This window comes from Malaclemys terrapin, chromosome 1, assembly GCF_027887155.1.
Source record: "Malaclemys terrapin pileata isolate rMalTer1 chromosome 1, rMalTer1.hap1, whole genome shotgun sequence".
Classification (NCBI taxonomy): domain Eukaryota; kingdom Metazoa; phylum Chordata; order Testudines; family Emydidae; genus Malaclemys; species Malaclemys terrapin.
Window position 1 is genome coordinate 348,536,797 of NC_071505.1, and position 70,929 is coordinate 348,607,725.

The following is a 70,929-nucleotide window of genomic DNA, read 5'->3' on the forward strand; positions in this document are numbered from 1 at the left end:
GACTAATGCTGTAGTGGTAAGTGTTACAAGTGTACAGAGGATGTTTCTACCGCATTTGATTATGTGATGGAAGCTACTGCCCGGTACCAGGGGCTTTCCTGCATGAAAAAAGCAAGTCCCACTGATGTGTCATTTGTTCCTGCGAAGTGAGAGCAAGTCGAGATTCCTGCTAAACAGGGGGCTGGATTGGACCTGGTTGTGCTGATGACATCACCGGGCAGGTTGGGTTATAAATGAATGAAGGAGAAGTCTGGAGCACTAGCTCCTCACTTGCAAGGAGGCTGCGAAGCTTGTCCAGAAGAAAATGACACCACTCAAAAATTATTTGGAGGTACCTGTATTGGAATGCGCTCTTTCATAGGTGTTCTTTCGTCAGCGTTCTTTCGTCAGTGCTTTTTTGTCCTGCATAGAAATGTAAACATTTCCACAGACATCCCCAAATACACACAGCAACACATCCAAATACACACTCAGAAGCACATACACTTTGACACACAGAGCATGGACACTGATGCGCTCCCCCAAACACACACACTGACACACAATTCATCTGTCACCCACACACCCTGCCATGCATAAACACCCCCAGACATGCAAACAGTTCAGTTCACTACTTTAGAAGGATAACAACTGTTGCCCAAGTTTGATGTAGAGGATGACAAATAGATACTGATGTTTGCGGCAAGGGGAGTCCAGTGAGGATATGAGAGAGAGGGAGATCCCAGTGGCATCAGGAGAGATCTGGAGTGGGCGTCTGGTAGGGGAAGAGGTTATGGGAGAGTGGCAGTCCTGTTCTGGTAGGGCACTATGCTGAAAGTGTTGGTTGGGGGGTCTCCAAAGAAGGACTGCTGCAGAGAGGAGGGGTCCAGGGTTTTAGAGGAGATATTGGGGAAGGGGGAGGGTTCCAGGGTTGACTCTTGGGAGGGTAATCCCTGGGTAATTTCTGCATGAGGCAAGGATCACAAGATTCCAGAGAAGGGGAATATCCTGGAGGTGGGATATTCTGGGTAGGTGTTGGGGGGTCTTTTGGGAGAGAAGAGATTACAGAGGTGAGGTTACAGGATTGAGAAGGGGGAGGAGATTTTGGAAGGTTTATGGGGGAGAGGGCTCCAGGGGGCAGAGATGCTGGGGGAGGGAGTTTGAGGAAGAAGTGAGTCCAGCGGGAAGATTGTGGAGAGGGCTTTTCCAAGGAGCAGTGGGGGGGTCTGCATCACTCTTCCCAAGGACAGACCTTTCTGGCGTCTGACTTCACTGGCTAGCGCTCAAGCCACAAGTGATGGGTCCCTTGGAGACACCTCTCCCCATAGCAACGTAATCGCTTCCGGTTGAGATCCTGACAATAAGCAGCAAGATAGGCGGGGGAAAGAGACAGACAGACAGAGCCAGGGGAGGGGACGGGTCTTGCTGCAGGGAGCAGGAGGGCTCAGCAGCTGGGGGCCAGGTCTGTTCGGGGACAGAGGGCGGGGGATGGATGGGATGTGCGCATAGGCATGCGCAGCCCATTTCATTAGCGTGTGCACCCAGGGAGCCCCACCCTAGCCCCGCCCCTGCCCTAGTTCTGCCCCCATCCACTCCCTTCTACTTCCTGCCCCCTGACTTCCCCCCTCAAAACGCCCAAGCTCCCCTGCTCCTTGTCCCCTGACTACCCCCTCCTGGGACCCCTGCCCTTAACTGTCCCCCAGGACTCCACCCCCTACCTGTCCCCTGACTGCCCCGACCCTTATCCACACCCCCACCCCCAGACAGACCCCTGGGACTCCCATGCCTATCCAATTCCTCCTCACCCCCTGACAGGACCCCCAGAACTCCCGACCCATACAACCCCCCGCTCCCTGCCTCCCCCAACTCCTCTCCACACCCCTGCCTCCTGACAGCCCCAGAACTTCTGACTCATCCACCACCCCAGACCCCAGCTCCTTGTCCCCTGACCCCCACTCCAGAGACCCCCCGCTAACTGCCCCCCCGGACCCTCCTTGCTCCCTGTCCCCTGACTGCCCTGAGCCCTATAAACCCCCACCCCCTGAGAGACCCCGGGACTCCCATGCCCCATCCAATCCCCCCTGCTCCCTGACTGCCCCCTCCAGAGACCCCCAGCGGCGGACGGGGAGGCTCAGTGGTGGGGGCTTGGGGGCAGTGGCCTCTGGCCCTGAAGCAGGGGCTGGGGGGTTGGGGGGCGGGAAAGGGAGAGCTCAGAGGCTGGGCGGCGGTGGGCAGAGGCAGGACCGAGGCTCTCGGGGTTAAGGCTCCAGTCGCTTTGAGGCTCTGGGCTGCCCGCGGGGCCCCAGCCTCGGCTCTCCCACCTCAGGCTGCCCGCCCCCCAGCACGCCCCCAAGCCCTGCCTACACAGTTAGCCGGGGCTGCATCTGGTCGGCGGGCGAGCTGGGAGCCAGGGGGTCCTAGCGTCCTTCCTCCACGCCTCCCCTGCCCGCCTGGCCCCTCAGCGTGCCTGGTTGCTTCCCGCCTCTAGCTGCAGCTGTCCTCCCCGACCACCCCTCATCAGGCCCCGCCCTGACTCCACCCCCTCCCTGCCCCATTGGACCCCTCCTGAAATCCCCACCCTGGCCCCGCCTCTTCCCCAGCGCGCCGCATTCCCCCTCCTCCCCCTCCCTCCCAGGCTTGGCGCACAAATCAGCTGTTTTGCGGCCCAAGCACTGGGAAACAGGGGGAGAAGCAGAACACGGGGGGACTCAGGGGAGGAGGCGGAGTAGAGGTGGAGGTGAGCTGGGCAGGGCGGGGACCGGGGCACCCACGGAGTGGATGCCCAAGGCGCCACTTTTGGAGAATGTGCTCAGTGGGGGAGCGGCTGCTCCCCCTGATCCCCCCCAGCTACGCTCCTGCCTTCTCCTCCTCTTTACCCAAGGCTCCTCCCCCTCTCCAGGCCTGAAGCCAGAGCTGTGCCATGGTAAGAGTTGTCCAGGGTGCCACAGGCACTGTCAGGAGCTCCAGACCCTCCTCCTGCCCTGGGCAGGTGGCTGGGTGGCCTGAGATCAGCCCCCAGCTTGTGTCCCTCACCCAAGGACGTACCCCAGGAGTACTGTAGAGAGTTCCTGCTTTCTGCAGTGCACAAGAGATGCCAGCTGGACCTGTCAATGCTCGGATAGCTGGAAGTCTGGTCCTGTGGCCTTGGCACTGCTCTGTGACTCAACCGAGTTAGGTTTGATTCCCGTGCCATGTGTGACCATGGGCAAGGCAAGGGTGCTTGGCCAGACAGTGAGGGGTCGGTAGTGGATTTCTCAGGGGAGTGTTGGAGTATCACGGGGTCATTGGGAGATTTGGACAGTCACCGGACCAGTGTTTGCAAGCCATAGAGGCTGAAGTGTGTAAATGTCAAACAATGGAGCAATGGCCACGGGGGCATCATCTTAGATGATCTGGCTGGGAGAAAGTAGTCTGAGGGCAAAGGTCAGCCTCACCCCTTGGCCTTGTAACATAGTCATGGCTGAGCACTTTGGTGACTGGGTCCAGGCTCACACGGGTTTCAGCAAAGGCTGCTTCCACAAGAAAGGGGCAAAAAGATGGAAAGATGCTTTCAGAGACACAAGGTAGTGAGGCTGGATCCCAAAAGCTCCTTGGTGTCCCAAAGAATGTAAATTGGGCCAGTTCTGTTCCTGTATCTCCAGAGAAAACCGTCTCCCTCAGCTTGTAGTGAGACGTGAGATAGATGAATGTAGATGTGTGACAGCTGCCTGTTATTTAAAAAAAAAAATGAGGAGTCCAGTAGCACCTTAAAGACTAACAGATTTATTTGGGCATAAGCTTTCGTAGGTAAAAAACCCACTTCTTTTTACCCACAATCCTCATGCCCAAAGAAATCTGTTAGTCTTTAAGGTGCCACCGGACTCCTCGTTGTTTTTGTGTATACAGACTAACATGGCTACCCCCTGATACTTGTAATTGTAAAACCATTTTCTCTAATGCTTTGTGCAGTTTTCCAATAAAGCTACTAGTTTTAAGCAGGCTGGGAGTGACTGAATAGCTCTGACCACAAGCACCCGAAGGGAAGAGACTGAGATGTCCCATCAGACCTGCTTGGTGATAAGCTTTTATCATGGATGGTGTGTTGTCCCCAGCTCAAAGAGTGTGATTATTGTGAGATTTGCCCCAAGATATGAAAGGACCTGGTTTAGAGGGTAAAGAGACCATATATCCCAATTTTACTGTGACAATCCCGATTCTTCTTCTCCATCATCTATCCTTATTGAGTGCCTATCAGCATTCAGAGGAGCAACTTTTTCAAGTTGCATCCAAGATAACGATCCACTCAAGACATTGATTCATAGAATCATAGAGTTTAGGGACAGAATTAGCCATTAGCTCATCTAGTCCAGAGGTCTTCAAACTGGGGATGGGTCCCCCAGTGGTGTGTGGTATATTCCAGGATGGGCGTGAGATGCTTTAGGGAAAAAAAACCCTTCCTGTGCACATTCTACCCATAGCCGTGAATAACTAGCCAAGATGATTCCTCCAGACAGATCTGGTCTTCATTTGGTGCTGTGTGTTTGTCTCTAGGTGGCGCTGTGCATTTTATTGGATTTCTGCTAAGCATGCCCCGCATGATACTAAGTCCTTTTCATCTGAACGTGGATCCATATGCTATAGCGTGGTGTGCACATTTCATTGTAAGCAGGGACTACAATCGTAGTTTTGCTTTTGCTCTTATTCCAATTGATCGTTGGCTCATACCCAGTTACAAACGCTGTAGAAATACAAAAAATATCAAAAAACAAGCAAACATAATGTAAATACACTACCTCTCCAGTTTCGTGCACATGCCATTCAGGAGAAGTGTGCCATCGCAGAAAAAAAAATGTAATTGGAGCTGAAACAATAAAGCAATTAAGTATAATCATACATTTCTCAAATATGTGTATCAAACAAGCCGTTACTGTAAAAGAGGGCAAGGACGATGTTCATCTAACCTCCACGGGGCTTGCTACTTAAATTTTAAAAGCAATAAAATTGAAAAAGCCACGTCCCGCGCCAGAAGGCTGGAAAGCCTGGGGGGCGGAAAGACAAAACGGATGGGCTACCAATGCTCTAAATACAGGAAAGGTACAAATTTCAGTTACACTAGAAGGAGATGTGTCTCCATATCTTAAATAATACTCCAAACCAAAAAAATTCACTAAAACAAGTCATAGAAGAACTGGAAAAACAGAAATTAATCCGGAGGTGCTCAGTGCCTAACGCAACACCAATCTAGCCAGTAAAAAAACAGATGGAACATGAAAATTAACTATTGACTATTGAGGGTTAAACAAAATTGCTAAGCAGGGAGCCCCCGTAGTAACTGCTTATCCTGTGCTGCTGGAGGTGGTATCCCCAGAAATAAAGTGGTTTTCTGTACTGAATGTGGCAAATGTTTTTTAAAGTTTACTTTAAATCCAGAATCCCGGCTCTTGCTGCTTACTAAACACAACAAAAAAGCCCAAGCATTTGTCAAAGCAAATAAAGTTATTGTAAAAAGCCATCAGGCTCTAAAAAAAATACTAAGTGAAAACAAGTTATCCAAAGGGCATATATAAAATAAATAAACCTATACAATGGATCTTTGCTGTCATAACAAAAAATGTTCAATTCGTTACCCTAAAAAACCCTAAAATATCTGCATGGGATCTAACCTTAAAAGGTCAAAAACATGTTATTAAATCCCGCAAAAAATCTACAGTGCACGCTGTCTTTAAGGTAACCCTGGTTAAACAGCTAATCGAAAAATAAAAATAAAGACAACAACATTTTACTCCCCCTGCATTCGGTACTACAGAGATCTGTAGCCTAACACCAGCCAAAGCTGATCACTTTGGACAACACCGTTCTGTCTGCTGGATATCTAGGCAGAGTAGGTGTGTTTATATAAATACAGTTTGCTCCTGAAGTCTCTCCCCATCCCAGCCTGCTGTCTGGGGAGAACTCACTCCAACCCTGCTTACACAGGCTGATGCACCAGGTGATATTATGAAGTTGCCTGCCATTGCAGTGGACTGGGCTCCTTGACCCAGGAGTTCCCTTCCAGGCCTATGTCCCTATGGGTCACATTAGCCCACTTTGCATCACACCGGGAGCTCGTGTGGAGTTACTTGTCCATTATGCGTTGGCCGATGGATTTGGCCCTCAATAGATTCAGGAGAAAGCATGACTCCGCGTTTTCATCTGGGAAAGGAATTGTTCTTGGGCTCCTGTTTAGTGATGTGACAGGAGTTTAATTCCCTGAGTTTCAGGTAATCTCAGAATGCTGAACAGACAGCTGCCCCGCCCCAGCCCCTAGCCCCAGAGAGGAAGGATGTCTCAGTGGTTAAAGTGCTGGCCTGAGATACAAAAGAACTTGCTTCAGTTCCAGGCTCTTGAACTGACTTCTTCTGTGACTTTGGGAAACTCATTCAGTCCCTCTGTTCTTCAGCAATATGTGTTTTAATACGGCTCAATGTAAAGGTTACATCTAGGAACAAAGAATGCTGGTCATCCTTACCGGATGGGGGACGCAGTGCTGGGAAGCAGTGACTCTGAAAATGACTTGGGGATCATAGTGGTTAATCAGCTGAACATGAGCTCCCAATGCAACACTGCGGCCGAAAACCCTACTGCAATCTGGAATGTATAACCAGGAGAATCTGAAGTTGGAGCAGAGAGGTTATTTTACCTCTTTATTTGGCACTGGTGTGACTGCTGCCAGAATATTGTGTCTAGTTCTGGGGTCTACAGCTCCGGATGGACATTGATAAATTGGAGAAGGTTCAGAGAAGAGACATGGGGATGATTAAAGGATTAGAAAACCTGCCTTAGAGTGACAGACTCAAGGAGCAAAGAGAAGGTTAAGGGTGACTTGGTCACAGTCTGTACGTACTGGCATGAAGAACAAATGTTTAACAATAGGCTCTTCAATCTAGCAGAGAAAGTTATAACAGGAGCTAGACAAATTCAGTCTAGAGCTAAGGTATAATTTTTTTAAAAATGAGGGTAATTAACAACTGGAAAAATTTACCAAGGGTTGTGGTAGATTCTCCGGCACGGATGATTGCTAAATCAAGGCAGAATGTTGTTCTCACAGCTCTTCTCTAGGACTTTTTTGGGGCAGGTCTCTGACCTGTGTTATATAGGCGAAGAGACTAGGTGATCATGTTGACAGATGTTCGGTTGCGAGTGTGTTTTTTCCCTGTGTGTTGTCACAGCTCTGTACAGACAGCTGGCACAGCAGACCTCGAGTGAACCACCCAGTAAATCCACAGAATCAGTTTTCAGCAAAGGAACTTGGTCAGGTTTGTTGCCAACGAAGCATGGTGCCCTCGCTCAATGGTTACGGGTACACTAACACATGTATGCGTGTGACAATGGAGCGGCTCAGTGAAGGGTGGGACTTTCCATTCTCCTCTCAGCCAGACAAAGGCATTGCATCTGAAATACATCTTTATACACAGATACAAACAAGTTATGTATTACTCCTTACGTATCCGGGTGCCACCCACTGATGTAAAGAGGGGACGCCCATTACCTTGTATATGTTGGTTTGATCAAAACATCTTGATACATCATGCTATTATCTTGACCTTATCCTTATGCTCCTGTTGTCTTTGGGGAATGTGATTGGTATCGGGGTGTTCTGGTACTGTACCACCTAAGAATGTAGTTTTACGATTGAGCCTTACTAGTCTGGCACTTTTACTTTGGTGCCACCACAGATAGCAACACGCTCCTATAAGGGCGATTACAGTTATCACCTGTATCATCAGTAGTAGTAGGCTGAGTGTTTTTGAAATACTGGGATAAGCATTGTTACAATGCATTCCCCAGTGCTGTGTGTAGAAGTAAAACAAATTTGGAGTGGTGACATTACAAATGAGGCCTTTATATATAAATGTCTTGTAATTAGTTACTACACGGTACTGCTCATTCATGTTATAGGCAATCCTTACTGCTGGTTGTCACCCTCTGGTAAACTTTACTAGGCAGGAAGCCGGAATGTCTAGCTTCTTGGTTCCATGGGTTGCATGGCTCTGTGATACATCAGGAGCTGACATAGATCCAGTTGTTTCTTATGGATGCTGTCTTCCGGATAGCCTACTGAATGGATAGTAACCAAATTCTCAAATATTGCCATGTCCGGATATAGTATTGGTACCCAAACACTGAACAAGATGGTTTTGAATAACATGTGCCTCAGCTAGGATGCAAATTATGGCTGATACTACCAGGGAATTGGTTTACTCAATTTGTAGTTACTATGTCACATATATATTTTTTTACCACTTTGTTTTTTCCTTCACTTCATGTTGTTTGCTGCCATTCATTTGTTGATTTTTATCTGTGTATTGGTTAAACAGTTTAGCAATGTTATGTACATTGTAAATGATGTACAGCAATAATACAGTACAGCAATAATACAGATGTTTTTACATAGTAGACAAGTTTTAATTAACTGATGGTGAGTTTTAGCTGATTGCCAACTTAATTGTCCATATATGGTAGGTTGAGGTGTATTAGACCAGTCTCTTATTTATAAAGCACTTCATTTTCCTTTTCTTGATGCTTGGGGGTTCCTTCACTATATACTGATATCTTCTTTTGTGGTGTGATATCTTTTATTGTCTTTGGTCTGTAGGTAATTTCATGGAGAAGAGGTTCATTAGTGGCTATAAGACAAGATGGTGAGGGACACAACCCCATGCTCTGGGTGTGTCTAAGTCTTTGACTGTCAGAAGATGGGAGTAGATTAGGGAGAATGGATCATTCAATAATTGCCTCCTTCTGTTCTTTCCCTCTGAAGTACCTGAACTGTCCATAGTCAGAAGACAGGACACTGGGCTAGATGGACCAAACCTTTTCCAGGGGTTCCCTCTGTTATAGAGCTCGACTAGCCACCCTAGCAGACTTCCATGGTGGGGTGACCATACGTCCCATTTTGGCTGGGACAATCCCTTTTTTAAGCCCTGTCCCAGCCGACTTGACATTTTTTTTTTTCGAAATGAGACATTTGTCCTTTTTGCTCTTGCTGACTTGATCAGTTGGCAACAGCAAATGGGACAAATGCCCACTTCTATCATAAAAGTGGGGAAGTGGGGAGCGGAGGAATGTTTGGGGCAGGCGAGTGGAGATACCAGCCCCAAGCCGGTGGTGAGGCAGAGCTGGGAGGGAGGAGGCGGTGTTGTAGCCACAGGTGACAGACTCCTGAAACCTGAGGGCGCCCCTATTGGGTTCCAGTGAAGGGCGACAGCTTCGCACAGGGGCGGGGGGCCTAGGGTGAGAAACTGTGTGTCTCCTGTTTTCTCTTTGGGAAATATGGTCACCCTAAGGGGCTGCTCAGTGTGGAAGGTTGATGGGGGGCTTGTGCTGCCACCTAGCGGTGTGATCCAGAAGCACTAAAGACAGAGTCTCATGGTTTGAGCTAGAGCTGTATTGGAAATCAGAGCGCCCTCACCCCCCCCCCCCACACACACACACACAATTTAGACCCAATGATGCTGCCCAGTTGCAACTGCCTGAATCGCCAAGAGAAATTGGAGGCGTTTCATCTGCCTCTTCCTCATAACATAAATGAAGGTTACACTGATGGAGTCTATGGCTGCACTCGGGGCATAGAAATGTTGAAACATCTGAACCAGTGTATGGCTGGGGTATTGTGCTCATCAGCTACTCTAACCAGCCTTCCCATCCCTGTGCAGCCCCCTCCACCCTGTACAGCGCCCCATCAGCAGATCCTGCGGGCAGTGGCTACTGTGACAGGCCCTGGTAGCACATCTCTGACGAACCTGTGCTAGCAGGGAGGTAGAGAGCGTCCTAGAGCAGTTGTGGAGGCCCAGAGATTGTGGGTGGGTGGGCCTAGCTACCAGTGGATCACTGAGATCTGTGCCTAACTTTGGGGAGCCCTGGATCCTGGGTCCCCCTTTTCATTCCTCAAGGAGAAGGGAAGGGACCTCCCCTCCTGGAACGATTCAAGGGAAATTTCCAGGTACAGAGCCTTGTGGAATATGCTTTCCCTGACCTGCACCCTGGTTTACTAATACAGGAAAGGGGGCTGCCGGGGAGAAATATGCTCCTATATTATTATAATTATATTTTATTTTATTTCAGCAAGATCACAGCTGTGACAGCTTCATTGCTACCCCTCGGACTTCTCCAAGGTAGCCATGCGACTAATCGAAATCATATGAACAGTGATGACAAGCCCGGATTCCAGGAATAGAGCCTGCAGCAGGGCTGGCGCTGCAGTCCAGGTGGGCAGTATCACCACAAATCCCCTGTGATTTGGCTTCCTGCAGTTTGCCTTTGGCTATGATGGGGGTTAAAGCTGGTGCACACTGAGCCAAGCTGCTGAGGTTCCCTGATGGCCCAGTGGCCCCCAAGGGAATGTGCAGGCATGCTTCATATAGACACTTGCCTCCCTATATGAACAGATACTGCCTGCTGCCTGTGCTAACTCTCCAATGACTCTTTGTCCTTTAGGGTGAAGATCTCTGGTGTCAGCGGCTCCCCGTCTAGCAGGAATTGGGCACATTGGCAGGTTTCATTATCTTTAAAACACGAAGTGAAGTGTAAAGGCTGCAAGCTGTTTCCATTTGCAGATGTTCTGTGCTGCGGCAGCAAACTCAGCTGGGCTGTCGGGGTGACTCAGTGACAGGGGCTGGAGGGCAGCAGTGCTAGGTAGCTCTGCAACCCCGCCACTACATCTGCCCGTGATCCAAGGTGGGTTATTCAAGCTACACAGAAATGTGACATTCAAAGTGAGCTCGGAGCATTAAAACTCCAGTGCCCTGAGTTAGGATTTCTCAAGTTGTCCCATTTCTAGAGCTGCAGTGTGCTGTGGGCCTGATCCTGAAACCCCTGATCCTGGGTCTGATCCTGAAACCCCACGGAATATCAGTGACTAGTTCACAAATTACCTCAGGTTTATTTGCTGTTGGGAATGTAATCAGTAAATGCATTTACAATTATTTTATTCTCTGGTTTGATTGTGAAGGCAGGAATTCAGACCTGCATTGCTCTGTGGTAACAGGTCCAATTGGGAATATTTCTGTTTTCTGACTAGAGGAGAGCTCCAGCATTTCTGCCTTGTATATACCCCGCAGAGTTACAGAGCTACATCTCTGCCCCCTCTCTGGACTCCAAGTGCCAGATGTCAGGCATAACAACTTTCCCTCTCATTGAGTGAAATCCTCCCACCCTCAGACTGGAATCTTGTCTACCACACACTGCGGGTCGAATGTGTTTGCCCTGCAGGTCCAAGTGGGTTAGGCACCTGTGGTTCTTCCCTTTGTGAGCATGTGACTAGTGACAAGTGACCAGCCAGCATTCTTGAACAAAATACTGTTTAATATGAACAGTAGGACTAAAGCCTAACAGTGGAGAATAAGAGGGTTTTCAAACAACAGTCTGTACACGTCTCTGACCCCAAACCCTCCCACTCTGATGGGGACCCAGGCAGGTTGAGGGCCTTCAGACTTCCCCAGCAGCGTTTGTGCCTGTCAGTCTGAAGAGATTCTCAGCAACAGATTCCACGCCGCTGGACAGACTCCCAGTCCTGGCAAAACAAGCTGTGTAACGTGGCTGGAGCCCGGAAATAGGCTCTTCCCAGCTTGTAGCTCCAGTGTTGTCTCTCAGCCTCCCTGAAGTGCTGACTGAGCGATGGCTTTTCTTCAGCTGCTGCTTCCCTTTCTGTTTGTTTTCCCACATCCTGCTACTAAACTAACATGAGCCGTACTGGTTTCACCCAATACAGCCATAACATAAGGGCAGGGGACTGGACTTGATGACCTCTCGAGGTCCCTTCCAGTCGTAGAATCTATGAATAAACATGCTAACAGTCAACCCAATGTAGCTCTAATGTTAACATCCTAAGAACTGGGTTTAACATACAGATTCATGATGGCAGCTCAGCTCCCTGTCTGATACAATGCTGTTCCCAGGTGCTACAGATTTTATGAATACAGGACAGAGACAGTCAGAGAGAGAGAGAGAGAGAGAGAGAGAGCAATAGACTACTTTCCTGTGTGAAACGAAGTTCCATTTCCATGAATACTCATGCATATGACTTTGAAATCCACTTCCTGCAAACCCTCATTGTTCCTGAATAACAGGTGCTGGAGTTACTATGTACTAGAGAGTGAGAGTTCAGGGAATGAATATTTTCTATACTGACAGGCTACAGACTGACAACAGAACCTGAAGAGAACCAGTCAGCTATTAACCCAGTGACAGAGGAGCTACTAGACTTTTGTTTGCTGACAAGCGACTGAATGAGGGCTGAGACACTGCGATCTTTTCAAGTTCTGAAGAAATCCGGATGACAGTCGCTACATTTTAAGTCCCACTCTAACCTGAGAAATCATCTTTGAGAGAAGATCAGAAGGGAAAGCCTGGATTGATACGTGTGTACTAAAGTACAGATGTGTAAAAGTTATACCAAAACTTTTCATTGTAATACAAATATTTCAAACAAAACTTTCATGGCATGCCTGTATATTGAAAGCCAGAAGCAGAGTTGTTGGAATCTCTACAGGAAGGAGCAGGGGTAACTGTACTGCTTAATGGCTTTTGCTTTAGAAAGTATTTCAGAAGTGCTCCACATACTGTTTGCAATGGGTTTGTGCTGTTAACTCTTTGATCAGTGAACAGTTGAATGAGACTCTCTCCTGGGAAATGACCAGAAGCTGTTTGTGACACTTACATTTGGGCATGAACATTATCCCTCTGCAATACGGGTGCAAGTCTTTCCAAAAAGTCATGAGAGAACAGAAACGCTGGTTTGTGTTTCAGCAAAGAGGCAAGCTGAGGTACAGAAAAAGGGAGTGTTACCGTGTTTGTATGTAATTTTCACCCATCACCTCTTACACGCACATGGCTGAAATAACTTGCACACTCAAGTGGATATTAGTGCAACCTGGTGTTCCCACTATTCACCCATGTGTGATGCCAACCCCTCCCCCACCCAAATGAAGTAACTATCTGTGTCATCTTGTAACTTCACAGATATCTATGGACCCTTGCATGGTGAGAGGATGCAGGACCTTTGAGAATGAAGAGAAGCTTGTAGGGTGAAGGAACTGTCTGGATTCAGTCAACATTGCTGAGGCAAAGCACTTCAGCTCCTCTTGGAGGGATTCTTGGGGGTAAAAGTGTATCACCTGGTGCATTTGGTAAGGGAAAGTTAATAGAGCCCTGTTCTGAACGAATTAACCCATGTAAATCTGGAGTGATAACATTGAAGACAATGATATTGAATTCAGAACCTGGCCCTAAAAATTTATCCCATGTGCTGGAAAGAGGCAGACACATTTATAAATAGCTTCAATCCAGGACAACAGATAAATACAATGACCAGTATCACCATGCACTTGCCGTATGTTTGCACACACATCATAATACAATGGGCCAGAAAGAGTGTCTATGGGAAGGTCACAACTGTGAAATCACATAGTGCACAATAGGCTGCGGAACTCCCAGCCACAAGATATCTATGGGGCCAAGAGCTTAGCAGGCTTCAAAGAGGGATGGGATGTTTATATTGGTAAAAATTCAATCCCATTATAGTTGTGAGGATCTCTTTTAAAAAGTCTTGGAAGGGCCCTAAACCTTCCTGATTTACACCACAAAATATGTTTAAGTTGTGGGTATCAGGGGGAAACTTTCCCTGGGAGCAGGTTATCTCATAGCTGCCTATTGCAGGGTTTCTTCCACCTTCCTTTGAAGAATCTAGGAAATGGCCACTAAACACTGAGCTGAATGGCCCACATGTCTGATCCAGTCTGGCAGTGCCCATCTTCCTGGTGGTGGTGAAAATCCGAGACTATATAGTTTCTCATTTTCCTTGAGATCCTGGGAGTCTCTAGACTTGCATTGAGAGCAGAAAGATGTCTCGTTAAATATCATCTAGTCTGCTGTTATTTATCCTTTCAGAAACTAAAGTTCAAAACTCCTTGGACCTGCCCAGGACATTATGTCACCTGTCAATGACACCAAATTCACACCTGCAGTGGTCCTTCTCACCGGGATACCAGGGCAGGAAGACGTCCATCTCTGGATCTCTATCCCCCTCTGTTTAGTGTATGTTATTTCGATAGTAGGAAATTCAGTCATTCTGTTCATTATAAAAACAGATCCAAGCCTCCATGACCCCATGTACATTTTCCTTTCCATGTTGGCCATCACAGACCTTGGCTTATCAATAGCCACAATTCCGACGATATTGGGCATATTCTTGTTTCAATCTAGGGAGATCAGCTTCAATGCCTGTTTTGCCCAGCTGTTCTTCATCCACTCGCTTCAATGCATTGAATCCTCCGTGCTCTTGTTGATGGCCTTTGACCGCTTCATCGCAATCTGTGACCCGCTGAGATATTCTTCCATCTTAACCCTGCCGAGAATAGGCAAGATGGGACTGGTGTGTGTGCTAAGAGGGGTGGCCGTATCATTCCCACTCCCCTTTCTCCTGAAACGGTTCCGATACTGTCGAGCCAATGTCCTGTCCCATTCCTACTGCCTGCACCAGGAGGTCATGAAGGCAGCTTGTTCAGATATTACAGTCAACAGCATCTATGGCTTCTATGTTTCACTCTTAATGATGGGGTTGGACTCATTGCTCATCTTCCTGTCTTATGTGATGATCCTCAAAACAGCGCTGAGCATTGTGTCCCAGACTAAGTGTCTTAGGGCTCTGAACACCTGCGTCTCCCACCTCTGTGTCGTCCTGCTCTTCTACACTCCAGAGATTGGCTTGTCTGTGATACACAGATTTGGGAATAGCTCTTCTCACTTGCTTCAGATTTTCCTGGGCTATGTCTACCTTCTGGTCCCGCCCCTGATGAACCCAGTCGTGTACACCATGAAAAGCAAACACCTTCGTGCGAGGATAATCAGATTGTTCGTCAAGTGAAGGGTCAGTTCATCACCCAGTTCCAGTGCTGGTGACATAGGAGGCCAAAAACACGAGACACGGATCCTTATTCCATCCTGGACCCTTACATCTGAGACGAGATGAGCTATTCATCTCCTCTCTATAGAGAGAGTTTGAGGCGGGATCTAAGTTTTTGAGCAATGGGATAGGGACCGCCCCCACCCGCTGGTGAGGGAGGACAGCACACAGGGGGAAGGAGACCAAGGCAGGCACCAGCATTTACAAAGTGACTGTGTTTGTGGAGAGCCAGGGGACCGGTGGAATGTTGAGCCATAAAGATCCGTATTGGTGGCTGCTCTGACCTCAGAATTCCTGTCGATATTGACAATAAAGAGAAGGGAGGTGGATGTTGTTTACCATTACTCCTGGCCTGCCCTGTCCCATCTCTGGTTAAACATCCATAGGCCATGAAGAAAGCTGCAGAGACTGAGGCCCAGTTTCCCTCCCCGTCCCCTGTGTTGTGCTGCCCCGGCTGATTTCAAAGGGGTAGAAATGGGAATTAGCTCCCCCAGAGAGGTACAGCTCGCTCCTATCCCATACACTGTAGGGTGACCACCTTTTCAAAAGGCAAAAGCGGGACATATGCAGGGGCCCCATCCCCTGTGTGACCCTGCCCCTGCTCTTCCTCTTTCCCTGAGGCACCTCCCTCTGCCCCATTTCTTACCTGAAGACACAACCCCGTGCTCCATTCCCTTCCCCCTTTGCCCCTCCCTCTGCCCCATCTCTTCCCGAAACCCCACCGCCTGCTCCTCCTTTCTACCTGAAGCTCCAACCCCTCTCCAGACCCGAAGCCAGAGCCGGGCCATGCTAAGAGCTGCCCAGGTTTCCAAAGCCACTGTAAGGAGCCCCAGACCCTACTCCTGTCCTGGGCAGGTGGCTGGTGGGCCCGAGGGACTTGGTCAAAGTGGGCTGTGCTCTTGGAAGCCATTACCACCCCCCTGGCTGCTCTAAACTCTGCACTGCTCTGTGATTCAGCAGAGTTTGCTTTGATTCCTTTGGTATGTGTGACCATGGCAAGCTATTAGCTGTCTCTGGGCCTCTGCACAGATGGATAATAGCCCCGTCCTGCCTCACAGCAGTGTCGGGAGTATAAAGACATTCAAGGTGCTCAGATACTCTGAGACCCTCAGATCAGGACTATGTCAGGGTTCCAGACTAGACTAGATGCGATAAATTGACCCTCTCTGTATCGATCGCTGCCCATCGATCCAGCAGGTAATGTAGACAAGCCCTAAGTCACTGTCATCTGCACGTGGATCCGTAGGCTACAGCATGGTGTGCACATTTCATTGTAAGCAGGGACTACAATCGCAGTTCTACTTTTGCTCTTATTCCAGTTGATCGTTGGCTCATACCCAGTTACAAACTCTACAAATACAAAAAAACAAGCAAACGTATAATGTAAAAACACTACCTCTTTAGTTTGGTGCACATGCCATTCAGGAGAAGTGTGCCATCACAGAAAAAAAATGTAAGAGGAGCTGAAATAATAAAGCAACTAAAATAATCATACATTTCTCAAATATTTGTCTCAAACAAGCTGTTACTGTAAAGGAGGGGAAGGACGATGTTTATCTAATCCCCATGGGGCTTGCTACTCAAATTGTAAAAGCAATAAAACAAAAAAAGCCACCTCCTGCACCAGAAGCCTGGAAATCCTGGTGGACTGAAGTATAAAATGGATGGGCTACAAACCCTCTAAATACAGGAAAGCTACAAATGTCAGTTACACTAGAAGGAGACGTTCCTCCATACATTAAATGATACCCAATACCCCAAAAAACAAAACAAAAAATTCATTGAAACAAGTCATTAAAGAACTGGAAAAATGGAAATTAATCCAGAGGTGCTCAGCGCCTAACACAGCACCAATCTAGCCAGTAAAAAAGCCAGAAGGAACATGAAAATTAACTAGTGAGGGTTAAACAAAATTGCTAAGCAGGGAGCCCCCTCAGTAGGTGCTTATCCTGTGCTGCTGGAGGTGGTATCCCCAGAAATAAAGTGGTTTTCTGTACTGAATGTGACAAATGTTTTTTAAAGTTTACTTTAAATCCAGAATCCCGGTATCAAACGGCTTCTGTGTTCCAGGGTACTCAATATTGCTAAAATGTTTTGCCTATGGGGTATTGCAATACATCCAAAATATTCCATGTTGCTGTAAAAATATATTAAAAATTGTCACACACACAAAAAGTGAAATATTTAAATAATAGCTTTGTAGTAAGTAAAACAGGAAAGAGCATAAAAGGGTTCGTGCAGCAGTTACTGGGTTGGTACTTAAAAAAAACACAATAAACCTAAACAAAAGAAGCAGCTATTGCACGGGAAAGCTTGAAAAAAGGGGTTAATGAAAGATCTACTTTGCCTGCCCCTAACAATAAGTTCCCTTTTGTGTTGTATCCTAGTGTTAAAAAATTCTCTAGTGTTAGTATAATCATGCAGAATATTGGTGCTGGGGAAAAAACTTGTGCGTACTATACCAAAGCATTTACAGCTGCAAAAAGCAAACTAAAACTATGTAAGCAAAGTACATCAGAAGGAGGAAGGCTGCCAAAGAATCAGTGGGGCCACTGGACGACTGAGGTGCTAAAGGAGAATTCAGGGAAGATGAGGTTCTTGCAGAGAGGCTAAATGTATTCTTTGTGTTGGTCTTCACTGGAAAAGGAGTAAACAGTGAAGTGACAAAATTTGCAGCCGATACAAAACTACTCAATATACTGAAGTCCAAAGAAGATTACAAAGAGTTACAGTGCAAAGTAATGCAAAACATAATCCCAACTATACATAAAAAATGATGGGCTCTAAATTAGCTGTTTCCATTCAAGAAAGAGATCTTGGAGTCATTGTGGATAGTTCTCTGAAAACATCCACTCAATATCCTGGAGGAGTCAAAAACAGTAACAGAATATTTGGGAACCACTAGGAAAGGGATAGATAATAAGACAAAAAATATCATATTGTCTCTATATAAATCCATCATGGTATACCGACGCCTTGAATACTGTGCCCAGTTCTGGTCGCCCAATCTCAAAAAAGATATATTTGAATTTGAAAAAGGAAAGAGAAAAGCGACAAAAATGTTTAGGGGTGCGGACAGTGATGAGCTGCTAAAATCGTAACAACCGGTTCACTATAAAAAGTTCTGATTTAAGGGATGTGCCCCAGTATGTATTTTTTGTACCAATAGGGTTACCATACGTCCGTATTTTCCGGACGGCGATTTAAGAACCAAAAAGCCTGACATGTCCGGGAAAATACGGATGTTATGTTAACCCTACCTAAAGTTATTTTTTAAAAAGATGGGCCTGAACTAGAAATGAGCTCCGTTTCACATGTGTGGGTCCCAGCTGCTCCCTGCCCCCCTCATTGAAGCAGGCGGAACTGGGAACTGCAGGGCACCAGTGGACATGGGGCTGGCTGGAGGCAGGGCAGGGGCTGACTGGAGGTAGGGTCTGGCTGCAGGCAGGGCAAGGGGTGCGGGGCTGGCTGGAGACAGGGGTGTGTGGGGTGGGCTGGCTGGCTTCGGGCAGGGCCACAGCGGGGTGCGGCAGGGGTTGGCTGGGCTGGAGACAGAGGAATGCGGGACTGGCAGGCTTCAGTCAGAGGGGTGCAGTAGGGGTTGGCTGGAGACAGGGCAGGGGGTGCAGCAGGGGCTGGCTGCAGACAGGGGCTGGCTGTGGGCAGGGGGAGCGGGGCTGGCTGCAGACAGGGGCTGGCTGTGGGCAGGGGGAGCGGGGCTGGCTGCAGACAGGGGCTGGCTGCGGGCAGGGGGAGCGGGGCTGGCTGCAGACAGGGACTGGCTGTGGGCAGGGGGAGCGGGGCTGGCTGCAGACAGGGACTGGCTGTGGGCAGGGGGAGTGGGGCTAGCTGCAGACAGGGGCTGGCTGCAGACAGGTGCTGGCTGTGGGCAGGGGCTGGCTGCGGGCAGGGGCTGGCTGCAGGCAGGATGGCGGTTACTTACCGGGAGAGCAGCTCGGAGCAGCAGGACTCAGCCCAGGTGCAGCAGAACAGCTGGGGACCCACCAGGCAGCAGCCGGAGCCTCAGGGACAGGGGTTGGGGGAGCAGCAGCAGCAACAGGGCCAGGCGGCGGCCCACATGGCTCCCGCAGCACAGCGCCCCCACCTGACACTTCCCTGCCAAAGCCCATCAAAGTCGCAGCGCCCACTCCTGGCAGGGAAGCCGGTTAACAAGCGGTTCTAAAACCGCTTCAAAATTTAACAACCAGTTCGTGCGAACCGGTGCGAACTGGTTCCAGCTCACCACTGGGTGCGGAACAGCTTTCATATGAAGAAAAATTAAAAAGACTGGGACTGTTCAGCTTGGAAAAGAGATGCGTAAGGGGGATATGACTGAGGTCTACAAAATCATGTGTGGTGTGGAGAAAGTAAATAAGGAAGTGTTATTTACTCATTCTCATAACACAAGAACTGGGGTCACCAAATGAAATTAATAGGCAGCAGGTTTAAAACAAACAGAAGGAAGTACTTCTTCACACAACACACAGTCAACCTGTGGAACTCATTGCCAAGGGATGTTGTGAAGGCCAAAACTATAACTGGTGAAAGAAGAATTAGATAAATTAATGGAGGATAGATCCAACAATAGCTATTAGCCAAGATGGTCAGGGACAGTGCCGCATGCTCTGGGAGTCTCTAAACCTCTGAGTGCCAGAATATGGGGGCAGATGATGGAGAATGGATCTCTTGATAATTACCCTGTTTGGTTCATTCCCCCTGAAGCATCCGAACTGGCCACTGTCAGAAGACAGGACACTGGGTTAGATGGACTATTGGTCTGACACAATATGACCATTTTGATGTTCTTACACTATTCCATTGATGGATAGAGCTGGTGTAGCCACCCTAGCAGATGTCCATGGTAGTGTGACCATACCTCCCATTCTGGTCGGGAAAGTCCCTTTTTTAAGCCCTGTCCCAGCCAATCCAACATTTTGTTTTTCAAAAGGAGACATTTGTCCCTTTTAATCTTGCTCTTGCTGACTTGATCAGTTGGCAACAGCAAACGGGACAAATACCCACTTCTGTCATAAAATTGGGGAAGTGGGATGTGGTGGAATGTTTGGGGGAGGCGAGTGGAGGTGCCAGCCCTCCGCACACGGGGTGAGGCAGAGCTGGGGTGGGGAAGCAGCGTTCCAGCCACAGGTGACAGACTCCTGACACTTGAGGGGGCCCCTACAGGGTTCCAGTGAAAGGCAATAGCCTCAAACAGGGGAGACCTCATGCTGCCACCTATGGGTGTGGTCCTGTAGCATGAGGGAGAGAGGCTCATGGTTTGAGCTAGAGCTGGGCTGGAAAGCAGAGAGTTTATTTGCCCAAAGAAAAATATTGACCCAAACTGAAATGTTTCCTTTTCATCCATTTTTTCTGAGGTGAGTTTTCATAGAAAATGGATCATTTTTCTCTGAAAGCTCAGCTGCCATGATGCTGCCCAGCTGCAGCTGCTGGATTCCCAAGAGAAACTGGAGGCTTTTCATCTGCCTCTTCCTCAAATCAAATGAAGGTGGCACTGATGGAGTCTATGGCAGCACTCTGGGTATGGAAAGATCTAAACCTCCCAAACAGTCTAGGTCTGGGGTATTGGGTCCATCAGCTACTCTAACCAGCCCTCCCATCTTTTCTCTGCCCCCCCCCCCTCCAACCTGTACAATGCCCCTTCAGCAGGTCCTGTGGGCAGTGGCTACTGTGACAGGCTGTGGTAGCACATCTCTGATGAACCTGTGCTAGCAGGGAGCTGGACAGGGTCCTAAAGCAGTTGTGGAGGTCGAGAGATTGTGGGTGGGTGGGCCTAGCTACCAGTGGATCACTGAGATCTGTGCCTAACCTTGGGGATTCAGGATCCTGGGTCCCCCTCTTCATTCCTCAGGGAGAAGGGAAGGGACTTCCCACCCTGAACTATCCGAGGGAAATTTCCATGTAGGGAGCCTTGTGGAATCTCCCTTCTGTGGCCTTCACCCTGGATTTGTTATGCAGGAAAGTGGGCTGCCGGGCAGAAACCTGGTCCTATATTATTAACCATTATTTATTCTTCTTCTTTATTATTCATTTTATTTCAGCAAGATCACAGCGGTGACAGCATCATTGTTACCACTCGGCCATCCCCAAGGTAGCCATGTGACTAATCGGAACCATACAAACAGTGATGATAAGCCCAGATTCCAAGAATAGAGCCTGCAGCTTGGCTGGTACTGCAGTCTGGTTCGGCAGCATCACGACCTGTCTCCTGTGATTTGCCCACTTGCAATTTGCCATTGGCCATGACAGGGGTTAAAGCTGGTGCACACTAAGCCGAGCAGCTGAGGTTCCCTGATGGCCAAGTGGCCCCCAAGGCAATGTGCAGACATGCTTCATAAACACAGTTGCCTCCGTATCTGAACAGATACTGCCTGCTGCCCATGCAACTTCTCCTCTGATGTCCCTTATCCTTTAGGGTGAAGACCTCTGGTGTTAGCGGCTCCCCGTCTAGCAGGAATTGGGTACGTTGGCACGTTTCATTATCTTTAGAATGCAGAGTGAAGGGGAAAGGCTGCAAGCTGTTTCCTTTTGCAGATGTTCTATGCAGTGGCAGAGGACTCAGTTGGGCTCTCAGGGTGACTCAGTGATGGGGCTGGAGGGCAGGCAGGGCTAGGTAGCTTGGGAACCCCTCCCCTATATCTGCTCATGCTCCACAGTCGGGTGTTCAAGCTACATAGAAATGTGACTTTTAAAACGAGCTCGGAGTGTTAGAACCTCGATGCCCCAAGTCAGGATTTCTCAAGGGGTCCCATTTCTAGAGGTGTCATGTGCTCTGGGCGCTATCCTGCCAGGGGCTTGGGTAGAGGAGACCCCATGAAATATTAGTGACTAGTTCCCAAATTACCTCAGGTTTATTTGCTTCTTGAAATTTAATCAGCAAATAATTTTCAAAGGTTTTATTCTCTGGCTTGATTGTGAAGGCAGGAATTCAGAGCTGCGCTGCTTTGTGGTAACAGGTCCTATAGGGCATATTTCTGTTTCCTGACTGGCTGAGGGTTCCAGCACTTCTGCCCTGTTGATATCCTCCGAGTTACAGGGTTGCCAGCATCTCTGCTCCTTCTCTGGTCTCTGAGTGCCACATGTCAGGCCTCATACCCTGCCCTTTCATGGGATGGAATCCCATGATCCTCCCACCCTCAGACTAGGCCCTGAGCTACAACACACTGAGGGTCGACTACGCTTGTCCAGCAGGTCCAACTGGGTTCGGCACCTGTGGTTCTTCCCTTTGGGAGTCTGTAACTAGTGGTGAGACAAGTGACCAGCCAGCCTTCTGGAACCAAAATACGGTTTAATATGAATAGTAGGAATAAATTGTAACATGGGAGAATAAGAGGGTTTTCAACCAACAGTCTCTATACGTCTATGAGCCCAAGCCCTCCCACTCTGACAGGGATCCTGGCAGGAAGAGAGCTTTCAGACTTCCCCAGCACTGTCTGTACCTATCAGTCCAAAGAGCTTCTCACCAATAGCTGGACCACCTGTGGACAGATTCCCATCACTGGCAAAAAAGCTGTGTAATGTGGCTGGAGCCCGGAAATAGGTTTTTCCCAGCTTGTAGCTCCGGTGTCCCTCAGCCTCCTTGAAATGCTCACTGACAGATGGCTTTTCTTACTGCGTGTTTTCCAGCAGCCTTCTATTAGAATAAGATGAGTCATACTGGTTTCACCTAATGTAGCCATAACATCAAGATCCCAATAGTTAACCCAATATAGCTCTACAGCAAACATCCCAACAACTGGGCTTGACATACACATTAATTACAGCAGCTCAGCTCCATGTCTGTCCCAATACCATTCCTGGGTGCTATGGATTTTATGAATAGAGCACACAAACAGTCAGAGAGACAGAGAGAGCAATAGACTACTTTCATGTGTGAAACGAAGTTCCATTTCCATGAATATTCATGCAATTGACCTTGAAATCCACTTCCTGCAAACCCTCATCGTACCTGAATGACAGGTGCTGGGGTTACTACCCTGTTTCCCCGAAAATAAGACATCCTCCGAAAATAAGGCCTACTTACAGTTTTGCCTCTCGTTGTAATATAAGGCATCCCCCCGATAATAAGACCTCCCCGATAATAAGGCATCCACCGATAATAAGGCATTTTTCATTTCTGAAAAATAAGACATCCCCTGAAAATAAGACCTAGAGCATCTTTGGGAGCAAAAATTAATATAAGACACTGTCTTATTTTCGGGGAAACAGGGTATAGACTAGAGAGTGAGAGCTCAGGGAATGGCTATTTTCTATACTGATGTCTGTTACCACTCCGGCTACAGGCAACAGACTGACAGAACAGAACCAGTCAGCTATTAACCAAGGGACAGAGGAGCTACTAGACTTTTGTTTGCTGACAAGTGACTGAATGAGGGCTAAGACACTGAGATGTTTTCATGCTGTGATGAAATCCAAAAGAGATATGTTACATTCTAAGTCCCACTCGAACCTAAGAAATCATCTCTGAAAGAAGATCAGAGAGGAAAGAATGGGTTGACATGTGTGTACCAAAGGACAGATGTGTAAATGTTATGCCAAAACTTTTAATTGTAATACAGATATTACAAACCAAACTTTCATGACATGATTTTATATTGAAAGCCAGCAGCAGAGTTGTTGGAATCTCAACAGGAAGGAGCAGGGGTAACATTACTTCTTAATGGGTTTTGCTTTCGAAAGTATATCAGATGCCACGTACTTCACATAATGTTTGCAAAGGGTTTATACTATGAAATCATTTTCAGTGAATAGTTGTATGATACTATCTCTTAGTAACAGACCAGAGGCTGTTTCTAACACTTACATTTCAGGTTGTGCATTCAATCACTCTTGAAGACTTGTGCAAGTATTTCCAAAAATTCCTGACAAAACAGAACTGCTGGTCTGTGTTTCAGCAAAGAGTAGACCTCAGATATAGGAAAGGAATGTGGAGTAGTGATTGTGTTAACTTACACCCATCACCTCTGACAGGAGCATTGCTCAAGTAATTTGCACACTCAACTAGATATTAATGCAGATGTAGTGTTTGCACTATTTACCCATCTGTGATGCCGTCCCCTCCCCCGCCCAGTTGAAGTAACTCTCTGAGTTAGCTGGAAACTTGCCAAATATCTACAAACACCTGCATGGGGAGAGGATGCAGGTCCTGTGAGGATGAAGAGAAGCCTGTAGGATGATCAGACTCGCTGGATTCAGGCTACTTTGGCCAGGGAAACACTTCAGCTTCCCTTGGAGGGATTCTTGGGGAGTCAGAGTGTATCACCGGGAGCATCAGAGAAGGGAAAGTAAATAGAACCTGGTTCTGACGTTCTTAAATCCAAGACTTCGGTTTTGCTTGCACTGAGAGCAGAATGATGTCTTGCTAAATATCATGTAGTCTCCTGTTCTTTTTCCTTTCAGGAAGGAAAGTTGAAAACTCCTCGGACATGCCCAGTACATTATGTCAGCTGTCAATGACACCAACTTCAACTCTGCAGTGTTCCTTCTCACCGGGATACCTAGGCATGAAGACTTGCATCTCTGGATCTCTGTCCCCTTCTGCTTCATGTATGTCATTTCCATATTAGGAAATTCACTCATTCTGTTCATTATAAAAACAGATCCAAGCCTCCATGAGCCCATGTACATTTTCCTTTCTATGTTGGCCGTCACAGACCTTGGCTTATCGATATCCACCATACCGACGACATTGGGGATATTATTATTTAACTCTAGGGAGATCAGCCTTGATGCCTGTTTTGCCCAGCTGTTCTTCATCCACTCGCTTTCATACATTGAATCCTCCATGCTCTTGTTGATGGCCTTTGACCGCTTCATCGCAATCTCTAACCCACTGAGATATGCTTCCATCTTAACCCCACCAAGAATATCCAGAATGGGACTTTTCTTTGTGCTAAGATCGGTGGCCCTTATATTCCCACTCCCCTTTCTCTTGAAACGGTTCCGATACTGTCGAGCCAATGTCCTCTCCCATTCCTACTGCCTGCACCAGGAAGTCATGAAGATGGCTTGTTCCGATATCACAGTCAACAGCATCTATGGCTTGTCTATTAAACTCTTAATGGTGGGTTTGGACTCGTTGCTCATCTTTCTCTCTTATGTGATGATCCTCAAAACTGTGCTGAGTGTCGCATCCCACTCGGAGAGACTCAGGGCCCTGAACACCTGCGTCTCTCACCTCTGTGCCGTCCTGCTGTTCTACATCCCAGAGATTGGCTTGTCTGTGATACACAGATTTGGGAACAGCTCTTCTCACTTCCTTCAGATTCTGCTGGGATATGTCTACCTGCTGGTACCGCCCCTGATGAACCCAATAGTGTACAGCTTGAAAAGCAAACACCTTCGTTCAAGGATAATCAGGCTGTTCATCAAGTGAAGGTTGTGACACTCTGTGCCTCAGGGGAACCCTCTGAACCTCCATGTTCATCCTTATAATATGATTGTGTATATCCAATGCAAATTTTTTCATGTAAGGTGTCTTTGGAAGGCTCATGATGCACTGAGCATTGTTGTTATAGTGATGTTACAGTAATTGTTGTTATAGTAATGTTATAGTGATGTTATAGGTTGTAATTTCATGTATATAGTTATGAGGATGAAAATGTGTCCTCATGGCTTAAGGCAAGCCCAGACAAAAACTCCCCAAGAGCAGAGGGGCAGTTCACACCTCATCAGGGCATGTATGGGACAAACCCAGCCCAGCCTCACAGGAACAAAGGACACTGGCCTAGGCAACAACAAAGGCTCTGTTGGACTCTCAAGTGAGTCACCCCCCTTCCTTTGGTCAGTTTGGGACTGCAATGAGGTAATGCTCACCTGACTCTGAAGGCGGGGGGCAAAGCCAAGTGTGGAGAAAGAACATGATAAAAGGGAGAGATGTTTTCCATACTCTTCCTCTCTTTTCCACCTCCATCTACAGACACCGTCACCACTAAGCAACTGAAGTGCTGATCAAAGGGAAGAGCGTGGCTGAAGAGCACCCAGCCAGCCTGTGGTGAGAAGCATCTAATTTTGTAAGGGCTTTGAAAGTGTTAAGATCAGCTTAGAATGTGTTTTGCTTTTATTTCATTTGACCAAATCTGACTTATTATGCTCTGATTTATAAGCACTTAAAATCTATCTTTGTAGTTAATAAATTTGTTTGTTTATTCTACCTGAAGCAGTGTGTTTGGTTTGAAGCATGTCAGAGACTCCCTTTGGGATAAAAAGCCTGGTACATATCAATTTCTTTGTTAAATTGATGAACTCATATAAGTTTGGAGCATCCAGCGGGCATAACTGAACACTGCAAGACAGAGGTTCCTAGGGTTGTGTCTGGAATCGGAGATATTGGCTAGTGTCATTCGGTTGTGCAATCCAAGGAGCAGCTTACATGCTAGAGGCTGTGCGTGAACAGCCCAGGAGTGGGGTTCTCACAGCAGAGCAGGATAAGGCTGGCTCCCAGAGTCGAGGATTGGAGTGGCCTAGAAAATCACTGGTCCAGATAACACCAGAGGGGAATATCACAAAGTGTCAGTTCATCACCTGGCTCCAGCACTGGTGACACGGGCCATGAAAAACATGGACCGCCTATTCCATCCTGGACACTTACATCCGAGATGACATGAGCTACTGATCTCCACTTTGTACACAGAGTTTGCGAAGGGGTCTAAGGCCTGTAGCCATGCGAGAGGGGTGCCCCCCCCCCATACTGGTGAGGAAGGACAGTGAACTGGGAAAAGGAGACTAAGGCTGGCAGCAGTATATAGAAAGTGACTGTGTTCGTGCAGAGCCAGGGCACCGGTAGGATGTTGGCCCATAAATTGCCATATTGGTGGCCACTCTAACCTCAGAATTCCTGCCTATACAGTCAGTAAAGAGAAGGGAGGTGGATGTTGTTTCCCATTACACCTGGCCTGTCCCTGTCCCGTCTCTGCTTAAACATCCTTGGGCCATGAGAAAAGCTGCAGAGCTGTTCTGCAGTCACAGTTCTAGCCCTTCCTGGGCACTCTGGCTGCTGTGTGATCCATGGGGGCTGCACCAGCTGAAGACAGGGGCTATTCAAGGGGCACGTACACCCACCCTTCCCCCACGCCCTGCGCCAGGTGCTTGTGACTGAGTCGTGTCAGAGATACGATTATCGCCAGAGCTCCAGGAGAAGCCATTCGCGCAGCCCCTCCACCCCCTTTGATGGCCCCCTGCCTACCAGAACAGGGCTCCTCCCAAACCTCTATTCCCCAACCAGAACCCCTGAATACCCAGCCAGTCCACTCTTGCCCTTGACACCCCCTGCTGTTGATCTGTCCCATTCGCCTCCAAACCAAACTGAATCAGGCTGCTCCACACCTGGCTGCAGCTTGGTGCATGCAGCTCCCCACTGGGCCTGGAGCACAGGTGATCTAGAGCATCTCAGGGGGGCAGGGGGCTCAAGTCTCCTGCAGGGGCCCTGGTGGGGGAATAGGGCAAAAAGTCTCCAGTTGCTCTGCAAGGCCCAGGCGGAGGGGGGTTACCTGTAGCAAGGAACACCCACTGGTCGGGGTGCCCATTCACTGAGCGCCTGTGTTGCCTCCTGCCCAGCATGGTCCAGGACCCCCAGACTCCCAAGCCTCCGTAGTCGAATAGTGGCGGGGCTGGGGCAGGCAAACAGGGTAGGGGAGCTGTATGCACAGCACCCTCCCACCAGCAATGCCCCAGGCCAGGCAGGGGACCAAGAGCCGAGGAAGGAGGCAGGGGTTGCCCACAGCCGAAACTGGGGATCCCAGCTGTCTGTGGCATGCAGCAGCCAGAAACCCCTGACCTGGGCCTGCCAAGCCTCCCCCCCCGCCCTGCACTCGCTCTGCCAAGTGGTAGGAGCTTCTGGGGGGAGGAGATAGGGGCGGAGTGGAGCCGCAGCGCCTGAGGGCTCCTCTCCGCCCTCGTCACTGGCAGGAGCCCTCAGCTGGCCGGCTGGCCGAGAGGAGCAAGTGGGTGTGGGAGACGCCCAGGGCCAGCTGGCCGAGAGGAGCGGGGGGGAGGGGCTGGGAGTGGAGAGGAACCAGCAGCAAGTGGACGGCCGGGCCAGGCCAGCAGGCCAGGACCCATTTTGAGTGTGGGCCCAGAGACATGGCACCATTGGCACCATTATTAATCCAGTACCGAGACAAACCCTGCGCACGGTGCCCTCTTTGGTGGGCTGCCTTGGGCAGCCCACCATACCGCCAACCGCAAAGGCTGGCCGTAAAGATGAGATCCTAGAATGTGTCAGGCGAGAGAGGGAAGTGTTATTATCCTTATACAACGCACTGATGAGACCTCCTCTGGCAAACCGTGTAAAAGTCTAGTCATTCCTATTCCAGAAAGATTAATTTAAACTGGAGGAGGTGCAGGGAAGGTCTCCTTGGATGGTCAGGGCAATGGAGGACCTGGCTTACATGGAGACTTAATGACCTTGCTGGTTTAGCCGAACACAACTCAGGCTGAGCAGAGATTGCACTATAAATACATTGGCGGGGGGGAGTAAACACCAGGGAGGGAGACGAACTTCTGAAGCTAACGGAGAGTGCTGGCAAAAGAAGAAATGGGTGGAAACAGGCCAGGACTAAACTCAGTCTGGAAAGGAGAAGGAGGTTTCTGACCATCTGAGGAGGAAGCTTCTGGAACAGCTGCCCAAAAGGAGCACTGTGGGGAAAACAACCCAGCTGGGTTTAAGATGTAGCTTCACAGGGTTATGCACCGGATGATATGTCGGGGTCACCTGCCATAGCTGGGGACTGGAGTCATTGACCTAGGAGGTACCTTCCAGGCCTTTGTCCCTATGGGTCACATTCACCCATTTTGCGTTGTTAGAAGGCTTTCCCTCAACCCTCCCACTTCCCTGGTTCTTGTCACGCAGACAGCAAGCAGCAAAGGACCAGAAGTACAAAGCGCAGACAATGCAACGTTTATTGGGGTTAGTTTCCAAGCAAGCATATTTGGAAGCCCTTCACACCAGTCGGGCTTATCTCTGTACGCCAATAGAGTCTGTTCACAGTGTTCCCTTCCCAGCTCCAACCCCACAGAGTGTTCGCCTCGTGCCCCCCTCCCCATCTGCGACTCCGCAGAGCGTGCACCCCGCACCCCCCTCCCCAGCTCCGACCCTGCAGAGCGTTCGCCCCACGCCCCCCTCCCCGGCTCTGATCCCGCACAGCATTTGCCCCACCTCCCCCTTCCTGGCTCCAACACAGCACAGCCTTGACTGTGTCCATGTTCCCCATTCCCTATTCCCTGTTCCTTAAGGAATACCATGCAATATTTCCTGATAAATTTTATATTCTCTACTGGGTTAGGACCCCGCCCCCTTCTAATCAGTATACCACATACCACCATTGCCAAAGTCCCATGGGGGCATCAGCGGTACAATTTTCGATGGGTATATCCTTAAGGCCCTTATCTGCCTTATTACCACGACTTGGGGGTGTAGCAGTCCACATGTGTTCCCTCCTTCTGCCACTTCACATCGTGGGATCTGGGGAGGGTTAACAATTGTAGAGACACACAGCTCCCGAATTGCTAGTTCACGGCTGTGGCACACTGCGCCCGTGGCTGCAAGGCCGGAGCGGCCTACACCCCCACGCCTGTGATTAAAAAATTTATTGGCTGACCTAATCATCACCCTCGCTGCTCGCTTTCACGTGCACAAGATATGACCTTGTTAAGTCATGTTGATGAGTATTGTATGCTCCTCCTATGCGCAGAAATTCAACCACTTATAAGTGTTGTAAATAGAAAAGTAAGATAATAAAAACCCCAGAGAAAAGTCCCTGGGAGGCTTTTTCGGCTACCACAACCTGGCGCTCTGTCTCCTTCCTTTTTCGTCGCCACAAACAATAGTGACAATTGTGATGAGCAACAATGCTTGTTCCATTTCAGGCCACAGAATCCTTGGGTTCCCCTTTGTAGGTCCACCTGTAATATGCATGTAACAATTTATACGTCCTCCTTAACCCCCATTTTGTGCCCTTTTATTTGCACTTGATTTTCCAGCTTCGGTAGACCATGCTTCCCAGGCAGGTCAGACCATGCTTGACTTGTTTTCCCACCTCCCTTTCCTGGAGGGCCATAATCTGAGTCTTTTTGCTTACAAATAGCTTGTTTGCTGACCAGGTATATTTATTATTTGCAGCTCCTTCGTGCTGCCATTTATGGGCAATTCTCTCCTTCTCCTATGAGCTAGGTAATTTGCATCCACACAGACGCTTTCTGGCTTGCTTTCGGATCCAAAGCTATTAGCAGCTCAGAGACTCTGTCTTAAAAGCGACACAATTCACTTCCACCAGAGTTCTGATTACTGTTCACTTTTAACTCCTGCTTCTAAAGCACACGGCCACCTGAAAAAGCGAGCACAACCTATCATGGCTCATGTTGGAGCCCTAATAGAATTTTAATCAAGTAGCATGTTTTGTTTGCATTTCTTTTACACCTTCTACAACATACAATGCACATGTTCCGGGAAAATGCACCCCCCCACATACAGTTCAACGCTACAACATTATATTAGCCACATAAACTTTCACAAAAGTTGTAACTGCCTCCCTCGTGCGCACCGAGTTCTCATCCACCCCCTTGAAAGCGACAGTCCTATCACCCAGAGCCACCCCAAGGCTCAGGGCAGGTCTTCACTACGGGCGGGGTCGATTTAAGATATGCAAATTCAGCTACGCGAATAGCGTAGCTGAATTCGACGTATCGGAGCCAACTTACCCCGCTGTGAGGACGGCGGCAAAATCGACCTCCACGGCTCCCCGTCGACGGCGCTTACTCCCACCTCCGCTGGTGGAATAAGAACGTCGATTCGGGGATCGATTGTCGCGTCCTGACGAGACGCAATAATTTGATCCCCGAGAGATCGATTTCTACCCGACGATTCAGGCGGGTAGTGTAGACCTAGCCTCAGTGTTCCCGACATTACTCCCCTTTTCCTTCTCTTTTTCCTGTGCACACACACAAAAAGATCCAGAATGTCTCCCATATCCCCTGGCCCCGGCCGCCTCCCACCAGCCACAACTTTGGTCTTTATTTAAAAACATATTAAACTTTATAAGGCATTGAGGTTATATGCTAAATACCAAAGCCAAACAACACTAGTTACCTGTGTCTGGCAAACAGTGTCTGTCAGTTTTGCAACTTTGAATGAAAGATTCAAATGGATTTAGTGCCATTGTTTTTTCTTTATTAAAAAAAAAATATCTTAAGCCCGGCGTGGGCAAACTAAGGCCCAGGGCTGCATCTGGCTCTTCAGACATGTTAATTCAGCCCTTGAGCACCCGCTGGTGAGCAGGGTCCAGGCCTTGCCCCACTCCAGCGCTCCAGTCAGGGAGTGGGGTAGGGGGCTTGCCCCGCTCCATGCATATCGTGGCTCAGCGTGGCTCCTGGAAGCAGCGGCATGTCCCCCCTCCGGCTCCTACACATAGGGGCAGCCAAGGGGCTCCGCATGCTGCTCCTGCCCCAAGCACCATCCCCATAGCTCCCATTGGCCGGGAACCGCGGCCAATGGGAGCTGCAGGGGCAGCACCTGCAGACGGGGCAGCGTGCAGAGCTGCTTGGCCGTGCCTCCATGTAGAAGCCAGATGGGGGGACATGCCGCTGCTTCTGGGAGCTGCTTGAGATATGAGCCAGCAAGCAACAAAAGACCAGAAGTCCGAAGTGCAGACAATGCGATGCTTATTGGGGTTAGTTTCCAAGCAAGCATAATTTGAACCCCTCACACCAGCCGGGCTTATCTCCGTACGCTGAAAAAGTCTGCTCCAAAGTGTTCCCTTCCCAGCTCTGACACCAGAGTGTTTACTTCATGTCCCCCTTCCCAGCTCTGATGCCGCAGAGCCTTGCCTGTGTCCCCGTTCCCCATTCCCTATTCCCGTTCTGCCCTCCTTAGCAAACATGATTCCAATTTCCCTTCCCCCCACTTCCTGTTTGACCACAGTTTATATAGTAATATTCTCAACTATACCTTAACCAATCATTTTACTGAAATTTAACTAAGCAATCATAACGTACTGTAACATAATTCTCTAACCATGTATATCTCACTACCCTAATTAACTTACACCTAGCAAAATTAATTATACAGCAAAGAGAAACAATCAGAGAACCAGACAGATTAACAATAGAAAAGTGGGGCCATAAAGATAAAACAATACAGAAATGAGGGTTTCACAACCACAGCCACTTCAATCAGCCTCTGTGCCAGATAACTGGCAGATAGCTAATGTGATAGCAGGGCTGGTGCTGCCGTTCAGTTGGGAAGCATCAGTTCACATCCCCTGTGATTTGGCCTCCTGCATTTTGCCACTGGCCGCGACGGGGTTAAAGTTGGTGCACATTAAGCCAAGAAGTTGAGGTTCCCTGATGGCCAAGTGGCCCCCAAAGGAATGTGCAGACATGCTTCATAAACACAGTTCCCTCCCTGTCTGAACACATACTGCCTGCTGCCCATGCAACCTCTCCGAAGACTCCTCGTCCTTTTGGGTGAAGACCTCTGGTGTCAGCGGCTCCCCTTCTAGCAGGAATTGGGTACGTTGGCAGGTTTCACTATCTTTAAAATGCAAAGTGAAGGGGAAAGGCTACAAGCTGTTTTCATTTGCAGATGTTCTGTGCAGCGGCAGACGACTCAGCTGGGCTGTCGGGGCGACTTAGTGACAGGGCCGGAGGGCAGGAAGCACTAGGTAGCTTGGAAACCCCTCCCCTACATCTGCCCATTCTAAATGGTGCATTATTCAAGCTATACAAAAATATGACTTTCAAAGTGAGCTTGGAATGTTAAATTGCCTTGGGTTTATTTGCTACTGGAAATTTTATCAGCAAATGCATTTTCAGAGATTTTATTGTCTGGCTCCATTGTGACCACAGGAATTCAGAGCTGCCTTGGTCTGTGGTAACAGGTCTGATAGGGCATATTTTAATTACTGGACTAGCTGAGGGATCTAGAATCTCCTCAGAGCTACAGGGCTACTGGCATCTCTGCCCCCTCTCTGGTCTACAAGTGCCGGATGTCAGGCCTTGTGCCCTGCCCTCTCTCATGGGGTGGAATCCCACGACCCTCCCACCCTCAGACTGGGCCCTGGGCTACAGCGCACTGTGGGTCGATTGTGCTTGCCCAGCAGTTCCCAGTGGGTTTGGCACCTGTAGTTCTTCCTTTTGGGAGTCTGCGACTAGTGGTGAGACGAGTGGCCGGCCAGCCTTCTTTAAACAAAATACTGTTTAATTTGAACAATAGAAATAAGGTGTAACATGGGAGAATAAGAGGGTTTTCAAAGAATAGTCTGTACATGTCTCTGTCCCTCCCAAACCCTCCCTCTCTGACGGGGACCCAGATAGTCCGAGGGCCTTCAGACTTCCCTAATGCTGTCTCTGTGTGTGTCAGTCCGAAGAGCTTCCCAGCAACAGCTTTTCCACCTCTGGAAAGTCTCCTAGCGCTGGAAAAACAAGCTGTGTAATGTGGCTGGAGCCTGGAAATCCATTCCTCCCAGTTTTTAGATCTGGTGTGGTCTCCCAACCTCCCTGAAGTGCTAACTGAGAGAGGGCTTTTCATGAGCTGTTGCTTCCCTTCCTGCTTGTTTTCCAGCAGCTTGCTACTAAACTAAGATGAGTCATACTGGTTTCACCCAGTACAGACGTAACATAAACATCCCACTAGTTAACCCAATATAGCTATAAAGGTAACATGATAAGAACTGGGTTTAACATACACATTCATTATGGCAGCTCAGCTCCATGTCTGTCCCAATGCCGTTCCCCGGTGTTATGGATTTTATGAATTCAGGACAGAGAGAGAGAGAGAGAGAGAGAGAGAGAGAGCAATAGACTACTTTCCTGTGTGAAATGAAGTTCCATTTCCGTTTATACTCATGCATTTGTCTTTGAAATCCACATCCTGCAAACTCTCATCATGGCTGAATAACTGGTGCTGGGGTTACTCTGTATTAGAGTGTGAGAGCTCAGGGAATTAATATTTCCTATACTGACCCCAGTGCCTGTTACCACTCCGGATACAGGCTACAGACTGACAGAACAGAACCTGAGGAGAACCAGTCAGCTAGTTACCCAGGACAGAGGAGCTACTAGACTTTTGTTTGCTGGCAAGCGACCGAATGAGGGGTGAGACACTGCGATCTTTTCAGGTTCTGATGAAATCCTGAAGAGAGACACTACATTTTAAGTCCCACTCTAACCTGAGAAATCATCTTTGAGAGAAGATCAGAGGGGAAAGAACGGGTTGACATGTGTGTACCAAAGTACAGATGTGTAAATGTCAGGCCAAAACTTTTCATTGTAATACAAATATGACAAACCAAACTTTCATGATGTTGTATGTTGAAAGCCAGCAGCAGAGTTGTTGGAATCTCTAAAGGAACGAGCAGTGGTAACTTTACTGCTTCATGGCTTTTGCTATTGAAAGTATATCAGAAGCACTCCACATAATCGTTTTCAGTGAATAGTTGTATGATACTGTCTCTTAGTAACAGACAAGAAGTTGTTTTTTAATACTTACATTCCGGGTCGTGCATTCAATGACTCTTGAAGACTTGTGCAAGTCTTTGCAAAAATTCCTCAGAGAACAGAACCGCTGGTGCAGGGCCATCCTGAAGATGTATGGGGCCCTATGCAGTATTATTAAACTGGTGCCCAACGGCAGCCCGGGCTCGCATGTGTATTTTAGATAAGGGGGAGTCTTTTGAAGGATTTATTGAAAAAAAACTATATGTCTGAAGATTCAAGCATTTAAGCCTAAAGATGAATACTCAGATTGTGCATCTAAAAATCTATGCAAGGATTATTTTGAGATCTGATTTTATAATCTTCAGCAAAGCACTAATGAAATATTTTTAAAGCAAATTTTAAACTAAGGTCCTGTAGACTAATATGTTCTGAGTAAATATGACAGTAATGCCGAACAGTTTTTGTCAGTAAATTCAGAATCTGAGAGTATATACCTGGGGTTGGCAGATGCCTGTTAAATGGTTTCATTACCGCTTGAATGGCTCTTTAACAGTTTCAGTGTTGTGCCAATAGGTCTGGCAGGCTGGAGGCTTTTTCAATTTTAAGTACTAGATCCCCTGCAGAGGAAGATTTACCAGGCTGCAGTAGCCAGCTGTGGTGGGAGCCTTCAGGAAGGGTCAGAAGAGGGATAGGAAGCGGCGGAGGGTGGACACTAAGACCCTGGGGGTGCCCCAAACTTTCGGGTGCCCTATGCAGCCGCATATGCGGCTTATGCATAAAGACTGCCCTGCTCTGATGTGTGTTTCAGCAAAGAGTAGAGCTGAGGTATAGGAAAGGGAAGTGTAATAGTGATTATATGTAACTTATGTCCATCACCTCTTACAGGAGCCTTGCTCAAGTAAATTGCACACTCAACTGGATATGAGTGAAAACCTAGTGTTTGCACTATTCACCCATTTGTGATGCCGTCCCCTCCCCCGCCCAGCTGAAGTAACTCTGTGTTAGCTGGTAACTTGCCAAATATCTACAAACACCTGCACAGGGAGAGGATGTAGGTCCTGTGAGGATGAAGAGAAACCTGTAGGATGATCAGACTCGGTGGATTCAGTCTACTTTGACCAGGGAAACAGTTCAGCTTCTTTTGGAGGTATTCTTGGGGGTCAGAGTGTATCACCAGGAACATCTGGTAAGGGAAACTAAATAGAGCCCAGTTCTGATTGAATTTACACATGTAGATCTGGAGTGATGCTGTTAAAGTGAATATTATTGAATTAAGAAAATGGCAATAAGAATTTATCTCATGTACTGCAATGAGGCAGTGGCATAATTTGAACTTTCAGGAGTGGAGAAAATGATAGATAGATAGATAGATAGATTCAATCCAGGACACATAGATACAAAACCATTTTCACCATGAACTGGCCTTGTGTTTACACTCATTTCATGATACAATGGGCCACACTCAGAAGTGAAGGGTCCCAGAAAGGGTGTCTGTGGGAAGGTCACAATTGTAAAATCACACAATGCTTAAGTAGGCTGCGGAACTCCAAGCCACAAGATACCAAAAGTGCCAAGAACTTAGCAGAATTCAAAGTGGGATGGGATGTTTATATGGGTATCCAATTACACTAGTGAGGATGGTTTTTAAAAGTCTGGGAAGGCCTCTAAACCTTCCTGATTTACACCACAAAATATGTCTAACTAGTGGGTGTCATGGAGAGATTTTCCGGGGGAGTAGGTTATCTCATAGCTGCCTCTTTCAGGGCTTCTTCCAGCTTCCTCTGCAGCATCTGAAACTGGTTACTGGATACTGGGCTAGATGGACTACAGGTCTGATCCAGTCTGGAAATGCCTAGCTCCTGGGAGTCTCTAGACTTGCACTGAAAGCAGAAAGTTGTCATGTTAAATATCATTTTTTCCCTTTCAGGAAGGAAAGTTCAGAACTCCTCAGACCTACCCAGTCCATTATGTCAGCTGTCAATAACACCAAATTAACATCTGCAGTGTTCCTTCTCACTGGGATACCTGGGCAGGAAGACATACATCTCTGGATCTCTATCCCCTTCTGCTTGAAATATGTCATTTCCATAGTAGGAAATTCAGTCATTCTGTTCATTATAAAAACAGATCCAAGCCTCCATGAGCCCATGTACATTTTCCTTTCCATGTTGGCCATCACAGACCTTGGCTTATCGATATCTACCATACCAACGACATTGGGGATATCATTATTTAACTCTAGGGCGGTCAGCCTTGATGCCTGTTTTGCCCAGCTGTTCTTCATCCACTCGCTTTCATACACTGAATCCTCCATGCTCCTGTTGATGGCCTTTGACCGCTTCGTCGCGATCTCTAACCCACTGAGATATGCTTCCATCTTAACCCCACTGAGAATAGCCAAGATGGGACTTTTCTTTGTGCTAAGATCGGTGGCCCTTAACTTTCCACTTCCCTTTCTCCTGAAACGGTTCTGATACTGTCGAGCCAATGTCCTCTCCCATTCCTACTGCCTGCACCAGGAGGTCATGAAGATGGCTTGTTCAGACATCACAGTCAACAGCATCTATGGCTTGTCTATTAAACTCTTAACGGTAGGCTTGGACTCGTTGCTCATCTTTCTCTCTTATGTGATGATCCTCAAAACTGTGCTTAGTGTCGCATCCCACGCAGAGTGCCTCAGGGCCCTGAACACCTGCATCTCCCACCTATGCGCTGTACTGCTCTTCTACACATCAGAGATTGGCTTGTCTGTGATACACAGATTTGGGAACAGCTCTTCTCACTTCCTTCAGATTCTCCTGGGCTATGTCTACCTGCTGGTACCGCCCCTGATGAACCCAATCGTGTACAGCGTGAAAAGCAAACACCTTCGTGCAAGGATAATCAGGATGTTCATCAAATGAAGGGTCAATTCATCACGTGATTCCAACGCTGGTGACACGGGACATGAAAAACATGGGCCACCTATTCCATCCTGGACACTTACATCCGAGATGAAATGAGCTATTGCTCTCCACTCTGTAGAGAGAGGTTGAAAAGGGGTGAGGAAGGACAGTGAACTGGGGACAGGGTCGAAGGCAAGCAGCAGCATTTACACAGTGATTTTATTCATGGAGAGCCAGGGCACTGGTGGGATGTTGGTCCATAAAGAACCATATCAGTGGCTGCTCCGACCTCAGAATTCCTCTCAATATAGTCAATAAAGAGAAGGGACATGGATGTTGTTTCCCATTACACCTGGCCTGTCACTGTCCTGTCTCTGGTTAAACATCCACAGGCCATGAAAAAAGTTGCAGGGCTGTTGTGCAGTCGCAGTCCTGGCCCTTCCTGAGCGCTCTGGGTGCTGTGTGATCCATCGGGGCTGCAGCAGCTGTGTTCAGGGGCTATTCAACAGGCATGGACACCCACCCTTCCCCTACGCCCTCTGCCAGATGCTTGTGACTGAGTCGTGTCAGAGACATGATTAACGCAGGAGCCCCAAGTGAAGCCATTCTCACAGCCCCCCGACCCCGTTGATGACCCCCTGTCTACCAGAACAGGGCTCCTCCCAAACCTCTATTCCCAAACCAGAACCCCTGAATCCACAGCCAGAACACTCTCCCCCCACCAATCCCTTGACACCCCCTGCTGTTGATCTGCCCCATTCTCCTCCAAACCAAACTGAATCAGGCTGCTCCACACCTGGCTGCAGCTTGGCACGTGCGGCTCCCCACTGGGCCTGGAGCACAAGTGGTCCAGAGCAGTTCAGTAGGGCAGGGGCCTCAAGTCTCCCGCAGGGGCCCTGGTGGGGGGATGGGGCAAAGGGACCCCAGTTGCACCATAGGGCCCGGGTTGAGGGGGGGTCAATTGTAGCTAGGAGCACCCACTGGTCGGGGTGCCCAACATCTGGCTGCTGGTGCTGCCTCCTGCCCAGCATGCTCCAGGATCCCAATGGACCCGGGCCTCCGTAGTCGAATAGTGGCAGGGCTGGGGCAGGCGAACAGGGTAGGGGAGCTGCATGCACAGCACCCTCCCACCAGCACTGCCCCAGGCCAGGCAGGGGACGAAGAGCCCAGGGAGGAGGCAGGGGTTGCACGCAGGCGCAACCAAGGAGCCCAGCTGTCCGTGGCATGCAGCAGCCAGAAACCCCTGACCTGGGCTGCCAAGCCTCCTCCCGCCCTGCACTCGCTCTGCCAAGTGGTAGGAGCTTCTGGGGGGAGGAGGTAGGGGCGGAGCGGAGCCGCAGCGCCTGAGGGCTCCTCTCCGCCCCCGTCACTGGCAGGAGCCCTCAGCTGGCCGGCTGGCCGAGAGGAGCAAGTGGGTGTGGGAGACGCCCAGGGCCAGCTGGCCGAAAGGAGCGGGGGGGAGGGGCTGGGAGTGGAGAGGAACCAGCAGCGTGGTTGCTTGGCCGTAGCACACAAGTGGAGGGTCGGGCTGGGCCATCAGGCTGAGGCCACGTTTGAGTGTGGACCCAGAGCCATGGCACCACTGGCACCATTATTAACCCAGTACTGAGACAAACCCTGCGCATGGTGCCCTCTTTGGCGGGCCACCCTGTACAGCTGCCCATACCGCCCACCCCAAAGGCTGGCCCTGAAGATGAGATCTTAGAATGTGTCAGGTGACCTAGGGAAGTGTTAATATCCTTATACAATGCACTGGTGAGACCTCCTCTGGCAAACTGTGTAAAAGTCTGGTCATTCCTATTGCAGAAAGATTAATTTAAACTGGAGGAGGTGCAGGGAAGGTCTCCTTGGATGGTCAGGGCAATGGAGGACCTGGCTTACATGGAGATGTAATGAGCTTGTCTGGTTTAGCCGAACACAACACAGGCTGAGTGGGGATCAGATTGCTCTATAAATATTGGGGGTGAGGGGAACACCAGGAAGAGAGACAAACTCCTGACGCTAAAGGACAGTTTTGGCAAAAGAAGAAACGGGAAGAAACTGCCCAGGTCTAAACTCAGTCTGGAACGGAGAAGGAGGTTTCTGACCATCTGAGGAGGAAGCTTCTGGAACAGCTGCCCAAAAGGAGCACTGTGGGGAAAACAACCCAGCTGGGTTTAAGATGTAGCTTGACAGGGTTATGCACCGGATGATATGCCGGGGTCACCTGCCATAGCTGGGGACTGGTCTCATTGACACAGGAGGTCCCTTCAAATTCAAGGTCCCTATGGGTCACATTCACCTGTTTTGCATCCACCAGGAGCTCATGTGGAGTTGCTTGTCCACTATGACCCTGCTCTGGGCCCTGGCAAATGGATTTTTCACTCAATAGATTCAGAAGAAACCTAAAACTCACAGTTATCATCTGGAAAATTATTGTTCTTGGGTTCCTGTTTAGTGATGTCACAGGCATTTAATTCCCTGAGTTTCTGGGAATTTCAACATGCTGAGTCACCAGCTGCCCCCTCCCCAGCCACTAGTCAGAGAGGAAGGATGATTTAGGGGTTAAAGTGCTGGCAGGTGACTCCTAGGAACTGACTTCATTTCCAGACTCTTCCACAGTCTTCTTCTGTGACCGTGTGCAACTCATTTAGTCCTTCTTTGCCTCAGCAATATGTGTTTTAATACAGCTCAATATAAAGGTGTACATCTAGGAACAAGGGATGCTGGGCATCCTTACCAGATGGGGGACCCAATGCTGGGAAGCAGTGACTCTGAAAAAGACTTGGGGACTCATAGTGGATTATCAGCTGAACATGAGCTCCCAGTGCAACACTACAGCTAAAAAGCTACTGCAATCTGGGATCTACAACCAAGGGAATCTCGAGTTGGACCAGAGAGATAATTTTACCTCTGTATTTGTCACTGGAGTGTCGACTGCTGGGATCCTGTGTCCAGTTCTGGTGTCTAAAATTCAAGAAGGAAGTTGATAATTTGGAGAGGGTTCAGAGAAGAGCCATGAAGATGATTAAAGGATTAGAACATGTGCCTTGTAGTGATAGACTCAAGGAGCTCAATCTAATTAGTTTAACAAAGAGAAGGTGAAGGGGTGACTTGATAACAGGCTGTAAGTACCTGCATGAGGATGAGAGAAAGTTATAAGAGTTTCCGAAGGATGGAAGCTGAAGCTAGACAAATTCAGACTGGAACTAAGGTGTACTTTTTGGTTTTTTTTTTTTTTTTTGCAATGAGGGTAATTAACCTTTGGGACAATTTACCAAGGGCCGGGGTAGATTCTCTATCACTGACAATTATTAAGTCAAGGCAGGATGTAGTTCCAACAGCTCTGCTTTAGGAGTTATTTTCAGGCAGGTCTCTGGACTGTGCTATGCAGGGGTCAGACTAGAGGATCACAATGGTGCCTTCTGGCCTTCAGATCTATGAATGTTTGACTCTGCACAGTGGAGCTGTCCAGTACATTATGTCAGCTGTCAATGACACCAAATTCAACTCTGCAGTGTTCCTTCTCACTGGGATACCTGGGCAGGAAGACGTCCATCTCTGGATCTCTGTCCCATTCTGCCTAGTGTATGTCATTTTGATAGTAGGCAATTCAGTTATTCTGTTCATTATAAAAACAGATCAAACCCTCCATGAGCCCATGTTCATTTTCCTTTCCATGTTGGTCATCACAGACCTTGGCTTATCGATATCCACCATACCAACAACACTGGGGATATTATTATTTAACTCTAGGGAGATAAGCCTTGATGCCTGTTTCTCCCAGCTCTTCTTCATCGACGCTCTTTCATATATTGAATCCTCCGTTCTCTTCTTGATGGCCTTTGACCGCTTCATTGCGCTCTCTAACCCACTAAGATATGCTTCCATCTTAACCCCACTGAGAATAGCTAAGATGGGACTGGTGGCTGTGCTAAGAACAGTGGTCCTAATATTCCCACTCCCCTTTCTCCTGAAACGGTTCCGATACTGTCGAGCCAATGTCCTGTCCCATTCCTACTGCCTGCACCAGGAGGTCATGAAGATGGCTTGTTCTGATATCACAGTCAACATCATCTATGGCTTGTCTATTAAACTTTTAACGGTGGGGTTGGACTTATTGCTCATCTTTCTCTCCTATGTGATGATCCTCAAAACTGTGCTGAATGTTGCATCCCACGCGGAGAGACTCAGGGCCCTGAACACCTTTGTATCCCACCTGTGCGCCATCATGCTCTTCTACTTACCACATATCGGCTTGTCTGTGATACACAGATTCGGGAACAGCTCTTCTCACTTGCTTCAGATTTTCCTGGGCTACCTCTACGTGCTGGTTCCTCCCCTGATGAACCCAATCGTGTACAGCGTGAAAAGCAAACACCTTCGTGCAAGGATAATCAGGGTGTTCTTTAAGTGAACAGTCACCCAACTCCAGCACTGTTGACAGGGGCCGTGAAAAACACATGCCCCATATTCCATCCCAGACCCTGACATGCAAGACGGAATGAGCTAATGATCTCCACTTTGAAAAGAGAGGTTCTGATGGGATCTAAGGCCTGGAGCAATGTGGGAGGGGTTGGTGAGGGAGGCTAGAGCACTGGTGGAAGGAAGGCAGCAGCATTTACAAAGTGACTGTGTGTGTGGAGAGCTGGGGGACCGGTGGTATTTTGGCCCATAAAGAGCTGTGTCAGTGGCTTCTCTAACCTCAGAATTCCTGCCTGTGGAGTCAATAAAGAGAAGGGATGTAGATGTTGTTTCCCATTACACCTGGCCTGTCACTGTTCTGTCTCTGGTTAAACATCCCTTCCTGAACGCTCTGGGTGCTGCGTGATCCATTGGCGCTGCAGCAGCTGTGAACAGGGGCTATTCATGGGGCCCAGACACCCACCCTGCACACAACACTCCCACTGAGCTCACTCCCCTCTGTGTCAGAGCAGAGCTGTGTGTGAGTGAGGGTCTGACACACAGGAATCCTGGCAAGAGATGCAAGCCCAGATTCCCTCTTCCTCCCCTCCATTTATCCTGCTCCAGGGGTGGAAACGGTGCTCAGCTCCTCCACACAGTCTCAGCTAGCTCCTATCCCAGCCCAGTCCATTCACTGTATGGTGACCACCTATTCAAAAGGCAAAAGCAGGACACATGCAGGAGCCACGTCTCCTTTATGACCCCACTCCAGGTGAACTAGAGCAGCTGTGAGGAGCTCTAGACCATTCATCTACCCTGGACAGGAGGCTAGGGGTCCTGAGAGAAGCCCCCAGCCTGTGTTCCCACCTCCCTGGATGTTCAACCCAGGGATGGTGCAGAGTCCGGGGCTCCCCACAGCATCCTGGGCTTCTGGGGCAGCTCGTACTATGGCCCGTCTCCAGCCTGGCTGGGGTGCAGAGGCTCAGGGGAAGTGGAGGAGCAGGGGGCAGGGCCTAGGGGGAAGAGATGGGTCAGGAGGTAGGGGCTCAGGAGAAAAGGAGAAGCAGCGGGTGTGGAAAGCCTGAATCAACACTGGCCCCAGCAATCAGGGTGATGGGGGCTCCTGAGTAAAGGATGAGGATGGGACTGGAGGGTAGCAGAGCCTGTGTTTTGGAGAAGACTGAATTAATGTGACCCCACACAGGGGGATCTTGTTTTAAGTATTGCAGGCTGTCAGGGTTCCCTCCCCACTCTGAACTCTGGGGTACAGATGTGGGGACCCGCATGAAAGACCCCCTAAATTTATATTCCACCAGCTTAGGTTAAAAACTTCCCCAAGGCACAAATCCTTTCCTTGTCCTTAGATGGTATTGCTGCCACCCCTAAGTGATTGAAACAAACACTCAGGGAGAGGCAACTTGGAGCCCTATCCCCCCCAAAATATCTCCCTTTCACCCCCTTTCTTCAGGTGGGGGTGAGAATAATATACCAACCAATAGGTTGACAAAGTGAGCATAGACCAAATCCCTGTTTTTTAGGACAACTGAAAATAAAATAAAACATGCAAATCTAAGCCTAATACAGTAATACAACTGAATCCAGATAAAATTTCACCCTGAGAGATGTTTCAATAAGTTTCTTTCACAGACTGGACACCTTCCTAGTCTGGGCACAGTCCTTTCCCCTGGTACAGCCCTTGTTCTAGCTCAGGTGATAGCTAGGGGACTTCTCATGATTGCAGCCCCCTTTGTTCTGTTCCACCCATTTATATATCTTTTGCATAAGGTGGGAATCCTTTGTCCCTCTCTGGGTTCCCGCCCATCCCCCCTTCTCAGTGGAAAAGCACCAGGTTAAAGATGGATTCCAGTTCAGGTGACATGATCACATGTCACTGCAAGACTTCATTACCCACTTGCCCGCACACACATATACAGGGAGACTTACAAGTAAAACACAGCCATCTGCAGTCAATTGTCCTGGTTGATGGGAGTCATCAAGATTCCAAACCACCATTAATGGCCCACACTTTGCATAATGACAATAGGCCCTCAGAGTTATATTTCATATTTCTAGCTTCAGCTACAAGAGTGGTACATTTATACAAATCGGATGAACACACTCAGTAGATTATAAGCTTTGTAATGATACCTTACAAGAGACCTTTTTGCATGAAGCATATTCCAGGTACATTATATTTAACCTCATTAGCATAAGCATATTTTCATAAAATCATATAGAGTGCAACATCACAGCTTTGGCTCTTATTCCAATGGGTCCTTGGGTCATTCATGCACCAAAGAAAAACTCAAGTGAAAAACAAAGAAACATAAATTGATTCAGTTGAAGCCCCATCCCTGCATACATCAGTATATGCATTAGTGTGGTGGGAGGAGGAGGGCGTAAACTCTTACAGACACAAAGAAGGGGGGCGTGATCAAAAAAGAATGAGAACCACTGAATTAGTCTGACCTTCTGTACAGCACAGGCTGCAGAATTTGACCCAGTTATCCCTGTATTGAGCCTAATGACTTGTATTTGACTAACACATAACTTGTGTTCCTCTAAAGCGTCTTTTACAGGAATGCATGAAGTCTTTGTTTGGAGGGATAAGGAGAATCCACCACCTCCCTTGGGAGTTTGTTCCACTGGGTAAAGCACAGTCATGTTTCAAAATGTGTGCCTCATTTCCAAATTTAATTTATCTGGCCTCAGTTTCCAGCCATTGGTTCTTGTTATACCTTTACCTACTACATTAAAGAGCCCGTTAGTAGCTGGTATTTCATCCCTGTGAATGTGCTTGTACATTGTTATAAAAAACCATGAGGAGTCCTGTTGTACCTTTAAGACTAACAGATTTATTTGGGCATAAGCTTTTGTGGGTAAAAGACCACTTCTTCAGATGCATGGAGTGAAAATTACAGATACAAGCATAAATATACTGGCACATGAAGAGAAGGGAGTTACCTTACAAGTGGAGAACTAGTGATGACAAGGCCAATTCAATCAGGGTGGATGTTGCCCACTCCCAATAATTGATGAGGAGGTGTCAATACCAAGAGAGGGAAAAATGCTTTTGTAGTGAGCCAGCCACTCCCAGTCCCTATTCAAGCCCAAATTAAATAGCCACGGGCCATAGGAATGGGTCTCAGTCACACCCACCCCAGACTGTCTCCCACTGCTATAGAGGAATTAAAGAGACACAATCCCATTTCCCCAGCAGTTTCTGTGACATTACTCTTTTTCCTCTGGGGCTTCAGGAAAAAATTCCTCCTTGCTGCTGACAGACCCCTGGACAGCCCGAGCCACATTGAAAAAGTCATTCCCCAATAATATTTGGGTTGGGTTATGGGGAACAGCAGAAACTGTTAATTCAGCTTCCAAATCCTCAGTTTTCATGTGCACTTTAGCCAGAGGCACAAGGATTTTGTGACCCCTACTAACAAAAGCTTTGCCATCTGTCCTGGCAGTATGTCTTTCTCCTGAACAAGGCCTCCCCTGTCCACAGAGATTTCTGCACCTGTATCCCTCCACCCAGCAAGCTCTTTGCCTTTTACTTTGACAGCCTTTATGTGCTTCTTGCCAGGCTGTGCAGTGGCTACTTTTACAAACCGTGTATGATAAGTGGCAAGTGCCTGAGGTGCCTCTGTGCACTGCGTAGCAGTATTTCCCTGAGTTACTTGATGCCTGTTCTCACTCAGCACAGGGCATTTATTCCTCAGGTGCTCAATGGCGTTACAACGAGAGCACCTCCTGGGCTCTTTTGCTCTTGGAGGAGTGAAACTGGGGAAGTGAGTGTCCAGCCTCCCATCCACCCTCCTTCTTACAAGGGGTAAAATGGGAATCGTGGTTCCCACCAAACTTAAACCCCTCGGCCTGTGATTTGTTTCAAATAGATGCTTGGGACTGTTCAAATTGATCAGCAAAAGTTGCAAGTTCGTCAACAATTTTTACCCTCTTATACCATAAACACCGTTTCATATCATCATTACATATATTCACGAAATGCTTCTGAGCAACCCGAACACATATTTCTTCAAAGCTTGAAATACTTTTCCTCCTTACTTACTTATCCATCAAATCTCTCCTTTGGTTTACATATGCCACATTACTCATCCCAGCCCCTCTCTTAAGGGTTCTAAATTTTACTCTATACGTTTCAGGTGTCATCTGAAACTGTTTTAAAACCATTTCCTTGAATTAACCATAATTTGGCGCATCACCCATTGGCATCTTATTAACTATATCCAGAGCTCTCCCAGACAACTTTGCAAGCAAAATGATCATCTTCTGATCCTCTCGAATCTCATGCAGCACACACAGCCTCTCAAAGGTGATGAAGTATTCAGCAATGTCCCACATCTTGCTGTATCCAGGACACAACCCCTCCCATTTGTGGATTTTTGGAGAAGTGGGGCCCCCTGGTGGGTGGTTATGGTTCTGCCTGTTAGGATATAGATATTCAGGCCTGTCTCTAAAGGCCTATACTTTAAGAATTTAGGCATATGTTTATCATTTAGCTAATTATAAAGGTATAAAAGAAAGAATCTGCATAAGGGTCTTCTCTCACTGTGACAGTCTGAGGCCCTGTTTTTAAGCTAAGGCCTTCGGCTAAGCAGTGGGCGCAGCCGTAAACTGGAAAGTGTATGGTCACGTTCTTACACATTTTAAACCAGTTATATTGAAATAAGGCAATCTGGGACTGTTAGAAAGGTAATCCGATTTCTAACTTTAGAGAAAGGGAAGAGTCTAGACGGTGTAAAAGGAAATTTAGTTTAATAGTTTTTTGCTTGATAAGAACTCACTTATCAATAGACACAGCTGGGAACCCTTGTGTCTTTATAGATGTAGTGGTGAAATCCTCACTTCTGTATTGTTTTGTCATTAGAGTTTCCACTTTGCTATGTTTATTTGCATGGTCTCTGGTTCTGTGATTGTTTTTGTCTCCTGTATAATTAATTTTGCTGGGTGTAAACTAATTAAGGTGATACGATATAATTGGTTAGCTAATTATGTTACAATATGTTAGGACTGGTTAGGTAAATTTTAGTAGAATGATTGGTGAAGGTATAGCTGAGAATATTACTATATACTTGGATTTAAGCTTGCTGAAAGTTCACCCCAATAAACATCAGATTGTTTGCACCTTCGGACTTTGGGTCTTGTTGCTCTTTGTTCATGTGAAAAGGACCAGGGAAGTGGGAAAGTGAAGAAATAAGTTAGCTAACACTGCCTCTCTATCGAATCCAGTTCATGCTTCCTCTCTTTTCCCCTCTCCTACATCTCCTTGGTTCACAGTTCCATGACTTGCTTCTGGGCTTTGATTTCTTTATCTTTCAATTACAGGGCAGCTTTTTGCCTGGCTGCTACTTCCTCCATGGCCCTCTGGTGGGCTGCTTTCTGTCTGGCTTCTTCTGCTTCCTGTTATTTTATCTGTAATTAATTCCATCTGTCTCTGGTGCTCTTTCTCCCTCTCTTCTGCCTGTAACCTGCAGAGCTCTAGCTTCTTGGTAACTTCACTTTCATTCATGTTCCTACTTTTCTGTCCCAGCTTCCCTTGCCTGAAATAAGCAAACAGAAAACAACAAACTGGTAACCACTTTGATTGTTCTCCAGCCACCACACTTAAAACTCACTTAAAATCACCACCAGTGTCTCAAAGCAATAAGCTGTGTGCATGACTCTGCTTGCTGTATCACAGTGATGGGTTGTCCCCCCTTGCGGGGTGCCACCTGATGTACTAGGGTACCACTAAGCCCGTCTGTTCCACCAGCTTTGGCTCCCTCACCCTGTCCTGCTGAGCCAGGCCCTCAAGCCTCCTCCAGCACACACACACGGGTAGGGACACAACCAGCTGCAGAAAGACACAGACACTGAAATCAGTACTGCATGGGAAGGCTTTCCGTTAAGGAACTGCTGGGCACTCAAGTGCATGCCCCCGCTGGAGTGTAAACCCAAAATTGTATTGTCTTGTGCTGCACAGAGAACCATACAGCATAAGCTAATTGAAATTCGCCTCCTCCTTCAATGTGGAGGAAGATAGGCACAGCTCTTTGACCACTCCCACCAGTTATGAATTCCACAAATTGGGTTTAGAGAAAATAAAACAAGTTTATTAACTTCAAGTTTTGAAGTGATTCTAAGGGATATCAAACAGAGCAACGCAGATTACTGAGCAGATAAAACAAACACACAAAGTACACTTAATACATTAAAGAAACCGGCTAGAAGTAGTAATTTCTCACCCTAAGTATTGTTTTAAGCAGGTTTCAGAGTTTCTTGAAGACAAATTGCACCCGCTTGCAGCTTAAAACTCCAGGCATTCCTTTCACAGGCCAGACACATTTTCCAGCCTGGGCTCAGACTTGCATAAACCACATCTTAGTTATGCCAAAATTATATTATAACAATATTTCCATGAAAAATATGGGGCATAGTGACGCATATATCATCTTTCAGGTGCCTGTACAGTGTCAGCTCAATAATATAGGTCACTTTCCCCTTGATGTGGGAAAGATATGCAACAGCCTTTGTACACAGAGTTGAGATTTTCCCCAGACATGATACTCAAAACATCTTCTACTCTGGTGAAGATAAAGCATAAAACAAGTTTATTAACAACTAAAAGATGAATTTTAAGTGATTATAAGTGACAGCAAAGAGATCAAAGTAGATTACCTAACAAATAAACAAAAATGCAAACTAAGCCTAACATAGTAGATAGATTGGCTATGAATTACCAATTTCTCACCCTGACTGATGATACAAGCAGTCCATCAAGTTTTCATACGAAGGCTAGAAATTCCTTTAGCCTGGGACTAGCACTTCCCCCAGGTCAGTCTTTGTTCCTCAGATGTTTCCAGGAGTTTTCTTTCGTGGGGAGTGAGGCCAAGAGATGACGACACACCCCACCTTATATAGAAGGAAAATACAGGTACCAAAATGGAGTTTACTGTCATGTAGTCTGGTCAAATGCCCTTATCTGCCCTGCTGAATCATAGCATCCATTATGCATATGTTGTCTGGAGGTGTCAGGGTTCCCTCCCCACTATGAACTCTAGGGTACAGATGTGGGGACCCACATGAAAGCCCCCCTAAGCTTATTTCTACCAGCTTAGGTTAAAAACTCCCCAAGGCACAAATTCTCCCTCGTACCTTGGATTAGGTAACGCTGCCACCACCAAGTGATTAGACAAAACTCAGGGAAAGGACCACTTGGAATTCCTACTCCTCCCTAATATCCCCCAAGCCCTACACCCCCTTTCCTGGGGAGACTTGAGAATAAAAAAGATGAGCACAGACCAACCTGGGGTTTTTTTAGGACACTGAAAAAACCAGCCAGATTCTAAAAAAACCCAGAAATTTATTAGAAAGAAAAAAGGTAAAAGAAGCACCTCTGTAAAATTAGAATGGAAGATAATCTCACAGGGCAATCAGATTCAAAACACAGAGGATTTCCCTCTGAGCACAACTTTAAAGTTACAAAGAGAAAACCAGGAATACCCCTTCCTCTCAAGACAGAGAAAATCACAATCCAAAATAAAAGTTAACAAATTCCTTTGCTAGCATTTATTAATTCTAATGGAGTTGGATTTCTTGCTTTCTTGATATGTCTCTAGCAAGCCACAGAACAGACAGACAAAGGACAGACAAAAACAAAGCCTTTCCCCCACCCCGATTTGAAGTATCTTGTCCCCTTATTGGTCCTTTTGGTCAAATGCCAGCTAGGTTACCTGAGCTTTTTAACCCTTTACAGGTAAAAGGATTTTGTGCCCCGGGCCAGGAGGGATTTTATAGTACTGTATACAGGAAAGTTGTTACCCTTCCCTTTATATTTATGACAGGACAGTTCTCAGGAAGGCTCACCAGGTGGGGGATAAGTTTATTCAAGGGCCTATTGTTTTCCATAATGGCCCATTGCCCTGAATAGGCCCTTCACAATCACCTGTCCAGACTGGAAGCATTTTGCCTAGTGGGTTTCACCTAGTGTAACTACATTTGAAACACAGATACATAGTCAATATTCATAACTTCACATACAAAAAGGACACATGCACACAAATAGGATCATCATATTCTGCAATCCATAATTTTTCCACAGACACCTCACAAGACATGTTTTGTACAAGATCTATCATAACTATGTCATAATCAGATGGGGGTAGCATCACAACCACCTCCTCAGCTGCCCTGGAATCTGCATGGCACATATAAACAACTGAGGTTCTTTGGGAAGAGACAAGGTTTTCCCATGGGGTGGTTTGAGGTCTCAGGAGAGGAGGCGTGGAGTGGCTGGGTGGGAGGGAGGGGGTTCCAGCCAGCCCGCCGGAGGCTCTTCTCACCATGGGGAGGATATGATAGAGGTCTATAAGATCCTGAGTGCTGTGGAGAAAGTGAATAATGAAGTGTTATTTACTCCTTCACAAGAACCAGGGGTCACCCAGTGAAGTTAGTAGGGAGCATGTTTAAAAAACAAAAGAAAGTCCTTTTTCACACAATGCACAGTCATCCTGAGGAATTAACAAGGAATGTTTGGAAATCCAAAACTATAACAGGTCCAAAAAATAACTAGATAACTTCATGGAGGATAGGTCCATCAATAGTTATTAGCCAAGATGGTCAGGGTGTCCCTAAATCTCTGACTGCCAGAATCTGGGAGGAGACGCAGGGGATGGATCACTCGATAATTGACCTGTTCTGTTAATTCCTTCTGAAGTACCTGCACTGGCCAATGTCGCAAGTGTTGTCTACTACTTCTCATAACACAAGAACTAGGGGTCACCAAATGAAATTAATAGGCAGCAGGTTTAAAAGAAACAAAAGGAAGTACTTCTTCACACAATGCACAGTCAACCTGTGGAACTCCTTGCGAGCGGATATTGTGAAGTCCAAGACCATAACAGGGTTCAAAAAATAACTAGATAAATTCATGTAGGATAGGTACATCTATGGTTATGAACCAGGATGGGCAGGGAGGGTGTCCCTAGCCTCTGTTTGCCAGAAGCTGGGAATGAGCGACAGGGGATGGATCACTTGATGTTTACCTGTTCTGTTCATTCCATCTGGGGCACCTGGCACAGGCCACTGTCAGAAGACAGGATACTGGGCTAGATGGACCTTTGGTCTGACCCAGTAGGGCCATTCTTATTTTCTTATATTCTCAGGATCACATCTGTGACAGCAACATGATTACCACTTGGCTGTCCTCGAGGTAGCCATGTGACTGATCAGAACCATATGAACAGTGATGACAAGCGTGGGTTCCAGGAGCAGAGCTTGCAGCCAGGCTGGCGCTGCAGTCCAGGTGGGTAGGATCACCACGCATCCCCTGTGATTTGGCCTCCTGCAGTTTCCATTGGCCATGACACGATTAAAGCTGGTGAACACTAAGCCAAGCAGCTGAGGTTCCCTGATGGCCAAGTGGCCCCCGAGGGAATGTGCAGACATGCTTCATAAAGGCAGCTGCCTTCCTGTCTGAACAGATACTGCCTGCTGCCCATGCAACCTCTCCGATGACTCCTTGTCCTTTATGGTGAAGATCTCTGGTGTCAGCGGCTCCCCTTCTAGCAGGAATTGGGTACGTTGGCAAGTTACAAGGCTGCAAGCTGTTTCCAGTTGCAGATGTTCTGTGTAGTGACAGAGGAGTCATCTGTCAGGGTGACTCAGTGACAGGGGCTGGAGGGCAGGCAGCACTAGGTAGCTTGGGAACCCCTCCACTACATAGGCCCATGGTCCACAGTGGGTTGTGAAAGCTCCACAGAAATATGACATTCAAAGTGAGCTCAGAGTATTTAAACCCCTATCCCCGAGTAAGGATTTCTCCAGGGGTCCCATTTCTAGAAGTGTCATGTGCTCTGGGACCGATCCTGCCAGGCGTTGAGGGAGAGAAAACCCCATGAAATGTTAGTGACTAGTTCCCAAATCCCTTCAGGTTTATTTGCTCCTGGAAACTAAATCAGCAAAAGCGTTCTCAAAGGTTTTATTCTCTGGCTTGATTGTGAAGGCAGGAATTCAGAGCTGCATTGCTCTGTGGTAAAAGGTCTGATATGGCATATTTCTATATCCTGACTAGCTGAAGGTTCCAGCATTTCTGCCCCATAGATAATCCTCAAAATTACAGGGCTACCTGTATCTCTGGCCTCCTAGTGCCAGATGTCAGGACTCGTATCCTTTCATGTCATGGGGTGGAATCCCGTGATCCTCCCACCCTCAGACTGGGACCTGGGCTAAAACACACTGTAGGTCGTTTGTGCTTCCCCAGCAGGTCTGATTGGGTTCAGCACCTGTGGTTCTTCCCTCTGGGAGTCTGACTAGTGGCGAGACGAGTGACCAGCCAGCCTTCCCGAACCAAAATACTGTTTTATCTGAACAATAGAAATAAAGTGTAACATGGGAGAATAAGAGGGTTTTCAAACAAACAGCAGTCTGTATACATACCTGACCCCAATCCTTCCCTCTCTGACGGGCACCCAGGGAGGCCGAGTGCCTTCAGACTTCCCCAGTGGTGACTGTGCCTGTCAGTTTGAATATTTTCTCAGCAACAGCTGCCCCACCTCTGCATAGGCTCCCAGCGCTGGCAAAACAAGCTGTGTAACGTGGCTGGAGCCTGGACATAGGCTCTTCTCAGCTTGTAGCTCCGGTGTGGTCTCTCAACAGCCCTGAAGTCCTTACTGAGAGACGGCTTTTCTTCAGATGTTTCTTCCCTTCCTCTCATTTTCCAGCAGCCTGCTGTTAAAATAAGAAGAGCCATAATATAGCCTAAACATAAACATCCCAATAGTTAACCCAGTATAGTTACACAGCAAACATCCCAAGAACTGGGTTTAACATGCATGTCTGTCCCAATGCCGTACCCAGGTGCTAAGGATTTTATGAATACAGGACAGAGGCAGTCAGAGAGAGAGAGAGAGCAATAAACTACTTGCATGTGGGAAATGAAAATCTTGAAATCCACTTCCTGCAAACCCTCATCGTGCCTGAATCATAGGTGCTGGGTCACTGTGTACTAGAGAGTGAGAGCTCACAGAAGGATTATTTTCTATACTGATCCCAAAGCTTGTTACCATTCTGGATACAGGCTACAGATTGACAGAACCGAACCTGAGGAGAACCAGTCAGCTATTAACCCAGGGACAAAGGAACTACTAGACTTTTGTTTGCTGAGAAGTGACTGAATGAAGGGTGAGACGCTGAGATCTTTTCAGGTTCTAAAGAAATCCAGATGACAGATGCTACATGTTAAGTCCCACTCTGACCTGAAAAATCATCCCTGAAAGCAGATCAGAGGGGAAAGACTGGGTTAACATGTATGTACTAAAGTACAGACGTGTAAAAGTTATGCCAAAACTTTTCCTTGTAATACAAATATTACAAATCAAACTTTCATGATGTTCATGTACATAGAAAGCCAGCAGCAGAGTTGTTGGAATCGCTACAGGGAGGAGTAGTGGTAATGTTACTACATAATGGCTTTTGCTTTAGTAATTATTTCAGAAGTGCTCCACATACTCTTAGCAATGGGTTTGTGCTATTAACTCTTCATTCAGTGAACAGTTGTATGATACTGTCTCCTGGTAACTGACCAAAAGCTGTGTCTAAAACTGACAGTCAGGGCCATGAACACAATTACTCTGAAATACCCATGCAAGATCTTCCAAAAAGTCATGCGAGAACAGAACCACTGGTTTCTCTTGCAGCAGAGTAGAGATGAGGAGCAGGGAAGGGGAGTGTAAAGTGGTTGTATGTAATTTACATCCATTTATGCCCATTCACCCATTTATGCCCATTCACCCTCACTTGATCAGCTGAATTAACTGTCTGTGTTAGCTTGTAACTTGTCATGTATCTACAGACCCTTGTCTGGGGACAAGATGCAGGTCCTGTGAGGATGAAGAGAAGGCTGTAGGACGATCGGAATATCTGGATTCCATCAACATTGGCCAGGCAAAGCATTTCATCTCCTCAAGGTGGGATTCTTGGGGATCAGAGTGTATCCGGGTGAGCATTTGGTAAGGAAAAGTTAATAGATCCTGGTTCTGATCGAATTTACCATGTACATCTGGAGTGATGCAGTTGAAGTCAATGTTATTGAATTAAGAACCTATCTGTAAGAATTTATTCCATGTGCTGGAAAGAGGTAGTGGCGGAACAGATAAGTACAATGACCATTTCCCCCATGCACTTTCCATGTGTTTATATACATGTCATGATACAGTGGGAAACACTCAGAAGAGGAGAGCCAGAAAGGGTGTCTTTGGTAAAGTCACAATTGTAAAATCATACAGTGTTCAAATGGGCTGTGGAACTCCCAAACAGAAGATATCAATGGGGCCAAGAGCTTAGGACTGGATATTAGTTTGGGTAACCATAATATTCAATTACAATTGTCAGGGTAGTTTTCAAAAGTCTTGGAAGGGCTCTAAACCTTCCTGATTTCTATCACAAAATCTGTCTGATTAATGGGAGTAAGGGGGAAACTTTCCCTGGGAGCAGATATCTCATATCTGCCTATTGCAGGGCTTCTTCCACCTTCCTCTGAAGCATCTGGAACTGGCCACTGGATACTGGGCTAGATGGACTGCAGGTCTGAGCCAGTCTGGCAGTGCCTATCTTCCTATTAGCGGTTTAAATCCAGGAGTATGTTTTTGCTGATATTCCTTGATATCCTGGGAGTCTCTAGACTTGCACTGAGAGCAGAAACGTGTCACATTAAATATCATCGAGTCTCTTGTTCTTTTCCGTTTCAGGAAATAAAGTTCAAAATTCCTCAGACTTGTCCATTACATTATGTCAGCTGTCAATGATACCAAATTCAAAGTGTTCCTTCTCACTGGGATACCTGGGCAGGAAGACATCCATCCCTGGATTTCTATCCCCTTCTGTTTAATGTATGTTATTTCGATAGTAGGAAATTCAGTCATTCTGTTCATTATAAAAACAGATCCAAGCGTCCATGAGCCTATGTACATTTTCCTTTCCATGTTGGCCATCACAGACCTTGGCATATCGATAGTCACAATACCGACGACACTGGGCATATTCTGGTTTAATTCTAGGGAGATCAGCCTCGATGCCTGTTTTGCCCAGCTGTTCTTCATCCACTCACTTCAATGCATTGAATCCTCCATGCTCTTGTTGATGGCCTTTGACCGTTTTCTTGCAATCCGTGACCCTCTGAGATATGCCTCCATCTTAACCTTGCCGAGAATAGCCAAGATGGGACTGGTGTGTGTTCTAAGAGGGGTGGCCATAATACTCCCACTCCCCCTTCTCCTGAAACGGTTCAGGTACTGTCGAGCCAATGTCCTGTCCCATTCCTACTGCGTGCACCAGGACGTCATAGATTCATAGATTCATAGATTCATAGATTCTAGGACTGGAAGGGACCTCGAGAGGTCATCGAGTCCAGTCCCCTGCCCGCATGGCAGGACCAAATACTGCCTAGACCATCCCTAGTAGACATTTATCTAACCTACCCTTAAATATCTCCAGAGACGGAGATTCCACAACCTCCCTAGGCAATTTGTTCCAGTGTTTAACCACCCTGACAGTTAGGAACTTTTTCCTAATGTCCAATCTAGACCTCCCTTGCTGCAGTTTAAACCCATTGTTTCTGGTTCTATCCTTAGAGGCTAAGGTGAACAAGTTCTCTCCCTCCTCCTTATGACACCCTTTTATATACCTGAAAACTGCTATCATGTCCCCTCTCAGTCTTCTCTTTTCCAAACTAAACAAACCCAATTCTTTCAGCCTTCCTTCATAGGTCATGTTCTCAAGACCTTTAATCATTCTTGTTGCTCTTCTTTGGACCCTTTCCAGTTTCTCCACATCTTTTTTAAAATGCGGCGCCCAGAACTGGACACAATACTCCAGCTGAGGCCTAACCAGAGCAGAGTAGAGCGGAAGAATGACTTCTCGTGTCTTGCTCACAACACACCTGTTAATGCATCCCAGAATCACGTTTGCTTTTTTTGCAACAGCATCACACTGTTGACTCATATTTAGCTTGTGGTCCACTATAACCCCTAGATCCCTTTCTGCCGTACTCCTTCCTAGACAGTCTTTTCCCATTCTGTATGTGTGAAATTGATTTTTCCTTCCTAAGTGGAGCACTTTGCATTTGTCTTTGTTAAACTTCATCCTGTTTAACTCAGACCATTTCTCCAATTTGTCCAGATCATTTTGAATTATGACCCTGTCCTCCAAAGTAGTTGCAATCCCTCCCAGTTTGGTATCATCCGCAAACTTAATAAGCGTACTTTCTATGCCAATATCTAAGTCGTTGATGAAGATATTGAACAGAGCCGGTCCCAAAACAGACCCCTGCGGTACCCCACTCGTTACGCCTTTCCAGCAGGATTGGGAACCATTAATAACAACTCTCTGAGTACGATTATCCAGCCAGTTATGCACCCACCTTATAGTAGCCCCATCTAATTTGTATTTGCCTAGTTTATCGATAAGAATATCATGCGAGACCGTATCAAATGCCTTACTAAAGTCTAGGTATACCACATCCACCGCTTCACCCTTATCCACAAGGCTCGTTATCCTATCAAAGAAAGCTATCAGATTGGTTTGACATGATTTGTTCTTCACAAATCCATGCTGGCTATTCCCTATCACCTTACCACCTTCCAAGTGTTGGCAGATGATTTCCTTAATTACTTGCTCCATTATCTTCCCTGGCACAGAAGTTAAACTAACTGGTCTGTAGTTACCTGGGTTGTTTTTAGTTCCCTTTTTATAGATGGGCACTATATTTGCCCTTTTCCAGTCTTCTGGAATCTCTCCCGTCTCCCATGACTTTCCAAAGATAATAGCTAGAGGCTCAGATACCTCCTCTATTAGCTCCTTGAGTATTCTAGGATGCATTTCATCAGGCCCGGGTGACTTGCAGGCATCTAACTTTTCTAAGTGATTTTTAACTTGTTCTTTTTTTATTTTATCCGCTAAACCTACCCCCTTCCCATTAGCATTCACTATGTTAGGCATTCCTTCAGACTTCTCGGTGAAGACCGAAACAAAGAAGTCATTAAGCATCTCTGCCATTTCCAAGTTTCCTGTTACTGTTTCTCCCTCTTCACTAAGCAGTGGGCCTACCCTGTCTTTGGTCTTCCTCTTGCTTCTAATGTATTGATAAAAAGTCTTCTTGTTTCCTTTTATTCCCGTAGCTAGTTTGAGCTCATTTTGTGCCTTTGCCTTTCTAATCTTGCCCCTGCATTCCTGTGTTGTTTGCCTATATTCATCCTTTGTAATCTGTCCTAGTTTCCATTTTTTATATGACTCCTTTTTATTTTTTAGATCGTGCAAGATCTCGTGGTTAAGCCAAGGTGGTCTTTTGCCACATTTTCTATCTTTCCTAACCAGCGGAATAGCTTGCTTTTGGGCCCTTAATAGTGTCCCTTTGAAAAACTGCCAACTCTCCTCAGTTGTTTTTCCCCTCAGTCTTGATTCCCATGGGACCTTACCTATCAGCTCTCTGAGCTTCCCAAAATCTGCCTTCCTGAAATCCATTGTCTCTATTTTGCTGTTCTCCCTTCTACCCTTCCTTAGAATTGCAAAGTCTATGATTTCATGATCACTTTCACCCAGGCTGCCTTCTACTTTCACATTCTCAACGAGTTCCTCCCTATTTGTTAAAATCAAGTCTAGAACAGCTTCCCCCCTAGTAGCTTTTTCAACCTTCTGAAATAAAAAGTTGTCTCCAATGCAGTCCAAGAATTTGTTGGATAGTCTGTTCCCCGCTGTGTTATTTTCCCAACATATATCCGGATAGTTGAAGTCCCCCATCACCACCAAGTCTTGGGCTTTGGATGATTTTGTTAGTTGCTTGAAAAAAGCCTCATCCACCTCTTCCACCTGGTTAGGTGGCCTGTAGTAGACGCCTAGCATGACATCTCCCTTGTTTTTTGCCCCTTTAAGCCTAACCCAGAGACTCTCAACACTTCCGTCTCCTATGTCCATCTCTACCTCTGTCCAAGTGTGTACATTTTTAATATATAAGGCAACACCTCCTCCCTTTTTCCCCTGTCTATCCTTCCTGAGCAAGCTGTACCCATCCACACCAACATTCCAATCATGTGTATTATCCCACCAAGTTTCAGTGATGCCAACAATGTCATAGTTGTATTTATTTATTAGCACTTCCAGTTCTTCCTGCTTATTCCCCATACTTCTCGCATTTGTATATAGGCATCTAAAATACTGGTTTGATCTTTCCTCCCAGTTTTTTCCTGACTCTCCTTTCTCTCATGAAGATGGCTTGTTCAGATATCTCAATCAACAGCATCTATGGCTTGTTTACTACACTCTTAACGGTGGGGTTGGACTCACTGGTCATATTCCTCTCTTATATGATGATCCTCAAAACAGTGCTGAGCATCGCATCCACTGTGGAGTATGTCAAGGCCCTGAACACCTGCGTCTCCCACCTCTGCGCTGTCCTGCTCTTCTACACACCAATGATCGGCCTGTCTGTGATACACAGATTCGGGAAGGGCTCTCCTCCCTTGCTTCAGATTCTCCTGGGCTACATCTACCTGCTGGTTCCACCCCTGATGAACCCAATTGTGTACAGTGTGAAGAGCAAACACCTTCGTGCGAGGATAATCAGAGTGTTCATCAAGTGAAGGGTCAATTACAACTGAGATGACATGAGCTACTGATCTGCACTATGTAGAGAGAGGTTCAGTTGGGGTCTAAGTCCTGGAGCAATGGAAGAGGGGCTGGTGAGAGAGGACAGCGCACTGCGGGAAGAAGACCAAAGCAGGCAGCAGCATTTACAAAGTGACTATGTTCATGGAGAGCTGGGTGACCAGTGGAATGTTGGCCCATAAATTGCCACTTCAGTGGCTGCTCTGACCTCAGTATTCCTTTTGATACAGTCAATAAAGTAAACGGTTTTAGAGTGGTAGCCGTGTTAATCTGTATCAGCAAAGACAACGAGGAGTCTTTGAGGCACCTTAGAGACTAACAAATTTATTTGGGCATAAACTTCCGTGGGCTAAAACCCACTTCTTCAGATGCATAAATAAAATGAAGGGGGTTGGATGATGTTTCCCATTACACCTGGCCTGTCACTGCCCCCTCTCTGGCTAAACATCCACAGGCTGTGAAGAAAACTAAATAAAAATGAAATGTATGGAGATATAAATATCTCATAGAGCTGGAAGGAACCCTGAAAGGTCATTGAGTCCAGCCCCCCACCTTCACTAGCAGGACCAAGTACTGATTTTGCCCTAGATCCGTAAGTGCCCCCCTTCAAGGATTGAATTCACAACCCTGGGTTTATCAGGCCAATGCTCAAACCACTGAGCTATCCCTCCCCCTAGTTGTTCTGCAGTCACACCCCGGGCCCTTCCTGAGTACTCTGGGTGCTCTGTGATTTATGAGAACTGCAACAGCTGTGGACAGGGGTATTCAATCGGCATGGACACCCACCCTTCCCCTACTCCCTCAGCCACGTACTTGTGACAGAGTCATGTCAGATATATGATTAACATTGGATCCCTTGGAGAAGCCATTCAGGGAGCCCCATTGATGGCTGTGTACACCCACATACCTGCTGAGCCCACTCCCCACCTAAACATAGGAATGCTGCATGTCTGAGTGAGGGTCTGTTATGGTTCCCTCCCCACTCTGAACTTTAGGGTACAGACGTGGGGACCCACACGAAGACCCCCTAAGCTTATTTTTACCAACTCAGCTTAAAAACTCCCCTATTCCTTGGATTAAGTAATGCTGCCACCACCAAGTAATTTAAACAAACATTTAGGGAGGGCCACTTGGATCCCTACCTTCCCCAAATATCCCCCAAGCCCCTACACCCCTTTTTATGGGGAGGCTTGAGAACAATATCCTCACCAACTGGTACAGGTGAACACCGACCCAAACCCTTGGATCTTAAAACGATGAAAAAAAAAACAATTAGGTTGTTAAAAGAAGAATTTTAATTAAAGAAAAGGTAAAAGAATTACCCCTGTAAAATCGGGATGGTAAGTACTTTACAGAAGAACAAAAGACTTAAGAACATAGAGGATCTCCCCTCTAGGCAAAACCTTAAAGTTACAAATCCAGGGATAAACCTCCCTCTAGACAAGGAAAATTACAAGCCAAAATAAAAGTAAGCTATCACATTTCCTTATTATTACTTACTCATTCTAATTGAGTTGGATTGCTTGCCTTCTTGATTTGTTTCTGGCAAGCACACAGAACAGCCAGACAAAGAACAGACAAAACAAAGCCTTTCCCCCCTCCCCAGATTTGAAAGTATCTTGTCCCCGTATTGGTCCTTTTGGTCAGGTGTCAGCTAGGTTACCTGAGCTTCTTAACCCTTTACAGGTAAAAGGATTTTGTGCCTCTGGCCAGGAGGGATTTTATAGTACTGTATACAGAAAGGTGGTTACCCTTTCCATTACATTTATGACAGGGTCTGACACACAAGAGAACTGGCAAGAGTCTCAGAGCAAGGTTCTTTCCTCCTCTCCTTCATTGTGCTGCCCCAGATGTTTTAAAAAGGGTGGAGATGGTCCTCAACTCCCCCACAGAGGCACAGCGAGCTCCTATCCCAGCCCAGCCCATTCAGTGTAGGGTGACCGCTTTTCAAAAGGCTAAAGTGTGACACATGCAGGATCCCTGTCCTCTCTGTGACCCCACCCCTGCTCCTCTTCTTCCCCCTTGAGGTCCCACGCTCTGCTCCTCCTCTTCCCCTGAGGCTGCACCCTCTTCCCCCAATACCACACCCCGGTGCCTTCTCATTACCCAAGGCTCCACTCTCTCTCCAGGCCAGAAGCTAGAGCTGCACGTGGTAAGAGGTGCAAGGGAGCAAGAGACACTGTGAGGAGCCCCAGACCTTCCAGCTGCCCTAGACAGGGGATTGCAGAGCACAAGAGAAGCCCCCAGCCTGTGTCCCTACCCCAGGATGCATGCTCCAGGGGAAGGTGGAGAGTCTGGGGCTCCCACAGCAGCCTGGTCTCCCGGGGTAGCTCTTACCACAGCCCGGTTTCAGCCTGTCTGGGGGGCGGAGCCTTGGGAGAAGTGGAGGAGCAGGGGGAAGGGCCTACTTGGAAGAGATGGGTCAGGGGCGGGGCCTCCTGGGAAAATGAGGAGAAGGTGGTGTGGCAAGCCTGAAGCAGCAGTGACCCCAGCAAGGAGGTCGGTGGGGGGCTCCTGAGTAAAGAAGGAGGATGGGGCTGGAGGGTTGGGGAGCCTGTGTTTTGGAAAAAACTGAATTAATGTGACCCCACAAAGGGGGATTGTGGGGTCACATTAATTCAGTTTTAGTATTTTAGTACTCCTGGATTTTAATACTCCAGGCTGAGAGTAAGTCATTGCAAGGACCTCAGAAGAAAGCGCAGGGTGTCTGCAGGGCTACCTTAGACCCCCAGGGAACAGTCTGGGGTGGCACCTGTCAGCAGGGACTTCACCAGAGTGTGATGTGCTCTTGGAAACCGTTACCAACAGGCAAAGGTCAGCCCAGCCCCTAGGCTGCTCTAAGCTCCACTGAGGCATGGGGAGAACAGGCAAGCGAATCAAACCAATATAGCAGGCTCCTTGCAATCCCTGCTCTCTGGACGAGGGGCGGCTCTAGCTTTTTTGCTGCCCCAAGCACGGAAGGCAGGCTGTCTTCTGCGGCATGCCTGCGGGAAGTCCCCAGTCCCGCGGATTCGGCGGCATTCCTGCAGGAGGTCCACCAGTCCCGCGGCTTTGGCGTACCTGCCGAATCCACGGGACTGGCGGACGTCCGGCAGGCATGCCGCAGAATCCGCAGGACTGGGGACCTCCTGCAGGCATGCCGCCGAAGGCTGCCTGACTGCCGCCCTCTCAGGGAAGGCAGGGCGCCCCCCATGGCTTGCCGCCCCAGGCACGTGCTTGGAGCGCTGTCTCTGCAGCACAGCGGGGAGCTCTGCTGGCACAGCAGAGAATCCAGCCAGGCCTGTCAGCCTTCAGATGGCTGGAAGGCTGGGCCTGTGGTCTGGGCCCTGCTTTGTGAGTCAAGAGAGCTCAGTTTTATTCCCTTGCGGTGCATGACCATGGACAAGTAATTGGCTGTCTCTGAGCCTCTGCACAGGTAGATAATAGTCCTGCCCTGTTTCACAGAGGTGGCAGAAGGATAAATACATTCAAGGTGCTCAGATACTCTGAGACCCTAAGATCAGGGCTGTGTCAGGGTTCCACAGAAAAGCAACACTTCAGACATTAGTCTATAAAAGGTCATTTACCACAGCCTCCTGTGAAAGCTGGCTTCTGGAAAGCCCTGTGACTCCAGCACCTTGGTGTCTGTGGCAGATGTGGGGGTGCTCGGGGAAGACAGTGAGGGGTAGGGAGTGGATTTCTGAGGAGAGTGTTGGAGTTTCATTGGGTCGCCGAGTTTCAGCAGTCACCGGACCGGTGTTTGCAGACATTGAGGCTGAATGGGTCTAACTGAGAAGCAATGGAGCAATGGCCACGGAGGCCTCATCTTAGAAAGTCTTACTGGGAGAAAGTAGCCTGAGGGCACCTCGGCTGAACACGGTTGAGCACCATGGTAACTGGGCCAAGGCTCACATATGTTTGAGCTCCCAGAGGCTGCTCCCAGAAGAAAGGGGCAAACAGATGGGAATATGCTCTCAGAAATAGAAGGAAACTAGGGTGGGTCTGAAGCACGGGCATAGCCATGGGTGGGCCTAGGTGGGCGACTGCCCATCCACTTATAATTCAGGCCCATCCAAATCAGGGCAGAGCCCCTCAGTCCAGTGGCTGTGACTCCCAACCCTGGCTTGGTGTTCAGCTGTGTCCCGCTCCTGCCGGTCCCGTGTGCTGATGCCCTGGTCTCCCACCCCAGACAGGGGTGGGTTTTTGTGGGGGCGGGTCTGGGCCAGTAGCAAATTAGCCATCAGGCCTGGGCCAATGGTGCTGCGCCGATCTGCTCTGCCTGCCCAGTGCTCTTGCGGGGAAATGGTGTCCGGGCATGGGGGATTGCCCCGCTCCCACTGCCTGGTGCTCCTGCCAGGGAGTGGGTTGGAGCAAGGGAACAGCACCAGGTGGGGGGAGTGAGGCAACCCCCTATCCCCCAACCCTGCTCCCCGGCAGGAGCACTGGGCAGGAGGATGGTGCAACCCCCCGCGCCCTCAACCCCATTTCTCCAGCAGGAGAAGGGGGCTGAGGAAGGGGTGGGGAGGGACCCCCAGTTATCCTGGCTCAGCCACAGCCCCACAAAAACCTAACCTGCCCCTGTGGAGGGAGGTGAGCCCCTTGTCATTGCCCACCCACCTGAAAGGTGGACCCATCCAGTTTTCCTGTTCTAGCTACGCCACTGGTTCCAAGAGCTCCATGGCTTCCCAAAAGAATGTAAATTAGGCCAGTTCTGTTTCTCTATCTCCAGAGCAAAGCCTGTAGTGATACGAGAGATAGATGAGTGTAGATGTGTGACAGCACGAAGTATTGGAGAAAATGGTTTTAAAATAACAGGAAGATATTTGCTAATAAACCTACTTGTTTTAAGTAGGCTGGGGGTGACTGTATATCTCTGGTCACAAGCATCCGAAGGGAAGGGACTGAGGTGTCCAATCAGACCTCCTTGGTGATAAGCACGTAGCATAGATGGTGTGTTGTTTCCAGCTCAAAGAGTGGGATAATTAAGAACATAAGAATGACCATACTAGGTCAGACCAAAGGTCCATCTATTCCAGTGTCTTCCAACAGTGGCCAATGTCAGGTGCCCCAGAGGGAATGAACAGAACAGGCAATTATCAGGTGATAAATGTGTTCTCACCTATTCCCAGCTTCTGGCAAACAGAGGCTAGGGATACCATCCCTGCACATCCTGGGTAATAGCCATTGATGGCCCTATCCTCCCTGAATTTATCTAGTTTTTTTTTAACCCTGTTATAGTCATGCCCTTCACAACATCCTCTGGCAAGGAGTTCCACAGGTTGACTGTGTATTGTGTGAAGAAATAATTCCTTTTGTTTGTTTTAGATCTGCTTCCTATTCATTTCACTTGGTGCCCCCTATTTCTTTTGTTATGCGAATGAGTAAATAACTCCTTATTTACTTTCTCTACACCCAGGAGTGGTGCCAGGGTTTTTGCCGCCCTAGGTGGCAGTGCTCTTCCTCTGAACATTCAGGGGGCCTGGGGTCTTCGGCGGCGGGGGTCCTTCCACTCCACGTCTTCAGGGCACTTTGGCGGTAGGTCCTGGAGAAAATGAAGGACCTGCCGCCGAATTTCCGCCGAAGATCCGGAGAGGAAGGACACCCACCGCCGAATTTCCGCCGAGGGCAGCAAAATGCCGCCCCCGAAATCCTGCCGCCTAAATAAGCCCAGTTCCTTCACCCTCTCCTCATAAGTCATGTGCACCAAACCCCTAATCATTTTCTTTGTCCTGCGCTAGACTCTCTCCAATCTGACCACATCATTTCTGTAGTGGGGGGCGCAAAACTGGATGCAATACTCCAGATGTGGCCTCACCAGTGCCAAATAGAGGGGAATGATTTCGTCCCTCGATCTGCTGGCAATGCTCTTACTAAGACAGCCCAATATGCTGTTAACCTTCTTGGCACCAAGGGCACACTGTTGACTCATATCCAGCTTCTCCTCCACTGTAAGGCCCAGGTCCTTTTCTGCAGAACTGTCGCTTAGCCAGTGGGTCCCCAACTGCAGCAGTGCATGGGATTTTTCCATCCTAAGTGCAGGACTCTGAACTTGTCCTTGTTGAACCTCATCAGATTTCTTTTGGCCCAATCCTCCAATTTATCTAGGTCACTCTGGACCCTATCCCTACCCTCCAGAGTATCTACCTTTCCCCCCCAGCTTAGTATCATCTGTGAACATGCTGAGGGTGCAATGCATCCCAATGCAGGATAGATAGGCAAGAGCATTTGTTTACAGAGCTGACACTTTGGATCCCCATGAGAAATTGGAGTCTTTTCATCTTCCTCTCCCTTGCAACATAAATTAAGGTTGCACTGACTGATTGTATGGCTTCACTGTGTATACGGAAAGGTAGAAACCTCTTGACCAGTCTATGGCTAAGGTATTGTGCTCCTCTAACTAGCCTTCCCATCTCTGTATGGCCCCCTCCACCTTGTAAAACATCCCTTCATCAGATCCTTTGTGCAGTGGCTACTGTGACAGGCCCTTGTAACACATTTCTGATAAGCCTGTGCTAGCAGGGAGTTGGAGAGGGTCCTAGAGCAGTTGTAGAGGCAAAGAGATTGTGTGGGGGTGGGCTTAGCTACCAGTGGATCAATGGGATCTGTGCATAACTTTGGGCATCCTGGGTCCCCCTTTTCATTCCTCGGGGAAAAGGGAAGGGAACCCCCTCCTGGAACAATCCGAGGGAAATTTCCATGTATGGAGCCTTGTGGAATCTCCCTTCCCTGGACTGCACCCGGGGTTTGTAATGCAGAAAAGAGGTTGCTGAGAGAAATATAGTCCTATATTTATTATTATTATTATTGTTTTAGCAAGATGACAGCTTTGACATCATGACCATTAGCACTTGGCTGCCCTCGAGGTAGCAACGTGACTAATCAGAACCACATGAACATTGATGACACATCTGGATTCCAGGAATAGAGTCTGCACCAGGGCTTGCGCTGCAGTCCAGTTGGGTAGCATCACCCCACATCCCCTGTTAATTGGCCTCCTAAAGTTTGCATTGGCCATGATGGGGTTAAAGCTGGTGCACACGAAGCCAAGCAGCTGAAGTTCCCTCATGGCCAAGTGGCCCCCAAGGGAATGTGCAAACATGCTTCATAAAGGCAGTTGCCTCCATATCTGAACAGATACTGCCTGCTGCCTGTGCAACTTCTCTGATGACTCCTCGTCCTTTAGGGTGAAGACCTCTGGTGTCAGCAGCTCCCGTCTAGCAGGAATTGGGTACGTTGGCAGGTTTCACTATCTTTAAAACGCGCAGTGAAGGGGAAAGGCTCCAAGCTGTTCACATTTGCAGATGTTCTGTGCAGTGGCAGAGGACTCAGCTGGGCTGTCAGGGTGACTCAGTGAGAGGGGCTGGAGGACAGGCAGCACTAGGTAGCTTGGGAACCTCTCCCCTACATCTCCCCAGGGTCAATGGTCAATTATTCAAGCTACACCGAAATCTGAGATTGAAAGAGAGGTCAGAGTGTTAAAACACCTAAGCCCCAAGTCAGAGTTTCTCAAGAGGTCCTATTTCTAGAGGTTCCGTGTGCTCTGGGCCCGATCCTGCCAGGGGCTGTGCGATAGGAGACCCCACGGAATATTAATGACTAGTTCCCAAATCACCTCAGGTTTATTTGCTTCTGGAAATTTAAACAACAAATTATTTTCAAAGGTTTTATTCTCTGGCTTGATTGTGAAGGCAGGAATTCAGAGCTGTGTTGCTCTGTGGTAACAGGTCTGATAGGGCATATTTCTGTTTCCTGACTGGCTGAGGGCTCAAGAATTTCTTACTTGTAGAGACCCCTCAGAGTTACAGGGCTACTGGCATCTCTGCCCCCTCTTTTGTCTCTGAATTTCAGATGTGAGGTCTTGTACCCTGCCCTCTCCTGGGGTGGAATCCCGTGATCCTCCCACCCTCCCACCCTGTGCTACAGCACACTATGTGTCCAAGAGGGTTTGGCACCTGTGATACTTCTCTCTGGGAGTCTGTGAGCAGTGGTGAGATGAGTGACCAGTCAGACTTCTTGAACAAAAATACTGTTTAATCTGAACACCAGGAAAAAAGACTAACATGGGAGAATAAGAGAGTTTTCAGCCAACAGTCTGTACACATCTCCCACTTTGACAGGAACCCAGGCAGGCCGAAGGCCGTCAGACTTCCCAGAGGTGTCTGTGTCTGCCAATCTGAAGAGCTTCTCAGAAATAGTTGCCCCATCTCTGAACAGACTCCCAGCCCTGGCAAAACAATTTCTGTAACGTGGCTGTAGCCTGGAAATAGGTTCTTCTCAGCTTGTAGCTCCGGTGTTGTCTCTCAAAATCCCTGAAGTGCTGACTGAGCGATGGCTTTTCTTGAGCTGTTGCTTCTCTTCCTGCTTGTTTTCCAGCAGCCTGCGATTAAACTAAGAAGAACCAGACTGGGTTAAACCAATATAGCCATAGCATAAACATCCCAATAGTTAACGCAATATAGCTCTACAGGAAACATCCTAAGAACTGGGTTCAACATACACATTAATTATGGTAGCTCAGCTCCATGTCTGACCCAATGCCGCTCCCAGGTGCTACGTATTTTATGCATACAGGACATAGATGGGCAGAGAGAGAGAGAGAGAGAGCAATAGATGACTTTCCTGTGGGAAATGAAGTTCCATTTCCATGAATACTCATGCATTTGACTTTGAAATCCACTTACTTCATGCAAACACTCATCATACCTGAATAACAGGTGCAGGCGTTAGTATGTACTAGAGAGTGAGAGCTCAGGGAATGAATATTTTATATACTTGTCATCACTCCAGTTATAAGCAACAGAGGGTCCTGTGGCACCTTTGAGACTAACAGAAGTATTGGGAGCATAAGCTTTCGTGGGTAAGAACCTCACTTCTTCAGATGCAAGAAGAAGGGCTTGCATCTGAAGAAGTGAGGTTCTTACCCACGAAAGCTTATGCTCCCAATACTTCTGTTAGTCTCAAAGATGCCACAGGACCCTCTTTGCTTTTTATAGATTCAGACTAACACAGCTACCCCTCTGATACTTGACTCCAGTTATAGACTATAGTCCTTCAGAACAGAACCTGAGGAGAACCAGACAGGTTTAAACACAGGGAGAGAGGAGCTACTAGACTTTTGTTTGCTGACAAATGATTGACTGGGGCTGAGACACTGCGATCTTTTCAGGTTCTGAAGAAATCCAGATGGCAGATGCTACATTTTAAGACCCACTGTAACCTGAGAAATCTCTGAAAGATCAGAGGAGAAAGAATGGGTTGACATGTATGCTAGAGAACAGATGTGTATAAGCTATGCCAAAACTTTTCATTGTAATTTAAATATTACAGACCAAACTTTCATGACATGCATATATATCAAAAGCTAACAGCAGATTGTTGGAATATCTACAGGAAGGAACATTAGTAAGTATACTAATTAATGGTTTTAGCTTTAGAAAGTATTTCAGAAATACTCTACAAACTGTTTGCAATAGGTTTGTGCTATTCTCTAACATTTACATTGAGGGTCATGCACACAATACGTCTACAAGACTTGTGCAAGACTTTCCAAAAAGTCCTGAGAAACCAGAGCCGCTGGTCAATGTTTCAGCAAAGAGTAGAGCTGAGGTGCAGGAAAGGGGAGTGTTATAGTAGTTGTAAGTCATTTACGACCATCACCTCTTACATGAGCATGGCTGAAGTAACTTGCACACTTAGCTGCATATTAGTGCAACACCAGTGTTTGCAGTATTCACCAATTTGAATACCCATTTGTGATGGCAACACCTCCCCTGCCCAGCTGAAGTAACTCTGTTTTCGCTTGTAACTTGCGAGATATCTACAGGCTACTGCATGGAAAGAGGACGTAGGTCCTGTGAGGATGAAAAGAAGCCTGTAGGATGATTGAACTCTCTGGATTCAGTCAACATTGGCCATTCAAAGCACTTCAGCTTCTCTTGGAAGGGTTTTTGTGGGTCAGAGTGTACAACTGGGAGCATCTGGTAAGGGAAAGTTAATAGAGATTGGTTCTGATTGAATTTACACATGTAAATCTGGAGTGATATTTTTGAAGTCAATGTTACTGAATTAAAAACCTGGCCCCAAATATTGGTCCCATGTACTGCAAATAGGCAGTGGCATAATATGAACACTCAGGAGTGCAGACAATTGTATATATATATAATGAGGCATTGAAATATGTTTACAAATAGCTTCAGTGCAGGACAGATGAATACAATGTCAGCTTTCACCCTGCTCTCACCATGTGTTTACACAGCTGTCATGATAAAATGGGAAACACTCGGAAGTGGAGGGCCAGAAGGAGTGTCTGTGGGAAGGTCTCAACTGTAAAATCACACAGAACTCAAGTAGGCTGTGGAATTCACAGCCACAAGAGACCAATGGGGTCAAGAGCTTAGCAGGATTCAAAGAGGGACTGTAGGCATATATGGGTTGCAGAATATTTAATTACAGTAGTGAAGATTTTTTTAAAAAAAGTCTTGGAAGGGCTTAATACCTTCCTGATTTACAGCACAAAATATGTCTAACTATTGGCTCTCGAGCGGGAGGGGAATTTTCCCTGGAAGCAGGTTATCTCATAGCTGCCTATTGCAGGGCTTCTTCCACCTTCCTCTGCAGCATCTGGAACTGATCACTGGATACTGGGCTAGATGGACTGCAGGTCTGATCCAGTCTGGCAATACCTGTCTTTCTCTTGGTTCTATAAATCCAAGACTATATTTTTGCTTCTCTGTCTTAAGCTCCTGGGTGTCTCTAGATTTGCACCGAGAGAACTACGATGTCTCGTTAAATATAACCTAGTCTCCTATTCTTTTTTCTTTTCAGGAAGGAAAGTAAAAAATTCCTTGGACCTGCCCAGTACATTATGTCAGCTGTCAATGACACCAAATTCAGCTCTGCAGTGTTCTTTCTCACTGGGATACCTGGGCAGGAAGACGTCCATCTCTGGATCTCCATCCCCTTCTGCTTAATGTATGTAATTTCGATAGTAGGAAATTCAGTCATTCTCTTCATTATAAAAATAGATTCAAGGCTTCATGAACCCATGTACATTTTCCTTTCCATGCTGGCCATCACAGACCTTGGAATATCGATAGCCACCATGCCGACGATACTGGGCATATACTTGTTTAACTCTAGGGAGATCAGCTTCGAAGCCTGTTTTGCCCAGCTGTTCTTCATACACTCGCTTCAATTCATTGAATCCTCCGTGCTCTTGTTGATGGCCTTTGACCGCTTCATCGCAATCCGTGACCCACTGAGATATGCCTCCATCTTAACCCTGCCAAGAATAGCCAATATGGGACTGGTGTTTGTGCTAAGAGGTGTGGCTGTAATATTCCCACTCCCGTTTCTATTGAAACGGTTCCAATACTGTCAAAACAATGTCCTCTCCCATTCGTACTGCCTGCACCAAGAGGTCATGAAGATGGCTTGTTCAGATATCAGAGTGAACAGCATCTACGGCTTGACTATTACACTCTTAACGGTGGGTCTGGACTCGCTGCTCATCTTCCTCTCTTATGTGATGATCCTCAAAACAGTGCTGAGCATTGCATCCCAGGCAGAGTGCCTCAGGGCCCTGAACACCTGCGTCTCCCACCTCTGCGCCGTCCTGCTCTTCTACACTCCAGAAATTGGCTTGTCTGTGTTACACCGATTTGGGAAAGGTTCTTCTCCCTTGCTTCAGATTGTCCTGGGATACATCTCCCTGCTGGTCCCACCCCTGATTAATCCACTCGTGTACAGCGTGAAATGCAGACATCTGCGTGCGGGGATAATCAGGGCATTCGTCAAGTGAAGGGTCAGTTCATGAACCAGCTGCAGCGCTGCTGTCAAGGGAGACATTGAACAGAGCCCACCTATTCCATCCTGGAGCCTTACTTCCAACACTACATGAGTTATTGATCTCCACTCTGTACAGAGAGGTTCAGACGGGGTCTAATGCCTGGAGCAATTGGAAACGGGCTGGTGAGGGAGGAAAGTGCACTAGGGAAAGGAGACCAAGACAGGCAGAAGCATTTTCAGAGTGACTGTGTTTGTTGGGAGCCAGAGGACTGGTGGGATGTTGGCTCATAAATTGCCACATTGGTGGTTGTTCTGACCTCAGAATTCCTCTTGTACAGTCAATAAAGAGAAGGGATGTGAACATTGTTTCCCCTTACACCTGGCCTGTCACTGTCCCATCTCTGGTTAAACATCCCCAGGCCATGAGAAAAGCTGCAGAGCTGTTCTGCAGTCACAGTCCTGGCCCTTCCTGAGCGCTCTGGGTGCTGTGTGATCCATGGGGGCTGTGTTCAGGGCCTTTTCATGGGGCACAGTCATGCATCCTTCCCCTACGTCCTTAGGAAAGTGCTGGTGACTGAGTCATGTCAGAGTCATGATTAACACAGGAGCCCCAGTAGAAGCCATTCAGGCAGCCCACCCCCTCCACGTCGGTTGATGGCTCTGCATTCAGCACACCTATGGAGTGCACCCCCATCTAGCCGTAATGCCCCGGATGTGGAGCACAGCTGTGTCTGTGAAGGAGGGTCTGACACACAGGAGTCCTGGCAAGAGACTCTGGCCCATATTCCCACCCTGTCCCCTCCGTTGGTGCTGCCCCAGCAATGCAAAGGGGTGAAAACGGGCCTCAACTCCCCAACAGAGGCCCGGCTAGCTCCTATCCCAGCCCAGCCCATTCAG

The 70,929-nt window shown here is 47.7% G+C and overlaps 5 protein-coding genes and 1 pseudogene across 5 annotated transcripts; all 6 read left to right on the forward strand.

Annotated features, from left to right (window-relative positions):
* Positions 1–13,924: 13,924 nt before the first annotated feature.
* On the forward strand, positions 13,925–14,860 carry LOC128832516 (olfactory receptor 51G2-like). The gene has a single exon (XM_054019983.1). It carries the CDS (start codon positions 13,925–13,927, stop codon positions 14,858–14,860), a length of 936 nt encoding a protein of 311 aa, XP_053875958.1.
* Positions 14,861–24,353: 9,493 nt separating this feature from the next.
* LOC128832524 (olfactory receptor 51G2-like) lies at positions 24,354–25,289 on the forward strand. Its single transcript, XM_054019991.1, has one exon. The coding sequence runs from the start codon at positions 24,354–24,356 to the stop codon at positions 25,287–25,289; it is 936 nt and encodes a 311-aa protein (XP_053875966.1).
* Positions 25,290–36,312: 11,023 nt separating this feature from the next.
* Positions 36,313–37,248, forward strand: LOC128832530 (olfactory receptor 51G2-like; annotated as a pseudogene).
* A 3,442-nt stretch (positions 37,249–40,690) lies between these two features.
* Positions 40,691–41,626, forward strand: LOC128832534 (olfactory receptor 51G2-like). The gene has a single exon (XM_054020015.1). The coding sequence runs from the start codon at positions 40,691–40,693 to the stop codon at positions 41,624–41,626; it is 936 nt and encodes a 311-aa protein (XP_053875990.1).
* Positions 41,627–53,575: 11,949 nt separating this feature from the next.
* LOC128832542 (olfactory receptor 51G2-like) lies at positions 53,576–58,241 on the forward strand. The gene is made up of 3 exons (XM_054020025.1): positions 53,576–53,618; positions 54,357–54,946; positions 57,862–58,241. Exons 2-3 carry the CDS (start codon positions 54,397–54,399, stop codon positions 58,239–58,241), a joined length of 930 nt encoding a protein of 309 aa, XP_053876000.1. The 5' UTR covers positions 53,576–53,618; positions 54,357–54,396.
* Positions 58,242–69,109: 10,868 nt separating this feature from the next.
* LOC128832550 (olfactory receptor 51G2-like) lies at positions 69,110–70,045 on the forward strand. Its single transcript, XM_054020035.1, has one exon. It carries the CDS (start codon positions 69,110–69,112, stop codon positions 70,043–70,045), a length of 936 nt encoding a protein of 311 aa, XP_053876010.1.
* The last annotated feature ends 884 nt before the right edge of the window (positions 70,046–70,929 follow it).

Coding starts and splice junctions, on each gene's coding strand:
- LOC128832516 (XM_054019983.1), top strand. CDS start 13,925: ATGTCACCTGTCAATGACACCAAATTCACACCTGCAGTGGTCCTTCTC.
- LOC128832524 (XM_054019991.1), top strand. CDS start 24,354: ATGTCAGCTGTCAATGACACCAACTTCAACTCTGCAGTGTTCCTTCTC.
- LOC128832534 (XM_054020015.1), top strand. CDS start 40,691: ATGTCAGCTGTCAATGACACCAAATTCAACTCTGCAGTGTTCCTTCTC.
- LOC128832542 (XM_054020025.1), top strand. CDS start 54,397: ATGTCAGCTGTCAATGATACCAAATTCAAAGTGTTCCTTCTCACTGGG. Junction 54,947..57,861: donor CTACTGCGTGCACCAGGACG/TCATAGATTCAT, acceptor CTCTCCTTTCTC/TCATGAAGATGGCTTGTTCA.
- LOC128832550 (XM_054020035.1), top strand. CDS start 69,110: ATGTCAGCTGTCAATGACACCAAATTCAGCTCTGCAGTGTTCTTTCTC.